A 64861-nucleotide genomic window follows, 5' to 3' on the forward strand; every position below is an offset into this window, starting at 1 on the left:
TACCACTTCCCAGAAGTGGAAGACCCGTCGTAATCTAGGTATTCATGCATGTAGCCGAAAACGTTAAAGAAGTTAACGGACGAAAAAACCGACTCCGACTCGATAAATTTGGTAAATTTATCTACTGCAATTGATGCAGCGACTGTATCCTCTTCGATGAGCCGTTCAACGTAACTCTACGCGAAATTAGCAAAAGAACAACATAGTAAGACGTATAGCTAGCCTTCATGTTCCTGATAGTCTCAAACTTGAAGCCTTTGGACCAGGCATGAATAAAGTCATGCGCTTCTCGCCACTCGACGTCGTCCGCCGTCACAGATCCGTACACATTCTGGATCAATTTGTTTTCCTCAAAACAGCTGTGGAAAAAGAAATGGTTCCACCTCGTTGATCTGGACAGCTTCGCAACGCGAGCATTGTCCTCACTGACGGCTTCGGCGTGGTGATGGCGCTTCGCTCGTACCCGTTTCTTCGGGTTACGGAGGTAGGATTGGAAATCCTCGGGCTACTTAATGCGTCAGAGACTGGACTTCCTATATAATTTATATGAGAAAGGCAGTGCGCGGAGCATACTGGAAGACCTGGTTCATCATCTTCCGCTCCAGCATGGGAGCCGGACAGCGCCGGGTCTATGCCAGCAGCAGTGTTAGCCATCTCAAATATCGAGTTTAAGAGTGGTTATAGGTCATCTGAGTCTTATATAAGAAGCTCATCTCATTTATGACGTGTCTACCCGTATGATTAGGTCCAGGAGAGCATCATAGAGTTATGGTAGGAGCCGGATTGATAGGAACCCCCGAAGCTAAGCCGAATCTTAGCCGACGTTTTGCCTACCAAACCGTTAACCAACCGTTAACCAACCGCTAACCAACCGATAATTAAGCAAAACGATCGAGGAAATTTCCCGATTGAATTCTAAACCGCTGATATATCTAACCGTAGATAGACCGGTAGATTAGAATAGACGTTGGGAAATTTAGTAACGTTTAATAGAGAAACCGCATAGAGACTGTAGATTAGATTCATCAGTTACAAGGCAAAACGTCTGGAATTCCGCCTGTTATGTGTGAATTAACCGTCCAAAACCGGATTAGCGTAATCATCGGTTGATTACCAGATATTTTAGTAGCCCCCTGCGCCCTGCTGACGCGACGTCATTTCAGATCTCACAACCCGTCCAAGCTTCAGTCACGACAAACCCCGACGGTCTTGTCTCATCTTCAATTCTTCTCCTCACTTATCCACAATCCACCATCAATCCAAGTCAATTGAACCTCACCCGTTCAATAATCCTCCCACGATGGCAACCATGTTTGCCCGTCAGGTGTTTCAACCTGTTCGAACCCTTCAGACGGTATGTGTAATCCATACTTGAGCTTGCGATTATCTCGTCCTGTGCTGTATATGAAGCATGCATGCGTACAAATATTAATCATAGCTGCAGCAAGTCCGTCGGTATGCCAGCGAGGCGCCCAAGAGCGGCGGCGGATCGAACTCGCTCCTTATCGCCGGTTTCCTCGGAGCAGCCACTGCTGGAGGGTACTACTACCTGACCAGCGACAAGGCGGGCGCTGCGAAGGCGACGGCACCGACAACGCCATCGGAACCGGTGTTCAAAGGCGGCGATCAGGGATTCATTTCACTGAAGTTGGACAAGATCGAGACGTTGACTCATAACACGAAGCATTTCACCTTCAGCTTTGAGGATCCGAATGCGGTGGCAGGGTTGCCGGTTGCGTGTATGTCGACCATCGATTCTCATACCCACGCGCTACATGAACTAACGTGGATGCAACAGCGGCGATTTTGACCAAGTACAAGGGACCCGAGATGGAGAAGCCCGTCATCCGCCCCTACACGCCCGTCAGCGCGGTAGACGAGAAAGGCCACATCGACTTCGTGATCAAGAAATACGAGAAGGGGCCGATGTCCACGCACATGCACGACATGTTAGAAGGGCAACGGCTGGATTTCAAGGGGCCGATTCCCAAGTACCCATGGGAAACGAACAAGCACGAGCACGTCGTCATGATCGCCGGCGGCACTGGGATCACGCCCATGTACCAGGTGATGCGCCGGATCTTCGAGAACCCAGAGGACAAGACGAAGGTCACGCTGGTTTTTGGGAACGTGTCGGAGGGTGATATCCTGTTGAAGAGGGAACTGTACCACCTTGAGAACACCTACCCGCAGCGATTCAAGGCTTTCTACGTCCTGGACAGCCCGCCGGAGAGCTGGTCAGGAGGCGTTGGGTACGTGACGAAGGAGCTGTTGAAGACCGTCATGCCGGAGCCGAAGGAGGGGGAGAAGGTCAAGGTCTTCGTCTGCGGGCCGCCCGGCTTGTACAAATCCATCAGTGGCCCGAAGAAGAGCCCCGCAAACCAGGGGGAGCTGACGGGATTCTTGAAGGAGCTGGGATACAGCCCGGACCAGGTGTATAAGTTCTGAGTGACATCTCTCTACGCTAGATTCTTGGGGGCGTGAGGATAATCAGGTGCAAGGTTAGAGAGCATCTGCCACTCCGCTGTTCCAATAGAAGTTAGAAGCCATTCAATGATTTTGTCCAATTTTGTAACATCTAGTGAGATAATCATTCAATGAACTGCTGAAGTAAGACCCTAGCTGGATGTATGAAGGGTCCATTCTAGAGCACGGGCATCGACGTAATTGTGGACATGTTCCTAGATTCTGAAATTGCTGCAATAAACGCCCGAAACCGCAGTGTATATACAGATTTCGATGCAGCGTCGTTTTCTATGCTCACTCCGCCAATGCCGGAACCGCACCTGGACCTCCCAGTTCTCGGTCCAACCCTCCCGGAAATCTCCGTTCCACCGCGGGCTGGTCTGGGTATGTGAGCGAGCAGAGCCCTGCAACCCCGCCGATGAAGGCAATGAAGCAGGCGATTCCGCCGAACGCTTTCTTCGGCGGGAGATGGGGGTACGGATCTGGGGAGAAGACGCCAAGTATGTCGTTGTCCTCATGAACCGGCTCGCCGTACATTCGTCTGTCTTGCTCATCCCACCACGGAGCATACGGGTCACGCAAGATACGTTGCTGGGCGGGAGGGCTGACATAGCCACCGTTCTGTAGAAAATATTAGCGAATGTCCTTGGCCGGGTGGGGGTGTCGGGGCGGCGGTCGTACCATATCGGGATCTTCTTTGGCCGCGTCGGTGAAATCGTTCACGTTCTCGGCTTTCACATCGGCATAGTAACCCTTCGCCTTCCAGTAGCCTTCCACGGCCTCGTCGTGTTGCAGCTTAGCGGGATGTTCGGGAGGCGCAGCGTATCTCCTCACGCTGGTCAGGGCGGGTGATTGGGAGGTGACGAATTGAGGACGGCATGCTGCGCGGAATGCGCGAGCTGCCAGGGCTGTTCGGGACAGCATCTATGGGAATGGTTGATGAGTAGTTCGATGCGGAGAAGCTGGAGCTGAATGAGACTTACATTTGTCTAACGTGACGCTCAATTGAGCCGATGAATTGGATGGAGGAGGTGATAATAGCAGTAGTCTGCAGTCCAGTCGTTGGAGATGTGCCGTGTGGTTGTGGATGACAAGGCGCTAATCCCGCTCGGGGGTGCACGTGACCAACCACGTGAGATCGTAACCTGGATTTTGCCCGTTGCGCTTGCCTCCAGAACAACTGCACCTTCCCAATTACGTTTTCGTCTCTCACACCTGCAAATCCTCCTCCAACTCATATTAAATCTTTTCATAGCAATCAGCTCAATAAGACGTACCAATCGACACCAATATCGAAGTTAGAAACGTTGCCTTCGTCGAGCACGTGGTGGGTCAGTGAAGATTTCCCACTTCGGACCGGTTGCGATGCAAAGCAGCGTTGCCTCACCACCACCAGAGAGCAACGCCCATCATCAACATCTTGTGCACACCAACGGCCACCACGACGTGCATCCTGAGCTGGACCAGCAGCTTCAGAATGGCACACCGGAAGAAATCAAGAAGGAAAATGTTCCAAACGGCCTGAATCATGGCTCCTCTCTCCCTCCCGCCCTTCCATTAGACCAGTCCGAACCTCCCTCGAAGAGACGCAGGCTTGACTCCCAGAGACTGTCGCGTCCGCCATCACCACCGTGGAAGAAGGTTGCTGCAGAGGGGCCCAGCTCATTTCTAATCGATGGCAGACGGAAATCATCACGTACTAATACTGTCCCTTCTGAACCCGAACCGCCTTCTGGTAAACGACGCACCCGCGCCGAATCCAACACTTCCGTCACTCGACCAAGCTATGCCGCTCTACACAATGGGAAGCACTACGAGGCACCCACAAATGGCGCGATGTCCAGCCCCAAATCCACACCTCGACCCCCTCCAAACAAAGCTACTGGTCAAACCGAGTTCAAGAAACCAAAAGCCATGCTGCCAAACGGAGACAGGGCGCGAGGTGGAAAACACTCATCCTCTGCAGCAAACACATCACCCTCGAAGCCATCCGCCCAGACACACCCACGTCGAACCTCATCCTCTCGATCGAACATACAAGACCCGTCAACGAATACGCCTCCGTCACAAGGGTCAGCGCGCGGACGTGGTCGGGGCGGTCGCCCTCGAAAATCAGATATAATCTCTCGCGTTGGCCCCTCAGACTCACCTTCCGAACCCACCGCCCCATCCTCGGCTGGTCCTGCACGATTACGTCTACGTATACGAAATGCAAATCAACCCGAGCTGCGGCATCTCGGGACGCTCCCACCGCTGCGGAAATATAACACATTCCAAGAATGGCTATCGCATGATGACCCTTTCCAAGGTGACGAAGAAAGTAGGCCTTCGGTGGACAAAATCACATCGAAAGCAGACGAAATCATACGCCTGCAGAAAGCGTGCGGACCTGGTGGACCCCTAGAACACAAGGAGAACCTGTTCGATGCATTTGAAGAGGAGCAAGCGGGCCTGAAAGACCCATATCAAGCTTATGGAGCAGTATACAGCCATTGGGACCATGTCGTTGCACACGCCACTCATTTCCGCCGACTCATGCGAAGAGAAGCCCGTGCACATGTTGGTATGGCCAAGCGTATCGCCAATGAAGTTGCTGAGGAGGTCGCAACGAACCCGAAATGGGAGAGCAGGCGGTTGCCGGTGGATAAGAACGAGGTGTGGCGCCAAGAGGAGGCATGGCAGCGGCAGCGGTACAAGCAGGTCGTCCGGGATATGGCGAAGGCGTGGGAACTGGTCCGGGCGGAGGTCAAGAAAGAGAAGCTGCGGCAGTGGGAGATGGAGCAGCATGCGGAAGGAAAGAGAGCTCTGGATGATATGCTGGACAAGGCGAAGGTCTTAGTCGAGAAGCGAAGAAGGAGGAGCGAAGGCGCGGGAAGCGATGTAATGGATGAGAGCGACATGGACGACGACGAAGCCGAAGTCGAATATTTCGATGAAAACGAGCCTTTGATCGATAGCCAAATGCAGTCTGATAACGAAAAGGAGGACACAGAAAGGGTGGGATCAGATGAGGATGAAGACGAAGACCTGGATTCTGATGTCATGTCTTCTACGGATGACAGCGAAGAAGAAGTTCAACAAGACGCGGACGACGACGCGGGTCTGGACCAGGAAGCCTTGCGTCAAAAGTATTCGCACATACTTCAGGAGCAAGAAAGACTTGCCAACGGTGTGGAGGAGGCGGATGAAGACCATGCCTCAGAAACTGGCACGGATGCAGATCAATCTGCAGCGGACATGGACGAGGAAGATCTCGAGCCTGATGCTGTCCCTGGCGCCGAAGATCATACTCCAGACTCGGCGGAAGCCGATAGAGATTCCGACAAATCCAATGGCATCGACGTATCTGCGATCGAGCTGGACGAAGTCGATCCTATGCTTCTTGACGATGAAGACGAATCAACCGACATGGATAGCGATATGGGCACAGAAGAATCCGAAGAGGAAGAAAGCGGTAGCGAAGAGGATGAAGAAGAGGGGCCAAGCCTACTGGGATTCTTCTCTAAATCTAAGATCCAGCAAATGAAAGAGCAAGCGAAAGAGCATCTGGCTAACGGAGTTGATCACGATGATGAAGATTCCGCTTCTGTCCGTCATGACGAGGTCGAGATCGACGAGAAGCCTCACGACTCCGCAATGGATTCAATTACCGACCTTGCCGAGACAGATCCTGCGAAAGACGAATTGCTTCATAATGGACACGCCAGGGATAGTTCGATGGTCGATGATGATGAGATTGAAGAAATCGAACGCAAAGATCTGCCAGATACTACCATTAAGGATGTCTCTCGACCTTCTTCGATGGAACCCCAGACCCTCAACCAACCAAGCGTCCACACGGAGATTCCGTCCCTGCTACTTCGAGGTACTCTTCGGGAATATCAGCACCAGGGTCTTGATTGGCTTGCCGGGTTGTACTCGCAGAACACGAATGGAATTCTCGCAGATGAGATGGGTCTTGGCAAAACGATTCAGACGATTTCACTCCTAGCTCATCTAGCAGTACATCACCATGTCTGGGGTCCACATCTGATCGTCGTGCCAACGTCTGTCATGCTGAACTGGGAGATGGAGTTCAAGAAATGGTGTCCTGGATTCAAGATTTTGACCTATTACGGCACTCAAGAGCAGCGCAAGAAGAAGCGGCAAGGCTGGATGAACGAGGATCTTTGGAATGTGGTCATTACCAGCTACCAACTGATCCTGCAAGATGCACAGGCGTTCAAGAAGCGGAATTGGCACTATCTGGTGCTCGATGAAGCGCACAATATCAAGAACTTTCAGACACAACGGTGGCAGACACTCCTGACGTTCAAGACGCGTGCAAGGCTTCTTCTGACAGGAACCCCGTTGCAGAACAACCTTAGCGAGCTTTGGTCCTTGCTTTTCTTCCTCATGCCCGGCGGTATCGATGGCCAGGGAGGATTTGCAGAGCTTGAGAAGTTCACGAACGCCATGCGAAGACCGGCCGATCAGATCCTTGACCAAGGTCGGCAAAAGCTCGATCTTGAAGCGCAAGCCGCCGTGAACAAGCTACACGAAGTGCTCCGACCATACCTCCTCCGCCGACTGAAAGCGGATGTCGAAAAACAAATGCCCGGCAAATACGAGCACGTCGTCTACTGCCGACTTTCCAAAAGACAACGTCAGCTATATGACGAGTTCATGGGGCGGACAGATACGCGCAGAATACTTACCAGTGGAAACTACATGAGCATCATCAATTGCTTGATGAGCTTGAGAAAGGTCTGCAATCACCCCGATTTGTTCGAAACCAGACAGATTGTTACCAGCTTTGCTCTTCCGAAGTCAGTCATCGCCGACTTTGAGATTAAAGACCTGCTAGTCCGTCGCCGGTTGCTTGCCGACGGGTCTTCGGATAAGGTTGATCTTGACTTTATTGGCCTTCGTCCCGTCTCTGACGAAAGGATAACTACGGCCAACGCCCTGAGAACTCAATATCTCCAAGCAAGTCGGCAACTGGATTTCTATGCATCCAAACTGAGTCATGTGCTACAAGGTCGTAAAAACGTCGGCGTCTCGACGCTTGAATCGAACCTTGAAGAGATCAAATTTAAGGAGCAGCTTGGAGTGATGGAGCAACTTCGAACGACTGCAAGAATCACACGGGCAAGAACACTCAAACGGCCAATCTATGGGCTGGGGCTTGTGGAACTGGCAACGTTACGTCACACGAAAGGAGTGTATCCACGCCTCGGTCGAAGCATTGGTGCTGTCAGAGAAGTGGTATCAGATCTGCCTGAAGATGTCTCTCTCCCTTCCACGCCGGCATTTTCGGAAATGTTCTGCTCTCTCGAAGAGCGATCACGGAGCATGGAGATGACGGTGGCCAAGTTCGGCTGCATCACGCCTGCAGTTTATGCGAGCGACATGGCCGAGCTCTCCTTGTCCCCGGGTCTGATCAAATATGCTCGAGCATATGGACAGCAACAACATAATCCTCTCCACGAGGCGCAAGTGCGACTGTCGATTGCATTCCCGGATAAACGACTCTTGCAGTACGATTGCGGCAAGCTGCAACGACTCGACAAACTCCTCCGACAGCTCCAAGCTGGCGGTCATCGCGCCCTTATCTTCACTCAAATGACGAAAGTCCTCGACATCCTTGAATCGTTCCTCAACATCCACGGTCATCGCTACCTCCGCCTTGATGGCGCCACGAAGATCGAACAGCGCCAAATCCTCACCGAACGCTTCAACAATGACCCCCGAATCCTCTGCTTCATCCTTAGTTCTCGGTCAGGTGGCCTCGGCATCAACCTCACTGGCGCCGACACTGTCATCTTCTACGACCTCGATTGGAATCCCGCAATGGACAAGCAATGCCAGGACCGCTGCCACCGCATCGGCCAGACCCGCGACGTGCACATCTACCGATTTGTCTCCGAATACACCATCGAAGCCAACATCCTCCGAAAGAGCAACCAGAAACGTCTTCTCGACGACATCATCATCCAAAAGGGTGAATTCACCACCGACTACTTCAACCGCGTCACGTACCGAGATGCGCTACCCGACCTCGGAGACGATGCCGAAGCCTCCGCCGCAATGGACAAAGTCCTGGGTGACGTCACCGGCCTCGGCCAAGTCTTCGAATCCGTTGAAGATCGCGAAGACGCGGTCGCAGCGAAGACCGCCACGAACGAAATGCAGCACATCGACGCGGCCGACTTCAACGAGATGGCGGCCGTCAGCACCTCCTCTGGGAACGGCACGCCGAAAACGTCGGTGCCGCCCACCCCTGCTGACGGGATGGACGACTCTCGCACCGTCACGGTCCATCCAGAGACGATCGTCGAGGAGGTCCCGCACGTAGACGACTATATGATGCAGCTGATGCGCGAAGAGTTGAAGCATCTGATTGTGGTGCCACCGGGGCGGGATAAGAAAAAGAAGAAGGGGAACCCGGGAGGAGATCATCGGCGGCGGAGGAGGTAGGATGAGGTGACATGATTTTGTATGATTAGAGGACGATGAAAAGTCGGTTTGGGCGAACGGCGCACCGTGGCCGGTGCATGCATGGTTCGGGAGTCATCCACCGGGAGGCGAATTGATAGAACACAGAACGCATAGCGTGGGTTGGGGTTTGATGATTCCGGTTTGTATGATAGAAAATAATAAACCACGACGATGCCATACACATTGGACACCTTTCTGGGAACGATCACAGTGATATTTCTGATTCTCATACCGTACTTGTTACTTCCAGACCCGTTTCTAAGTATTAGTATGCGAGTCTGAAAATGTCCTTAACTAGTCCAATAACTAAAGGCTTTAACTCGTATCTATCATGAGGACAAAATATAACAGTGGCTTCCACTCCATACTATAAACTATAACCCCAGTGCGTCACGTAAATCCTGATATGCTTGGTCAGTAGTTGTATTTACTATGTAATGGAGGGATTGCTTGCCATTAACTTCTTCAGCTTCTCCTGAGTTGAACCTGGATCGGATTTGCTGAGGCCTAGCTTGGCTAACTGGAGCTTATGTGTCTGTTGTTGCCGAATGTACTATGGGTAAGCGCACTGGTTAGTGGAGCATTATTGCCGTATGATCCAATTTCTCACCTCTTCAACGGTGTCTTGCATAATGTATCGAATAATTGTAACTCTCTTGTCCTGGCCCATACGCAAAACACGGCCGATTGATTGGCATTCTACCGTGGGATTCCAATGCGACACTGGTAGAACCTTCGCCTTCAGGGGTGGAAAGTGACAGTGACGAGGGTCCTGCAGACGATGCGTACCCCCCTGACTCGGAAATGAGCCGATTAATAGGCCGGGGAAGAGACAGCTTTTGGGAAGTGATGTGAACCGGTCTCTTTGGTGCACCTACGGTTCCTTGATCAGCTCCTTTCAAGGCCAATTTCCTACCCCCAAAGCCGGCTAGGTAGCCATATCCATCTTCTCGAAGTTTGACTCCATAAAGATTCCGACGATTGGAGATGAGGAGTGCAAAAACGTAGAGCTCAGTTCCCCTGAAGAGGGTACCGTTTGGTTTCACGAATTGTGCACCGATAACGAGTGCTGTCCTGGATGTATGCGTGTAATGAAGGTCCGGAGAAACCTGCCCGTTGATGCTAACCCTGTAAGTCCTCAAGTGGTGGATATTCTGGAACGAATCATCCATCTCACTGTGTCGAAGGATTTGCCCATTGTCGAGAACACGTTCATGACTCCAATTCACCTTGCCCTGAAAGGGGACACCGGGAGTTGGGGTTTCAGTGTAGTCGATATCGAACTTGACGAACTCACCCGTCGTGAGTGCATTCTTGCCTGGTGGTGTGGCTCTCTCGCCCCGCTCATGCCAATCTGCCACGTCTGCTGCCGCCGCAATCGTCGCCGCAGTGGCCGAAGCCGCAAACAAGCCTGCTGCAATACCATTGCTGGTTGACAGAGAAATCCCAGCATTAGTGCAACAGGAGACGGAAGGGTCATTTTCCTCGAAAGTCCCTTCAGGTCCAGACGAAGCTTCATCTCCATCTGAAACGGCGACAATGGCGCCGGCAACAGCCAAAATCGTCGCGACAACCCACCCCACGACTTTCGACCAAGGATAATCAAAGGCAAAGGACCATGAGTGCCACGGTACACAGGTGAAGGAATGAGAAGCAGAGTCCCAGATTTGACGAAGATGGAAAAATGTACGTATTCACCAATAGCAGGATCTTTGCCTGTGTTGTCACCTCCGGAGCCGCTACAGCAGCAGCAGCAATTGCCATTGCCATGGGTGCCATCATGATCACCGCCGATAGGTGGAGGTCTCGGTGTGATGGCACGATCGACGTGGACATACAGCGAGCCTTGAGGTACTCTAACCTCAAATGATTTGGTCGGCTTGTTGAAGCTTAGCCCTAGGACGAAGATCTTTTTCAGCACCCGGATAAAAGTTCTCTCAGAACCTGAGTGCTGTTGGATGATGAAGGATATGACCGTCTCTCCAGGCGTTGCTCTCTTGAAATCGGCATCAAAGATTTATTTGAAGGAGGCTTGAGTGAGAACAGTCCCATTCAAAGGCCGATTGATTAACAGAGGAGCGACGATATTTGGATCGGCGATGCCTTCCTCATAGATAGAAATGCCGCTCAAATCGGCTCCTCCATCGTTGCGGGTCTCCACATTGATCAGTTGATTGCCGATGTTTGACACAAATAAACCATCGGGATTCATCATTCCATTTGCCGGATTCGTCGCGTAGGGCCGGAACGGGATACCGGCTGGAATAGCAAGCGTACTTGCTGTAATAGTAGCAAGAGCAGGGCGGGCACTCCCTACGACCACGATGGCTACACCAACCAACAATGCGACCGTTCTCGTCATGTTGCTCAACCAGAACGACGGCAGCAGATTGGTCACGGTCCTTTTCCGGGAACTTGACAAGCGCGTGGAATCGCTCGGAGTCATTCGGACGCAGATTTTTCAATTCGACTTTAGTTTTCCCTCCTTTCGGGGCGGGAGCACCGAGCACCTAATCGGTAACCAATGCTGACTCGGTTGCTTTGGTTGCATTGTTGCATTTCGGAACTCCCAACATTTTGAGTGTCGGTGCAAAGAGCTCCTCAGGCGCGGGCCCGATAGAGAGTTTAGCTGTAGTATTAGGGAAAAGCCAGCCGCTGCCATTGGTCTTAATAAGGAAAATTGCCTGGGGGGATCGAAAACAATGTCAACATTTCGCTGAGCAACATGACGATTGTGTATGTCCCATCCAGTGTTAGGATGCGGTTGTACCGCATCATTCGTGGCGGATGCTTCGCAAATGATACATTCATGGCTGTTGTTGATCCATTGAGGGACCCAAGCGCCGACACAGAGGACTAGTTTGGTCTCGCCGCTCTCCAATGAAAAATCACTCGTTCCTACGAGCTGAGAGTTGTTCGGTGTTGGCACTATAGCGGGATTTCATATCCAAAATTTGATAGTCGCTCCTTGCGTTCGCGATCTTCCAGCGTTCTTGATGGATGCAAGGATGTAGATGGGTACATTCCTGGTGGGAATAGCTGGACTTGGGTCATCCGGGGTGTTGTGCAGAACGATATTTGGGTTGAAATAGAGTGGAAAAGGTGCAGAGCTTCGGCCGTCAAAGCGTAGTTCGGCCATGATACTGTTTCGGTTCCCTTTCTGGGAGCCCAGTCAGAAGTCTGAGTTGTTCTTTTCAGGGCTAGAGTCTCCTTTCGGCCTTGTGATGATATTATAAATAGAGAGTGAAGAAATATGAAGAGTTAGGAACTTCAATTCACCAACCCTCCTTTGGACTATACGAGACTATATAAGGCGTTGCGTCTCTCCCTTCGAAGAGCATTAGGGTTGAGAGTCCAATCGTCCAATGATACTTGATCTGGCCAAAGTTATCAGCTCGAAGCATAGTCTGCATGTGGCGTTGCTCAGCTCAACAAGTGAGAACCAATCGAGGAATACCGTGGAGCAGTAAGAATTGCGGGGTAGACTGTAGTAATAGTACGAAACATTCTCTTTGAGTAGTGATAGAACCGATCCGTGTGCCCCTCGAGTTGAGATGTGTTGGGGGATCCAACCACCGGCGAACCCTTTCTCACCGTATGCAGGACACACGTCGACACAAAACTTGACGCCACCGTAAGAGACCAACCACGCACGGCTAATATAAAGTACTAGATACTGCGACTGCAAAGAGAAATACGTATGCCCAGAATCGAGCCCACCTTTGAGTCACAACTGGATATCATTTGCGAGATACTAAGGGGGGCCGAAAGGGGTAGATAAAAGAAATCAAAGCCTGTCACATAATAGAATGACAGAAAATTAAAAGGAAAGATCTGAGTACGGCGCTGGAAGCAGCTGCTAAGAGCCTAGAACATGCTGTGGCTGAATACCTAGTGATGGTGCTGTGGTCGGTTGAGACGTTGGATGGATCACGAGGGCTGGATGTGAAGGGAGCGGCCAGGATGAAGCGCAGTGGTTGCATATTGGATGCGTTGTCTTCAGTTCAGGACATGAATTCATCCGGCTATCCAGTAGCAAAGACATGCATGAGATACTCAACTTGAAAGCGAAAGTTGTTCTGCGATTACCCCTGGTGATGCTTCAGAGAGCTGAGCTGAAAGAAATCTGTTTCCATTTTGGATGATCCATAGCAAGGGGATATTGAGAGCTGCATAGGTATTACCCTCCGGCTAGTCAGGGTAAAGCCAAGGACCACGTTGTCTGATTCCTGACGTCGGCGTAGGACCATTGAAGGGGTATGATCATTTGATGAAAGTGAGACGTGATCAACATTCAGGTTGAAGTTGAAGAAGAATGAGGTTGGAATAATGTTGGATCGTCAGGACTCAGGACGGTCAGGTGTGAAGGATGGCTTAGTAATCAATGTTGTTCCCGGGCCTAGACCAATTCCGATCTAATTAGACCATCTCCCCAGCCGTTCAATAATCAATCGTTCATGCGATTGTTCATACGACGGTTATGGGATCTAACTTACTCCTCCCCACGTCGAAGAACATCACCGTACTCAGACCGCTACCCATTCCCTTGCTGCATGTGGACTGGTTTATGCACTTTGTAGCAATCAAGGGCACCATGTTATGCCTCCATTAAAGGAACTTCGGGATTCCCACAACTCGAAGAGTTATGACTTCGAACTCGCCCATCCCTCCGACGCTCCGCAACCTCATTCGTGATGGCCTAGCTAGGGCAGATCGTTTCGCCTCCAAATCGGCTTCGCAAGTGGCTCGACTTCGTACCACTGGAGGGAACTCTAAGCCACTAAGTGCTCGAACACTCCGTCGCCATTTTCTCACCCTGCCCGGTGTCCTGATAGTTCTTTGGATATATACCTTATATTGGGGGGAGCGCTCCGTGTTTTCCAAGAGTATCCCTGAATGTCAATGGGAGAATTGGGAGAGTTGGGTATGTGCTTGACCTCAGAAGTCGTCACGAAAGTCTAACGCAAAGCAGCCTGCAGATGCGAATCCTCACCGCGTGGTGTTCGTTGCGGATCCGCAACTGGTTGACCCCCACACCTATCCAGGACGACCATGGCCTCTTTCGACACTGACGATCAAGTACACCGACCGATACTTAGAGCGAAATTACCGAAAGATACGATGGGACCTGGTGCCAGACAGCGTCATCTTCCTGGGCGACCTCTTCGATGGCGGCCGAGAGTGGGCCACTTCTGAGAGCGAAAGCCCCGAAGCCCAATATCATCGATACAAATCTCAATATTGGTTGGGGGAGTACGACCGGTTCGCAAAAATATTCTTCGACCTACCGGTGCAGGTTTCTTCGGGCAGCAACAGGAGGGATGATGCATGCAACTTATTAGCAAGTCTACCTGGAAATCATGACCTTGGATTTGGCATAGGCATCCAAGAACCGGTTCGAGGTCGATTCAACGCATATTTTGGAGAGAGCAACCGGATAGACATCCTTGGAAACCATACTTTTATTTCCGTTGACACCGTATCCCTGAGTGCAAAAGACGATGACCAGGCAAGAGAACGGGAAGACCTTTGGGGACCGCCTATGGAGTTCTTGGACACTGTCAAGTCTATGATTGGAAAGTCAGTCCAACGGGAGACCTCGTGGCGATTCAATGGCACCCTGCCCACCACCCGGTTTCGCCATGAGTTGGTCGAGACCGAGCAACTAGCAATAAGCAAGCTATTCAACGATGCCCCGTCGTCTCCATGGGAAGGATCCGTGTTTCCTTCTGTTCTTCTCAGTCATGTACCGCTCTATCGGCCCCCAGGAACCCCTTGCGGTCCTTTGCGAGAAAAGTGGCCTCCATCATCGCCGCCCAAAGGCCAGTCGGAGCCATTGGCCAATGATGAGAGGAACGCCATTGCCGTTCAGAGGGGGTATCAATATCAAAACGTCCTAACTCCTGAGACATCCAAAAAGATCACAGGGAGCATTGGCACACTCAAGTATGCTTTCTCCGGAGATGATCACGATTACTGTGAAGTTGTCCATCGTGGGTACCAATCTTCTGGGAGCGGGATCCGGGAGATCACAGTCAAATCGTTGTCCTTGGCTATGGGTATACGGCGACCGGGCTTCGTCATGGCCAGTCTTTGGAATCCGGTTGATGAGACCGGGGCCCCGCTTTCTTCTGCGAAAGATTTTTCTACGCAGCAAACAATGCAGACACAACTCTGCCTCCTTCCTGATCAGCTGGGGGTCTTCATCCGCTACGGTATTCTGTTTGTCTTTACTGTTCTCCTTCTTACCATTAGCGCGGCGCACACGGCTTTCTTTTCATCACGGACGGATGCATCCAGGGACATGCCTCTTTTACCAATTACGAACATTTCATCTTCGGCCGAGAACGAGAAGGCGGAGCTATCGCAGTTTAGAAATCATCGAAACCCCAGCTCGAACGAGTCTTCCTCGTCCCAGACTTCTACGTCTGAGGCAAGAAATAAGTTATGGGAACGAACACAGACTGCGCGGACAAGGAGTTCTAGTCCCATCGGCGGATATGGCCTGCCCCCGAGCCGGCAGACATATACGCCACCTCTCATTGATCATGCAGGAACGTACGCGGTCGAGTCTAATTTGAACCATTCGTATTACCCGAGTCACCAGGGTTATCGCTCTATCGCACGACGGCGGCAGGGTTTGGGACTCTTTTTGTATGAGATTCGGATGGGTTTTGCAAAGGTCGGAGTTGTGCTATTGTGGTACACATACCTCCTCTGGAATGGGTAGGGCGGTAATCGGAAATTTTGGATCTGTATATATCTACTACATCCCTGCCTAACGACCTTGTTAAAGTATTCGAATGCCTAAAGATTTACACCATTCAGCAAAACCGTCAACCTATTACTATACCTTGCATTGGTGATAAATGACTTGTATATGCAGATCTCATCATGATCTTGAAGTGAAATCTGCTGCTACAACGCTGTAGTCCTGGTATGATCACGTGCGTTCTAAATATTCCATTATTATTGATATCGCGACCCGACATCTAACTCGATATCACCCCTCCGAGGATAATCGCAATGTCGGACCCCAAGGACGACGATGAGAACCTCTTAAAACGACTAAACGCACTCAAACAGTCGAGGGTGCAATTTTCAGACGGTCCAGCTACCTCGACTACTGCGGACTTGACCTCCCGGTTCCAAGGTCTACGAGCATCAAGTCAGACCCCTGAAACCCCGACATTAGATGACGAAAGAGATATCCTCGAAAGTCACTTTTCCGCAGAGGACGATGGATTTGAGCAGCTACTGAAAGAGCTGGACCAAGACGCTTCAAAACAGATCGGCCGTACAGAAGAGGACGACATCAAGCGGTTACTGGACGAGGCGCATCAGGTTTTAGATGCCGCTAAGGATGATATTGAGGGATCGGGCAGACTCATGAAAGATGAGACAGTTCAACTTAATGATGAAATGCAGAAATCGCAAGACCCCAGTCCCGATGATGCCGAAGAGTCCAAGGAGACAGAAGAGGAGGAGACAGCGAAGGTCATGGAGCAGGCATTGGACCATGCTCAATTATCTCCTAAAGACGAACAAGAAGACGGCAAATTTGGCGACACAGACGACCCAGGCCCCTTGGAAAAGTCTTTCGACCTTCCAGCTGTGCCAACAGGTCAGCTCCCACTCCACGACGTAGAGTCGGAAGTGCAGGACAATGATTTGGCCGCGCGGTTCTCCAGCCTTTCGCTACCGTCTGCTCCAACGTTCAAACCAGGCGACATGGCGAAGCGGAAGAAAACCACCGAGCCATCTGATGAAGAGGTAGGAGGTTGGTGTATCATATGCATGGACGACGGGGAGGTTTGCTGTTTGGGATGCGACAAGGACGTCTACTGCAGGAAATGCTGGTTTGAAGGTCATCAGGGTGAGGATGCGCTCTTCGAGAATAAGAGTCACAAGTGGGTGAAGTTCCAGAAGCTCAAGCCTTAATGTTCAAATGTCCTACGTCATGGGGTTATGAAACGGGCCCGTCACAACGCCCGAAAGAGGCAACACAAGATGGTCATAAGATACATATTAATCCGGAAAGCACCTCAATTCTCCGAACACCGTCGCCTGTATTGTACACAGAGCCAAACACATCTGCCTTGCCTGGACTCACCCTACCCCCTGAACATCCGACTAAACACGCCACCGGCAATATTCCTCGCGAGGCCGCTTGAGTACATAGCGGTCGACGCAAAATTCGTCGCTTGTGAGAACTTATCGCATCGTGAGAATGCAAGGGTATTCGTGATCGTCAGGATGAGTGCAATAACTGCGAGGTTGTCAGCCGGGAATCGCCCAGTCAATTGCTAAGTTGGATTCTTCGGGAATACGTACCGACCAAGCTCAAGGAAATGAACTCCAGCTTGACGCATGCAATAATCGCAAACGCCACCCATAACACGGGCTGAACGTATAACGCCAGCCAGAAGAATCGTTTGTCCGTCGCGTTCACGGACCGCGCCTCCGGGTCCGCCGACTCAAATACCCAATGTGAATCTCCTGTTTGTGGATCCACTTCGTTCCACCACCGTAGGCCGACGAGTCTTCTGCCTGCTATATTTTTCGAGTAGTAGAAATCGGCGGCAAGGAGGAGGACGGTGATGATGAACATGAGAACACTGTCATCTGGTTAGATGGGTTTCGGAACCGGATGCTTGCCGTGGCGACACTCGGGCGACTCACAAGTTGTCAGTGAAGAAGAGACCGAAGAGATAGACGAATAGGCTTGCTGTTCGACAGTTAGCAGCATATTCTTTCTACCATGTTTGCGTGAAGCGGTGGCCGAGAACATACAGATTCGGAAGCCTAGGAAGCATAACAAAGTGATGGGATGGCTGCTGAGCCGCCAGGTAAGCGATCCAGCCTGTTGATTTTCCATGATCACCAGCGACACATCTACTGTACGGGTTTATATGATTTCGTTGTTGGATTGCATCGCAAGGAGCTCAAGCTTCATGTTTCGAGATGTCCAGGTGTTGCGTTCGTATGCAAGTGGACCCTGATATTGAATATTACCTTAGTAATACCACTAGTGATACATACGTGTTTTAGTTTCCCAAATTAATCTTAGCGTTGTTTCAGTGGTTGATCCCCTTCCAAGCCGCGGGCATCGTCGGGAATAGACCGGCTGTAGCGATTTACCTTGAAGCGATGGATAATTGCCGTGACGATGCCTCGTTTTTCATGATGGAGATGAGTTGAACATATAACTTGGTTTTAATTATAAACACCCATTAGTGAAGAGAAAATGGCTTCAGCAGTAGTCCGCAGAGCTCTGCTCTATGGTTAGAACACACACTCCCCTATTAAATTCAACGCTGACCCATATTACAGTCCCGGCATCTTCGAGGAAGATGTTGGACAAGTCTCGCGGGCTTTCTGTTGATTGTGTAGCGTACGATTTAGAAGACTCCGTGACCCCCTCCATGAAGCCAGAGGCTCGACGGAATCTCCGAGAAATACTCGCTCTTGAGCGTGCCCAAGGTATCCGGGAACAAGCCGTCCGTATCAATGCTGTCGAGAGCGGCCTCGCTCTGGATGACCTGGTGGAAGTGGTATATATATGTCTCCGTATTCCTCCAGTATCTTTTCTGACCTTTCTTGTTAGCTGAAAGCTCCCAACCTCGATGCAATCGTCGTCCCCAAGGTCCAATCTGCTTCGGATCTCCACTTCGTTACAGATGTCTTACGGCACACATTGCCGGACAGACACCCATCATCGCCCACTCAAGGATCAGGAAAGGAGCCAATCCGGGTGATAGCTTTGATCGAATCTGCTCGTGCTCTGATGGATCTTTCGAGCATCTGTGGAGCATCTCCTTATCTCAGCGGCCTGGTATTCGCTGCCGAGGACTTTGCGTTGGATCTTTCAATCCGGCGGACCCCATCATTGCAGGAATTCCTATACGCGCGTTCCGCCATTTCAACGGCCGCCCGGGCGTTTAATCTGCCGTCAGCGATCGATCTCGTCTGCACGTCCTTCAAAGGGGAACAGGGGATGAAGACCCTGGAAGCGGAGTGCGAAGGAGGAAAGGATCTCGGCTTTAATGGCAAGCAGCTGATTCACCCGTCTCAGGTGGAGATTACGCAGAGAGTTTTCTCACCGGTGGAGAAGGAAGTGGAATGGGCAGCGCGCATCGTCATTGGGGACCAGAAAGCGATCGACCAAGGAAGGGGAGCGTGGACGATGGATGGGAAAATGATTGATGCCCCAGTTGTGGGCAAGGCGAGATCAATATTGGACAGGGGCAGGGTCTGCGGCTATGATGTAGATGCTGTTATGACTCGATGGAAGGGTCAAGAGCCGGAATAGGTCATGATACCTTTTAGCCCACAAGAAGTGTTGTACTCACGCCACGCGCCCAACATATCCCCATATATTGGGCGCTGGCCACCCCAACCAACATAGAAATGAACCAAGAGATGAGATTTCCTATATGGCGCCCAAAATAATGAATTAACATACAAATTTGGTAGTAGATCTTTGCAAAACCATCCAATCTAGTAATCTCCCGACTGGATTAATTTCTAATCGCGTTGGGCGGGTTGTATCTTACTTTTGAAGATCTCCCGCCACGAGGTCGAAAAAACATCACGAATTAGAAACTCCTCCCATCCACCGAATCCACGCGTTATCGGCATGATTACGATGTAGATTTAGAGGCGGTTAGTCTCTTACGATCCTGACGAGCTTTTTGGCGTGCTTCCTTCGCTTTTTCAGCCTTCTTCCGAGCTGTTTCCTTCTTCTTCGCCTCCTTGCGGCCCGCCTGGAGCGGGATCTGGTGCCATTGAGGCGGGCGAGGATACGACGGTATAGAGTTTGGGCATCAAAATACCGCGCCGCAGCCGCTGCATTAGGCTGTTCGCCTATACGGATCGATTAAGCAGCCAATTCTGCGTGTTTCTCCTCGAGTAAATATTCAGATATGATGGGTGGTGGTGAGTATTAGGTAGGGCAAAAAACCGTGATAGAAATTGATGGTCTTGACTGACGAACTTAAGCAGAGTAGAACACAACGAAACAATGTCGGTAGAATATCAGGAAAAATACTAATTCCTTTAGAATTGGTAGATCTTTTAATTTACCACCAAATTTGTGTAGAAACCACAACGGGAGGCGAACTAACGGGAAACGTCGCGTTGGAGATCATTCTATGTTGGTTGGGGTGGTATGTTGATTGGGGTGTCCAGCGCCCAATATATGGGTATATGTTGGGCGCGTGGCGTGAGTAAGGTATTATTCTTTGGTTTGCTCTGCGAGTCCTACAAGGACGACAAAGATCCACCTGATGACTTGGATATAAGAACCTTTATTTGCATACCAGAGTACACTCATCCTGAGCCCTAGTAGTATTGAAAAGCATATAACACCAACAGTCTCTGGATTACTCGTTATCAGAAACGCATATAATTGCGCCATACGACGTAAGCTGATAGTTGGTAAGATGGATGACAGATTCCAGGCTTCAGGTGCCCCGCTAACACACAACACTATTATCTCAATCCCGAGGCACTTGGCCTTAGAACTTCACTTGTAGACAGGCAAAAAGGTCCTCCTCCGGTATCTACAAATAACAGTTACCCTACTTTCGATTATAAGGGAATTAAAGAACCTAGACAGTTACATGTACCGCTTAGGTGGTGATATAATTAATAGTGACATAAGTCCAACCCCGCAATGGCTACCCCGAAACCGGAGAAGTTGTTGTGTGTTCTACCACTTCCAGCACCGCCAAACTTGGAACAGCAGATGAAGGAGAAACATCCTGAGATGGATTTCGAGTATATATTTCATCGCTTTGACACGAGGAATGCTCTAGCCTGCGTGAAGGATATTGTTCCTCCTGGTCAGTCCGACTTAGTCAGACATCCATGCCTTTCTTCGAACCACTTCCAATTACTGGATATGCAGTCATCAATTGAAAGATCTTCATCTCTAACCAAAATGAGACAGAAAAATTCCAGTCTGCCACAGTACTGGTTACGTTGACCATGCTTCCCGATCCGGCCGACTGTCCTAATCTGGAGCTCATTCATGTTTTCTCAGCGGGAACGAATCACATTGCCAATCATCCCATTTTTACGAACACGAAGATCCCGATATGCACCGCTACTGGCGTCCATGGGCCTCAGATTGCGGAATGGGTGCTCATGACTCTCCTCGCTCATAACCACCTCCTGCCGCGGATGTATGAGTTCCAAAAGAAGCATCTCTGGGAGCGGGAGCGGACGATGGAATTTCATCGTGTGCGCGACCTTGTAGGCCAGCGGATAGGCGTGCTCGGGTATGGCAGCATTGGACGGCAAAGTAAGTAAATTGCCCCTTACTACATGTGCTATATGTCTACCGTGACACTCTCTTGGTCCTGAATATGCACACGTGCTTCTGAGCTTTGTCTTGCACTTGGATCTGTTTGAGATCGCAAAGCTAATAATCGAACTTTGTCGGCGAACAGTCGCGCGAGTCTCGAAAGCAATGGGGATGGATGTCATTGCTTACACGGCCACGCCGAAGAAAACTCCCGAAGCGCGCCAGGATTCTGGGTATATTGTCCCGGGAACGGGGGATCCGGATGGAAGTATCCCGAGTGCCTGGTTTGGGGGATTGGATAAAGATTCGCTGCACAACTTCCTGGAGCAGGATATTGATGTGTTGGTGTTATCCTTACCATTAACGTATGTCTTATACTTGGTGCACGATCCTTCTTCTGGCAGAGGAGGAGCCTGCACTTTCAGACGTATGGGAGATGAAGCCATCGCCATGGCTTCCGGAACAAAGCTGACATATCCAGGGCCAAAACGCGCCACTTGCTAGGGGAAGCGGAGTTCGAAATTCTGGCCAAGAAGCAGGCATTCCTAGTCAACATCTCGCGTGGAGAAATCATTGACCAGCCGGATTTGATTCGAGCCCTGGAGAAAGGCTCATTGCGAGGTGCAGCTCTCGATGTGACGGATCCTGAGCCGCTTCCGAAAGATGATCCCTTGTGGGACGCGCCAAATATTCTGATAGCCCCTCATATCAGTGGCGTTGGGTCGGCATACTCAGAGAGAGCCTTTCAGATATTGGACATCAATCTGACGAGAAGGGCGAAGGGAGAGAAGTTGATAAACGTCGTTCAAAGGGAGAGGGGTTATTGAAAGCGGAATTCAAGACTTGGAGCATGCCTTTCCTCAAGCATACATAGACTCTTCTCAGCTAATAAACACGACAATGACTTGAACATCCAAAAGGTAGATTTGCGATCTCACGCCATTTCTGCGTACTTCGGAGTACTCTGCTTGGCTTTCCCTCAAGCCACGGAAATCCGAAATAAATTTACCTGAAGGATAAAGTCGTCGAGAGCACATCTTAACCTCTGAAATTTACTCAGATCAGGAAGAACTTGATCTTGTATGCATTAGCCTTCAAGCTTTCTCCGCCGCTGCGCTCCTCCTGGTGTATCGAAGTCAGCCTACTGCACTAAGTGCAGTAGCGGGTGCCACTGGTTGTTTGTATCCATTGCTGCTGATTCTTGAACCATTTTCACATGAGTATGCACTCACGATGTAGCCATACGAAAACCAAGCCGTGCCCTAATCGGACGGGACAGCCCTTTGGCAGCCAGGATACCTTCTGCCTTCCAATTCAGTACCCGTGGTTGTCATATGAGAGCATCATCCTGATAAAGTCACATGTGTGCCACCGGCCACGAAGATTGGACCTGCAGAACCGCCTCCCTGAAAGTTACCGGACAGATTGTCCATCATAGGTATTGCGGTATACATACCAATATTAGTAGAGTTCCTCTGCCTACTAGGAGTGGCTGGCGAAAGAACACATGATTGGTACGAACTAGCAACAAATCAACTGAAGTGCAATCACAAGCCAAATGCGCTCCCGGAAGGCTGCCGAACCGAGCCCACGGGGAGCCAGGGACGTAATCGGAAACCCTGACAGCTCTGGCCTGCATGTCCGGCTTTTAGGGGACTATTGATGCCGTCTCATGAGGTCCATGTCAATTGTCATCACTATGGCCAGGTGAGCCCCGGAATACTAACTCGTACACCAGGATCTCCACGATATACCATATGGAACCCGTGGGGTAAGGACCTGCGGAGTAGCGTGCGAGGAAACTAGGTTCTTTTGTTTTTGATGGATTTTTCTAGCCGACAGCTAGGATAAGAACCGGATATAAAAAAGCAATGCAGAGATAATATGCATGCTAAAGCAAACGACGCGGCACGCGAGTTGATGTCGGTGCTAGACACCAATGAGAACCGTGGATTTGCAGGAAATGCTTTGGCTTGGCTTGTGATTGAATCAATGTGAGGAAAACCGAGGAAAACATGGTCATCCGCTTCGAAAGGTGCAGCACGAATCTCATCCATGATCCAGCATCGAGCATGTACGCGAAAAGAGGGGGAAGCCGATTTCATCCGACACAACAAACGATTTGGATTGTGTACATCATGGTTGGAAACAAGCAATATGGATTCTGAGTTAAAAAGGTGCTATTAGCTGCCACGTGCAGTCGTCCAATTAACAACTGCCGATCGCACGTGCACGCAGATCGCTCGAGAGTCGAGTCGTGGCCCATTGCATTTCAGTCCCTTATCTCTGGGCCCATCTGGGCGCTCTAACTTTGAGGCATTCTCAAGTAGTAACGGAAAAGTGCGTAAAAGCAACTCACAACGAAAACGATGCGCAATTAGGAAGGGAAATCATTAATAGACATACTGTCTACCCCATTAGTAAGAATCGTTCCACTCTCGAGTGGACAGAAGTGACTAAGTAATCCAAAAGGATGATTGCTAAGGAAAGTTGGATGCAAGTCCTTGAACCTGAAACGCGCTCTGTGGGTTACAACGGTTGTGGGGGTGGTTGAGGATGATCAATGATGCAACTTGGAATCCGTAAGGTGTGGTTCAATCTTACATGTGGATTGTAGATATGCAGGCTGCTCCGAGTCAACCGACGCTAGAACATGCAGGAGAAAATGTGAATTGTGGACAAAGATGCCTTACAGGGATAGGGAGTGAAATAGGGAGGTACCATTGTATCAGTCCACCAGACACTGGGGAGTACCTATTAGTGGAAGGAAATGCAGCCCCTGCCTCGGAGGTGCTGATGATACATACAGCAAGGCATGGTTGCGTTGAATTCATTATTCAATGTGTACGTGTATGATGGCCCCTTAGATACAATCCGTTCCAAACTCCGTCCCTTGTGGCCCATGGGTATCAGTAGATGTGCCCAAGCCCCAGTGAAGTCTCTGTTGATCCAACATCACAACAACTATTCCGTCCGGGGAATATGCACTTCAAACCGCAGATCCTTCGAGATCGGATTCGAAGCTGCCCCGTTCTGGCTCTCGGCCTCGCTGTCCGGCTGAATGGACGGTTCGAAACGCCTCGTCGATCTTTGCCAGCTTCGTTCATACCAAAACACTTGAAGACTCCCCTTTTGTACCAAATGCATCCGTGGTGTTACGATTATCATGAATCGAAACGCCTCCCCAAAGACCAGATCGTCTCCCAACGCCACAAATAATCCTAGTGACAAGAAGTGTAAAGATAGAGAATGTTGAGGATCGAGCGAAAGAACCAGTTGTCGCCTTGGTATCGATCTGGGTAGATTTCGGCATCGTACACGCCCCGATCTTTTGGACTTGCAAGTCTTTCGAGGATCATAGATAATGGAGCGTTGCAGCGCTGGGGTATATCGGACTCGTAGATTTGCAGAAAGTAGATGTAGCAGTAAATCCGGCGATCTTTCAGAGTCTGTTGGACATTCCATCATACGCATCCTCCTCATCCTTGATCGGTGGGTGCAACCCCAACCCCCCTCTTGCATGTGTGCTTCGGGGGTCCCATTCCAGCCTCTGCGGAGATTGTGGACCGCCGCTGCTCGGTGGTCGAGGGCTCGAAAAGCTCATGCTCGGCGTATGGTACTGTCGCTGACTGGACTGGAAATAATCCGGGGTTTGCCTGCCATTCATCCCAGGGCTCTGATACACCTCGGTGGGGCTGGTGATTGTCGATACGGGCGACTTCACCTTCAGTAACTCATACTGTCGCGCGTCGTTTGAGTATCGCTTTGCATCCAGCGATACGAATTCGCTCTTTTGCACGAATAGCTTGCGGAAGAAGTCGTACCAGGCGCGAAGTAAGCTGAATCGGGATAGGAGTAGGAAAACTTGGATGCCTGCGAGACCGAGTAACATCAAGATGGCTGTGACGACGGGTTGGCTGATCAGGAACCGCTGAGCATCGGCAAAACACTCCTCCTTTCTCCCTCCGGAGATTAAAAGACAGGTGAGCCAAGGCATGAGTTGGTCTCTTTTGGTCGTAAAAGCGTGGTCGGTGATATCGTTGAGGTAGATGAAGACGACGGAGAGGAAGATGACGTCGGCAAGGATGAAGATAACCATCAATATGGCACGCCATTGAAGCCAGAGAACCTTTGTGACACGGCGGTAGACCCCGCGGGCGGTCTGGTTGCGATGGGCTGAGCCAGAGTAGGAGGCGAGTCCGCCGCTGGAACTCGTCTCTGTCTTCTCGTCACTGAACATGTTCTTGATGTAGACGTGAATGCAATAACCGAAAGTCGCGATTTGCAATAACGCGCTTGCACCTGCCATCCCAAGCATGGGGCCCCAGAAATCTTTCGTCGAATGCTCCGAGTTGACGTGACATGCATCGCCGAATCGGAAACTGACACCGGTGAACTAGCGATACGAAGGGGGTTAGCGAGTCCTTCGCGCACGGAATAGTGCCGATTATGGGCAAGCATCAAGAAGACATACCACCAACGTGAGCACAAAAAACAACGATACCAGGCCCCATCCCAGGGCTTGAGAACCATAGAAGAACTTCTTGCCAGGAACGACGTCCCAGCAGATTTGTAGGTGCATGGAGAGAGTTCGAATGAAAACTATGTCATCAATGTCAGCGTCTACGCCGTCCGAGGGTTTTCGCGCGATGGTCAGACTTACTCCACATGCCTGTGGTGAGGCTGCCAGAAATAATGAATGCGCCAGACCACGCGCAAGTCATACTTGAGTACATGTCATTCGGTGTAATTTCGTTGAAGCACTGTTCAGGCTGCGCGGCAAGGGGCACGACGAAACCAAGCTGCAGGAAATCAATTGACTGGTTCCTCTGTGAAAAAAAAGCACATTACATACCTCCAGTAGTCCAATGCCAATAACGAGACAGACACTGAGATAATGTCGCCTTGATTTCTCGGCAGGAAGAGCGGCATATGAGATGAGGAGGAACAAGGAAACCGCGACACTGAGCGCACTAAGGACTTCTGTCGCCCTGCTCCACGAGTGGAAGTCTTGGGATCGTAGTCAACATCTTGCATTGAGGATTTGAAATGAGCTGCTTACTTTCTGGGAATATCCAGTCTGTTGCGGGGCACGGTAGACAGCATGTTAATCCATCGCCCAAGGAAGAACAAAAACGGCCCGGAGTATCTGGGCGATGTTAGTTAGGATCCAGAAACGGATCGTCAGTACCGGATGGGAATATGGAGACCACATACATCCATCACTTGGGGGGAACTGCTTGACGTCCAGGAACGGCATAGGACAGAGTCCTCTCAGCTCCTCTATCGATCGATTTGAGAACATTGTGAAAGGTTCGACGCGCTGTCAACACAGTGGATGAATGATCAGGTTGAGAGATGTTGGCTGAGGAGTAGCACAGTGACCGAAGTGGTCGTGAAGCCTGCCCAAGGCGATATATCGCGTCTATAACAAGCGCATCGACTAGTCCCGTCCAGGCAATATGGAATCCGAAAGTCTTCGTTGGGCCCTACACGGACTGGATGGGGAAGTCGCCGTTCAATTGACGCTCAGGCGGTTTCAATTCGAATGAGTGAGGAGTGGAAAATGTTTGATGTGGAGGGTAGGGCAGTAAAGAATGATCTCTAAAACCAAAATTCCGAGACGGGACTCATGCAAGAAAGAAACGCCAATCGACAGGGCGTTGCAGAAGGGTGACAGACCGGCGGCGCGACACGACCGTCAGCATGCAGGACCAGTCGACCAGGTACAGGACTGCCTGGTATTCCAAGGGAATAATCGGATACAATCTGTGTGCGTCAAGGCGTTGGCGGCTGAGGGGAAAGACTCAAATGAGGGGAGTGGAGACGAGATGAGCAAGTCCGGTCCTGGGTATCCGTGACAAGCGAAGGCCCAAATAGTGAGGTGGGAGAATATATGTATTGGTACCAATGCTGTAAGAACTTAAAATGTTCGCGCACAGCCCGGATGCTGGTGACCGACGGGGATGGTAGAAAATGAAGCACGCCGGTCAGGAGATGAATGACTGGAGAACCATGCAAATCCTGGAAGGAAAATAACAAATTCTTTATCCGGCTGGCGATCAATACTGCTGGGGACTTGGGAGGGGGGCAAAGTAAGGTAGGACGAAAGAGGTAAGGTAGAGTGTCAGTTGTCGGTATGGACTATCAAGTATGGAGTATCGTGAAAGAATGCCCTGACGATGACGCCTAAACACGACGATGAACTAAAAGAAAGTCAACGTTTAAGAACAGGACGTGCATCGTAGATCGTTATTATTCAATCTCCTTTTAGAACCTCATGAAAAGAAGGGGGATCCAAGAGAGCGGAGCAACGCGACCTGAGGGGCAAGATTGGTAGCAATATGAGGATGGTATGGTTCAAGGGCTTAAGGCACGTCCGATGTCTATCCATAATTGTCGATTGTTAGTACCTCAGTCGATCCCCACGGTACGTCAGAATTTTAAGCCACCAAAGACATGCTCACCAGTCCCAGGTCTACATCCCGATCGCGAACCCGATGGGAGTGTCGCTTCATTTCCTGTAGGTCAGTATTATCGGTAGCTTGTACCATAACTGGCTGAATTTGCACCCGAAAGCACCTTTCACTCGCCAATCCGCAAACACTCCAAGTCCCCAGACTCAGGCACTCTGCGCGAAAGTCAATAACATCCCATCCTCGGAATTGGGTTGGATGAGTGTTGGACCGGAGGGAATTGGCTCTGCAGCCTATGGAACGTCATCCCTTAGCTGGAGGGGTAAAGGGGCGTTCGCCGAATCCGCTCCACTTGGCGTCGGCGTCAAATACTCTTCAGGGCTGGAGGCCTGGAACTCCCTGTGACTCTGCCAGGGTTCCTCGCTCAACGGGGCAAAGTCAACGAAGATTCTCGGCTGTGGGTCCAGAACATGCCCCAACGTGCAGGCTGCGCTTCGGCTTTGGCTGGTCAATTAGCAAGGATGAAAGACTGGCGCCATGTGCCGATGTGAAGAGCTGTCGCGTGGCGGGGGGTGTCGACGAGTGAGCGACGAGATGTGGGCGAGACTCTGGGGGCACAGGATCGTATCATTAGCAGGCAACATTGGTTTCGTTCCTCCGCTGGAGAGTGGAGGGGGACACCGATTCGACGATGCTGGCTTGGATCGCTGGTTCGATGTGGTGTTACGACTGTACCTCAGGACTCTCGCGAGTCACGACACTCCAGCAATCCATACTCCACAAACAGAGGGCAGCTGGTTCGGAGTGGAACAGGTGGGCTGGGTACATGCTCACTTCATGGAGACTTGGTTCCCCACCAGTAAGGGTTGGTGTTGCATCTCATCGCCATCCTGGTGGAAATTTGACGACATGTGGAAAACTTGGCTAACAATCTAAGTTACAGGTGATTGCAAGAGAGAATGCTTTTTCTAGTGTTCGCATGGCAAATACTTCCGGAGCCGGCCTGCATCATCTCCGTAGAAAAGCATGCATCCTGATGACAGGTGGCTGGTACATACAGAATACTGTCAGGCACCCGAACTCTCGAGTCTCATGTTTCCCTTGCTGTAAACTGTAAAGATCTGCTTACGGTGGTCTGTGTACTTCAGATGCAGGGTAAGACAGGTAAGTTTGCTAACTGGCTAATGCACTAAGAGAGCCTTTAGGTTTTAGTTCAACCGGATTGTGAGCTTCCTTGATTTTCTCACGTGGAGTGGCTGCGGGACCTTCGCATCATTTGATCGGATCTATCTCGATTCTCGTATCCATCAAGGGCCAAGGCTTCCGTTGTACATCTTTTCTTCCACGCTGTCATGGGCCTCGATGGGTATTCTAAATTCTTCCATCGGGAAGCTATTAATACTGGTAGTACTTACCCTAGGCGCCATACAATATTCATTGAATGCGAATGTAATACGGAGTACGGAATATGGAATTCGGCTTTCGAGGACTGGTTTTCCAGCGCGCTGATATTGTCCTCAGTCATTTCGTTTGCGAGTTATGTATGTCCTCAACCTTTCGGTCAGTTAGGATGAACTCTTTAAGTCTTTAATTTTTTTGCCTTCAGAATTGGGCCTCCAACCGTTCTTCCGCACCGTACCGTGTACGTCGCCCGGCGCCCAAAATCAGAATGCCTTCGGCCCCCAATTACTGGCCAAGAAGCCCGGAGTGGGAGATTGGCAGTCCAGACGCGTCGGCGCTTAATGCCACTCCAAAGAAGGTGACATATTTTCTCGCGCCAGCCTCTCACGATTCGTGACAATCTTACGGGAGAGTCACTGGTCGTTCAACAGTCCAACCTCCAGCGAATGATGCGCCACAGTTCGATTGTCCTGCTCGGCTCTCGCGAATAATCCTTTCCTTTAATGGGTACGGGCGGACCTGGATACAATTATTCCGTTGATACCTGAGGCGGTCCCAGAACTCTAATGCTTGTGCGAGTTTCCCGGTCTTAGTATTGGGTACAAATATCTTCTCCAAGAGGCAAGGGCAAACCTGTCGATTGGCTCTCATAATATCCATATATTTTCGTTGTGCACGAGTTATAGTCACTACATAATATTATCCCCACGCCCGTGGTATGCCTTATGACTGGTTCTGGAGAACCCGACAATATTAATGCTCCTCGTCCAACTCCCGGGCCACTGGCCTTGTTGCAGCTGTGCAATTGCCAGGTACGGACGTATCGTGCTGTTCAATCATGCTTACGGAGATCCTTGGGTTTTACTCAGAGCTAGGTATTCACTATTAATTATTATCAACCCTAAGATCCCGGTGTTAGTCCGGGGTATCCCTTTCAGCAGTTGAAAGTCAAAGGTCCCTAATATTTGAATTTAGGATCTGAAGTGCGCTGTGGTAACCGTAAGGAACATCGACGCTGCAGTAGAGGCATCTGAATTCTAATATATTGACCAGTGGAACTGGGAGTTCGCCAGCACTGGCCACAGAGACCGAGAACCAGGTTTCGAGATGTTGGAAATAGGAAATTTATTCACAGCGACACTACTGTTGCGTCAGTTTAGATAGGGGCCGGAATGCAGATCCCTTTAGTCGAAATTACTTGCCCATAAAGATTAAAGTTCCCATGTCCCAACTCCTAACGATATTACGATCGTCTTGGCTTGTAGCTATGATTAGATCGAATCATCGAAATCATTGGTAAACACATAGCAAATGCCATTCACAATTTACGTGCGATAGTACCTATCAAAAGGACATCATGGTTTGATTTCAGCCCCTAACTTACCCATTCTGAGTTCTCCGCACTTATTTACCATAGGCAGGTTATCAGACACCGGTCGAGACAGTTCTGTACAGTCTATGCTTGGGGCCTGCACAATGGTGTACATAATAGTACTTAATACATGGTAGTATATTGGAGCTCCCACTTGTGAATCGTTCTATGCGTGTTCCTGCATCCATTGTCGAGGAACAGACGAATAGGCAGACGATCCAGCGCGGGATTGTATATGCCCATGGGCCATTCCCACATATTCACCCCCTTTCCCTACCAAAGCTGGAGAATTATCCATACTGTACCAGGATTCAGGCTAAAGAAGGTATCGGTAATTAAAGCTTACTGTAAGCACACTAATGGATTAACAGAACTCTTTGATAATCTGGACACGTGCGGAGAATTAAGAATCCCATGTTGCTACTGTCGATGGTGTAGATCCATAGGTATTTGCTTTCCAAATTCCAACCCATGTCACTCGTGGAAAAAGGAGTATCGCACTTTGCTGACATCTCAGTTCTCATAAGGGGCAAGCTGGCAAAGGCTCATCGTGCATTGGGGACTATGTATCCGAATTCCGAACTAAGTTGCGCTGAGGATAGAGACGCCACGCGAATTGTTTCACAGGCACTGGCTCGAGGGCTGGATATGTTCAGATTCCAGCCTCGTCTTGTAGCTGTTGATGAGCACGATCCAGATCTGTTCAAATGGCAGGAATCTGGTGACACGTTGAACGTGCTGGATCAGTGAAGAGTTCGGATTTGCCGCCGTGCGACATCGCCTCCTTGTGGTACATTATACATGCGTATCGCTGAGTCTCGAACGGCATTGTGCTTAGATTATAATCACTGTGATGTTTTGCCGCCGTCGATCTTTTAGAGTCGGTAACTGCTCGTGGCGAGAACTGTTCCTAGCGTGTCCTGCCTACAGCGGCATTTCTGTTGGTTGTCTCCCATCTTCAGATTTCCTGCACGTCTGATCACATCGCCAAGTGGACGAGAACAGAGTTGTGCTTCGTTGCGCCCGACTGAGGCCGCCTGGGACACTACACGATGTAACATTGTCTGAAGATCACCTAGGGATGACCATGGTAAGACCTCGGTGAACTGCATAGGGGTTGGCCATAATGAAAACGGGGAGAACCCACTCGGTAACGGGGACGATATTAACATCAAACAGATCGGCAGGGGCCAACAGTTCTGGACAGTTAACTCTATCCGACTTGTGACCCGTGTGTGGTGTGTTCCTTGAGAGTTGAGACCTGGTCTGACACCATGCCTTCATTTTGGAACAGAGAGGTATTATCAGAAGGATAATCATAAGATTTACATTATCCGAACTCTACATATGACACATAGAAACATACCTACCTTCCACCAGACTCGCCATGCCAGGCCACCCATGAAAATACTAGAATAATACCAGGGGGCGTACGTATCAGCACCCAACGTATCCCAGTATTACCGTGACATCACCCGTACGGGAGCTGGCATTGCACGCCCTTTGGACTATTTCACGTCCCGTCCGGGGTGATTTTCTAGCCTGTGCAACTTCCGGAGTTCCTCCACACTCTCGGGCATCTTCTGGGGCGAACTTGTGCTATCATTTCGTTTTCCATTTCGAGCGTTGCTCTTTAATCGGTGAATGTCACGGTAGCGTCAAGCCTATCCATGGATGGAGGGTGATGGACGCCGTCGCCGTAGATATCTGCATCAATGTAGAGATGACAACGGAGGATAGAGAACACAACGAGCGGGTAGTTTGCATCGAGCTGGTGTGCAATACCGCACAATGGAGAGGCTAATCTTTACTTACCTGTGCTTGGATATTCCCTTATTGTAGCGTAGCTTAGGGCTGACGAGCGACTGGAACGACTGATAGGAAGGGGTGTTGTGACGGGTGAAGAGAGACTGAAGCCTCAGACAGAAAAAGGAGAGAACATGCACACGTGGGCGGATGGAGACGGGACGGGACGACGGGCGACGCGACGGCACGCGTGGAGAACCGAACAGTTTACTCTTTGAAACCCCGTAATACTTGGTGTTAGACCTAAAGAAGACGATCTGGCAAGGCATCGGCAACATGTCCTCAGACTTCTCTCAGCTGATTCTACAATTCTTCCCACGCCGCGGTAGTAAATGATAGAGAAACATCACCCCTTACATCAAGCCAACCAGAAATCCAATTAGATACACAGGATCCTCAACCGAATGTTATTCAGCGGTATATATATACGCAACTCTCACCCTCCAATCCGACCCCTCTTCTCCTTCCCAATCATCACTACTATACAAACAAACGCTATGTACATCTCCCCCACCGTTAAGGACGACGGCAAAACCCGCCACTGGGGAGCGCGTGGCTCGACTCCGTATATGGCGAGTGGGATATATCAAACAAGCCATCCGTATCCCTCCCTATCAAATTACGCATTACTCCTTCCCTTGCCCCGAAAAGCCCTCTCCAATGCAACAGTGACTGGTGGAGGGGCAAGGTGACGTAGGGCTGATAAATAAGTCCCCAACTTCACGACCATCGCGTTGATCTGCGTGCGTCGAGGAGCGGGAAAATTGACAAAGGAAATAGAACGCCGGGAAGATGCTTGCTGGGGATCCTGCGTCCTCGACCGGAGATCCGCAGTGAGAATGATATCAAACCGAAATATCGAATCCGAAATTGAACGGAGAACGGAAGGCACGGAGATATTGTCCATATGGCCGAGATCGACCCAACCCGACCTAACCACCGGGTCGACCGCACCATGCATATAAAACCCAAGGATGATGTATCTCGAACCTCAACCCTGCGCCACGGACTTCTTCCGCCCGAAGATCGTTCGGGTGCGTGATTTATCGCGCGCCGGCTTCTTCTCGGAGGGAGGGCCGTCCTTCTTGATGGTGTGGGTGCGGGCAGGGCCGCGTCCGCGTGGTGCGTCGCGTGGTGCGTCGCGTGGTGCGGCGGGTTCGGGCGCGTCTTCGGAGTCGGAGAGGTATTTGTCTTTGTAGATCCTAGGAAGATGTTAGCATTGGCCGTGAACGGAATTCGAGACAACTGAAGTAGGGCTGGAGTGTCACAAACGGATGATAGGATCTGAACGTACCAACTATTCCCCGCCATGCTCACCCCCTTCCGCTCCGCCCGGCGATAAAACCACGCCGCCTTCTTCCCGTCCCGCTTACAGCCGATCCCCTCCGCATAGCAGAACCCCGCCTCCGCCAACGCGTCTGGATCGCCCCAGTTCCCCGCCACCTCGAAGCACCGTAGCGCCAGCGCCTTGTCCTGCCGTACGCCCCACCCGTTCATGTAGCTCACCCCCAGCTCATACACGCTCAGCGCGAACTGCGCCTTGTGCGTCTTCTGGTCGACCCGGTTGATCGCTTTGGGTCCGCCTTTCTTGATAAGGTCCTCGTCGTCCGCGACTTCCAGCTGGGCGGAGTCGACGGCTTTCTGGAGCCAGGAGACGCCTTCGGATGCGTTCGGACGCATGCCCCATCCGTGGCGGCAGGCGAGCGCGTAGAGCAGCATGGCGGTCGGAAGGCCGGCGCGGGCGGCGAGACGGAGGTGGTAGGTAGATTCTTGGAGGGCGCCGCGCTCGTGACATTCGATGCCGAGTTGGAGGTGGGTTTCGGGGTCGTTGGGTTCGGGGGCAGTGGTGTCGGGTGGTAGGGTGGTGGATTTCACAATGCGGGGTTTGATGGTGCTGTTGCTGGAGGCGATGGAAGGGGAGGTGAAGTGGGCGGCGCGAGGTGGAGAAGTTGAAGAGGCGTGATTGGGCCCGCGGGGTGGAGAGTTAGGAGGGGAACGACGAGGCCTTTGGGGTTGGGAGGAATGGGCGGGTGCGGAGGCGGTGGAGTGGCCGTCGGAATCGGTGGAGGGGCGGGCAGGAAAGTGAAGGGATGTGGGAGTGTTCGCGGATGGGTGATCGGTTGCGATGTCATCCCATTGGAATTGTCGGTTGAGGAATTCTTCCAGACCGATCGATTCCCGCTTCGACTCGCGCTTCGCAAAGCGGCCCCGAGGGAGAGTGAATTTGGAGTGGACGTAGGATGATGTCGGAGCTGGACTGTTGCCCGAATCGAATTCAGGGGGGAGCTCGTCGTTGGCAATCGACACGCTTGGCGGTACCATCCCCGACGACGACGGCGTATCGGGCATATCCTGAGAATCCTGCCGGGATGGAAGCTCGAATGATAGGCCCGTGCCCGTGCTGTCGTTGGTGTTTTGGCGGCCCGGAGCATCGTAGGGTCGTTTGACATCGATAGGCGAACGCATCGCTGCGCTGCTGAGCGGACGGGAGAAATTGAAGGATGGTCGTGGTAGTGCACCAAACGAAGCATTTGATGCGACAGATGGTGGTCGAGGGATAGTCGGTGGCAGCGGTGAGTATGGGGAATGTGACCGTGGTATGCTGCCGCTCACAGAATTGTCTCGTGGCGGTAACGAGTCTATGGAGTCGATCGTTGAGAATCCCTCGTTGTCCGAACTATCGTCCGTCATTGATCGCATGCTTGGAGATGATTTCCATGGTTGTGGGTTTGCCATTGGCTTTGGTGGTAGCAATGCCATGCCTGGATAGGTCTGAGCTGGCGCACGGTCAACAAAGACATCGTTCTGTGACTGCATCGCCGCTACAATAGGTGGTTGCGGTTTTGATGACCCCTGAGCACCGACAACCGGTCGACCCTTCGCTACATGTATTCCCAAAGCGCCCACACTTTCTGGTGAGCTTGCACGAGGAATATCAAAGTAGCTTTTAGGTTTTGAACTCTGCCCTATCGGCGTCGGGTCCTCGGTTACGTGCCTCAAGGAGGGATTGAACGGTGGGCGTAGGGATACGGTCGGTGGCGCACTCCTGCTCGTACCAGACTCCGTCTGTGGTTGCCCGTCGTACTGAATTTGGGGATAATGCGACGTCGGTCTCCAGGTCGGATCTTGCTTTACGCTTTTCTTCCGACCGACCAGCTGGCTGGGATCCTCGTCCCAGCCATCCTCATGTCCAAAGCTCCTCGACAAACCAGTTCCTTGGTGTTCGGTATCTCCGTCATTGAGGCTTTGGCCTTCGGACAGGCTTCGCAAAAACGCGGGTCGGGACTTGAATTCGTTTTCGACCGTGTTCGGCGGGAGGCGGCTAATACGGCTGCCTGACTTGGATTGCTCGTCGAATCTCTTCGCGAGAAGGCGGCTCTGGAGGGCGAGTGCATCGAGGGGTGAGAGAGCGGGTGCGAGATCGCCGGTGCGTGGAGAGACGGGGCTATCGTTGGGTACATTGAGGTAGGGAACGTCAATAGGTTTCGGACGGAAAGACGTCGCAGATCGTGGAGGGCCCTTCGACTTTGCCCGCGGGTCAGACTGCATTGTGGGCCGCTATCCCGTGTATCACGCGCTTGATATTCGGATCCAGGATCGTAGGAATAGATGAGCGTTGAGTGGGATGTTCGTACGCGATATCGAATGTCGGGCGACCATAGGAATGGATGCAAATGTCTCTAGGAGTGACTTGGGGTGGTTCACTTGCGCGACGTAGAACCGGTGAAGGATTGTGCTCGCTGACGTCTGCGGACGAGGCACACACACGACGCAGCGGTGGTGCGCATGAGGCGTGCGCCGTTCGTCGTCGGCAAAGGGGCGGAGTTCGACCACGGGCGCTCCGAGAGGGGGGGGCTGAATTGCGTTGGAAAGATATGACAGGAAGGAATGCGGCGATGGTTTTGAAGGATTGTCGACGAGGATAAGGAGACGTAGGCCACGGTATAAAGGAGACGTATAGGCTAGCGATTGAGGTATTGAAGTGGCGATAGGGCTCCGTACGGCAAAGGAGACGGCGAGTAGGGCACAGTATTGGCACAGATGGCGTCAATGGTGTGATGCACCCCAGCTGGAATCCAAAGAGGGTAGAACAAGAAGACTCGGCGGTGGAATATCGAAGGCGATGATTTGATCCAGAGGGGGAAATTGAAGCCAGAGTAGAGAGGGGAGAGAGTGCCGATGAGTGGTGGAGTGAAGGAGTGGAGGGAGATGATGATGATGCTGCTGTAGCGTCAATGGGGCAAGATTGGTAGTGGAGAGTGCCGAGTGGTGAGTGGACAGGGGTGGCCTGGGCGGAATGGAATTGGGGGCCTTAGGGCCTTGGGGCCTGGATGCAGCAAGTCACGCTGCAGAGTTCAAGATTGAGTTTGTTAGTGACAGTCAGGGGGGAAGGCGCGAGCGATGGGCAGGTGCAGCTCGTGCAGAGGGGGAAATTGGCAACAGAGGAAGGTGCAGTCGAGAGTGCTTCCCGCGTCGCAGTCTCCAACAGTCAATGCAACAACACCGCTTACAGGGACAATAATATACAGTCAGCAAATACGATCCCTTACCTTAGCCCTATCTCGAATTGGCTTTGCTCGGGGCTGTTAATAGCGAAAAAATAATAATAAGTGATATTGTGATCATCCTCCAGAGCACCTATTGTACCCTGTGGAGGAAATCAAAGCCAAAAGGGGCCAGCCCCTCGTCACCAGCATGTGGTTGGCTCCGCTTTCCATTTCCCAGGGCTGGGCTGCGTGGATCGATTTCAAGTGGTGGAACCATAGCGCGCAATCGGAATTCTGAACCGTTTGCGCCTTTGTGGCTCCTGATGCGCCAGCTTGCACTAACTTACCGGGACAAGGCTGTGGCGAATGAAATCGCTGCTGTGTCACGAAAATAGTCCCAATCCAACCTCGCTAATACCGTAATCATAACTGTAGTTCGTACCGTTGATCACTTGGTGTTGGTGATGTTGGTCCAGACTCTAGACTCTCATCCGAGCAAGCGGGGGATTGTTTAATGATATTCGCCGCTCTATTTTAAGAGAAGGGTGTTCACGATGGATTCTAGTGTAGAGCATCGTGATCTAGACTAACATATGAAGTCTAGAAGTGTAGGAATCCTAACACTGCACAGAGTGCAAACTGCTGGTAGACTGAGTATCAAGATCTTGTCCCTAGATCCCTGTCATACTTCAGTTCGTCTGGGCTTCCTTCACCTGAATCTCCTGCGCAGGGTGTCGCATCAGCGTCCTTCCAGAAGCCCGAATCGTTCGGCACATCTCAACCGCACTCCCAATTAGTCAAAGTGGGAAGAATTCCTCCGATCTCAAAGAGTTCAAGTGCCTCCATGCCATACCAATGACATGCTCCCCCCCTTACACCTGATGCCACGACCCCTCCCCAAACTCTAATAACCCCCTTTCCACCCTCCGCTTCCCCCTCCTCTTCCTCCCCATCATCCACCCTACCACCCCCTCCGGCACCCACCGCTCCACCAAATCATACCCCCACGCCCCCATCCCCACCCTCACCGTCCCCCCCGCCCACCGCGTCGTCAATGCACCCACCACCGCCCGATTAATCCGCATGAACGCCTCCTGATTCCTCCTTACCGCGCCCGGTTCCCCTCTCCCTCGGCGCGGATCGTCCGGATCGTCCTCTGCCGACCCGCTCGTGTGGTGGTCGATCGACCCCGTGCGGAGATGCGTGACGGGGACGCCGTCGTGCGCGAGCTCGTGGCGGAGGGAGGCAACGAAGCCGGCAAGGGCGGAGAGGAGGGTGCTTTCCTGGGCGTGGCGGGGCGGGTGGAGGGCGGAGACGGCGTTGGGGGTGAGGAGGAGGAGGCGAGCGTGGGAGGTGCGGAGGAGGGGGATGAGTGATTGGGTGGTGGTGATGGTGGCGTGGAGGGCGGACAGGGCGGTGGTCCAAGTGGAGGGGGGGAGGGTTTCGGTAGCGGTGATGGAGGTGGGGAGGGGGGGGATGAGGATGGCGGCGGTGAGAGTGCGGCTGTGGGCGGTGTCGGAGGAGATGGCGTCCTTGGAGAGCGTGCTCCTGAGATTCTCCAAGCAGCGATCCGCGTTCGATGGCTGTCTCATGTCAGCGTACGTCCTTTCAAAAGTAAGTGTCCCCCAAAATATCTCCTACCTCGAACCACATCGCCCGCAACCCTTCCCTCCCCTCCCTCCCCACCGCCTCCTCCTCCTCCCTCGTCTCCACCATCACAAACACAATATACCCCCTCCTCTCCAACGACAACGCCACACTCCTCACCAACCCCGACCAACCCCCTCCCACCACCACCACCTCTACCCTCTCCCCCCTTTCCCCCCTCTTTGCTCTCATCTTCCCCACCCTCCGCGCCCCCTGATACCTCCACCACTGCACCCCTGCCGCCATCCCTCCCACCCCCACAAACGTCCCGATCGTCCACGCCGCTAGCACATGGCGCTCACACCATCGCGTCACCGGCCCAAATACCCGGCCCAGCGGCCCATGTGTTAGGAAGCTTGTCGCGACGCGCGGCGGCGGCGGTGGCGGAGGGGGAGGGGGTTGGAGGGAGTCGATGGCGTGGCGGATGGAGGCGGCGGCGGTGTCGACCGAGGCGTCAAAGTGTTCGGCTGCGGTGGTAGTGAATTTGGCGACCTGGTCGGAGATGTGGGCGAGCTGGGTCGTATGGTTAGCAGTTGCCAGGAGAATGGAGGGAATGTGTTCAGTAGGGTGTGGAGGACGTACGAGGTCGAGGAATTGACGGTCGTCGCTGGTCATGGTTGTCGAGGGTTGTTAAGACATTAATGCAGATACTATAGAATTAGGTGGAAATAGTTTATTACTGGGGTATAAACGGGTCTCATGCGTCTAGCTATTGAGGAATTGTTGTTTTGTAGCTTGAGGAAAGTTGTTAAACTTGACCATCATGAGATATCCGTCCAGAGAAGCGCACGTGATATGACGATTGCTTGCGAGTAGAGAGCCAGCGAGAGTTTCAACTTCAATTGTTTATTCTGAGCTGCTGGCGCTTCGTGATTTGAGCCGCCCAGCGCCAGATTTGTTCCGCGCACCCAAAGCTTGAAGTTCTGGTCGTTTGCATCGAGTCCTGCTCTTTGGTTTGAAGTCATTAATACTCTGCCACTAAGTACTGACAACGAGAAGAGATTCGTTGTGATCCCGGCTAGTCGGGCTATTTCACTGTCCGTTTTGGCTCCCAGTCGGTTCTCTGAATCATCTAGGTACCTAAGCAACGGTATCTTTTCTCTAATTGGAGCTTGGTCTGCGTTGTCGCTTCACTTTCCCAGGCAATGTACCTTGGGTGCGATGGAAGAGGCGAAAGAATAAGACTCATCAAGTCCAGATGACCTTTGTGAACTATACTGCAGCTTAATTCTGGACTCCGCTTTGGACAGGTTGTTCCTTCAGTCGGATGGATCCCAGAGAATACCCAGCGCTATATCACCATGGAGTCACGTAGAGAAAGACCTGAAACCAAGCCTCTCGCAAGCGTGTCGAATTTGCAACCCCATATGGCTTCCCGCTATCCACGAGAATGGGGGCGCAGCCATGCAACTAGACAGGAAGCTCCGGATTACAACGTTGTACGTTCGCGGGCGACAGTCTGACTTTGTCGATGCGCTGGGCCTCTACGTTCACGGCGAGCAGACCAACGTATTGCATTGGCTAGTTCCTATCGATCCACGGCCAGGGCCGGCGGCTAGAGGGAAAATCACTGATCGAGAGCGAGCGGACCTCAAGTTCGCTCAAAATTGTTTTAGGTTTTGCCGAGAATATCACGCGAAGACGTGTGGGATGGTACCGCAATGGGTTCGAGGGCTAAAGCTGATTGATTGCAAGACCAGGCAGATTTCAAAGGAGACATCGAACTATCCGTATGTCGCCCTGAGCTATTTATGGGGCAGCCGGACTCCAGCACCACCAAATGTGCACGATGGAATCCTGAAAGAAGTGCCAAAAGTCATTGAAGACGCGATGACGGTGGCTTCCTCGCTTGGTATTTCATTCTTGTGGGTGGATAAGTATTGCATTGACCAAGCCAACGAAAAGGAACGGTGTCATATGATCCAAAACATGGACTGGATCTATGAAGGTGCAGAGTGACCATTTCGCAGCGGCGGGATCCAGTCTGGACTTTGGGTTAGTCGGTGTGTCCAGTACCTCGCGTGAACCTCATCGCATATGCAAGTGGGATCGCATACTCTTGTGTCCTTCTCGCACCCCGGTTTGGAACTCCTCTCTTTGAAATGGTCGTCTAGAGGCTAGACATACCAAGAAGGCCTGCTTTCCAGGCGACGGCTGGTATTCTCCGAGTCTCAGGCGTATTTTCAGTGCTATCAGACACATGGCGCTGAGGCGCTCGAGCTCCCTCTTCAGGAATGACATGCGACTGACGTCCGGAATGTTCGTTCATTGAGCATATTTCCCGAGAACGGAATCGGGAAAGGAGGTTATGATATATATCGACGCCTGGACGATTATTGCGGTACAGAGTTCACGTTCCAAAGCGACAGTCTCAACGCCTTCCTCGGGATTTTCAACGCTCTTCGGACACGAGAGCCTTGCGTGTTTCACTTCTGGGGCGTTCGCATCTTCAGGATGTCACGTACTCCAATGAAAAACTAGGGGTTCATCGCATCGCTAGCTTGGGGCGCCGACAGGGGTGTTAAGCGGCGAGGATGTAACCTGCCATCATGGTCATGGGCTGCGTATAAATGCAGCTAGATATATATCCCGCGCCGAGGATATTGGAACGGTTTCGACGAATCTACCACGGTGATGGTGACGAAGTTGTCAAGGGGCGCAGCTAGACATCGCGGCCTACGTTAGGGCCATCTATACTAGGGATACTTTCACTGATTATCACCTCTGGCTTGATATGACTGGTTAGGTGACTACTTGTCAATTTCACCGCTCAAACAATGTGCTAGTGGTTGGTTACGACGGGGTTTGTTTCCGGATCGACCTAAGGGAGGCAGGAAACGTCCTGTTGTTCTCGGGCGAAGAAAGAGTTGAGGGCCAGGACAGTGGCGATAACGAAGATGCTTTGAATCTCATTTTTTTGGGACGTCAAACTAATTACGGCAAACGGCTGGTCTTTCTCATGCTCCAGACCCAAGGCTCGAATGACTACACTCGCGTCAGCAAATTGGAGGTGATATCTCCGATTGGCGATCTAGATGAGAGCGGCATCTTCGAACACATGAGAACTCATTAGAAAAACCGAACCATTCGGCTCATTTAACGCATGTACCATTATCTACAATAGATCATAACGACCTTGTCCCTATTCCTTTGATTTTAGGCGACGTTTCAGGACATCCGCCGGATGAATTTCAGTGCCTGTGGGTCGTGAATAAGATGCTATGTTTTGCGCCGACTGGAAGTTACTGGTGATTATCCGGCATTATTCCCCTGGAAGCCACTGAGGTCCTTACTGGATGTCAGCGTATCTAATCCATCCGAATCCCAAGTTGCTGAATTCTCATGCTGAAGAATATGATAAAACGCCTTAATAATGAGAAGGAGGTAGTGAAACTTGTTTCAGCGACTGTATAGTTCCATTAGCTTTCCAGATTCTCACCTTTCTCCGCATCAGTCTAAAGTCTCCCAAGAAGTAGACTTTTCAGCCGATTTGATATTGCGTTTTCAGTCACTTTCAATACCGCGTCTTCCTCGCTTGCGGCCGGCTTTTCTGCCGGCTTTGCTGCAACATGCCGTCATCGACTCGAGAAGAGCTCATTGCATAAGTAGAGTAGAAGTTAAAGGGAGATTAGGACGCTGAATCGCGAACTGTTCCATCGTGCCACCTTTCTTTGATTAACCTACTAGCTTCGACATCGTGCCTTTCGGGAAAGTTGAGAGAATTCATCTTTGGGTCACACTCGCGTATACTTACCTGGATATTCGAAGTTCTTATAAGTAGAAAGGGATGAGTGGAGTAGCATTTCCGCAACACAACCATCCCTTGCGTTCATGATAAGGGACTCGAATACAATATTGAAAATATTGGGACATTATAACACACATAATTTTGTTTATGCGCCCTTGGGCCACGAATACAGTAGTACAACCCCCTTCAAAGGCAAAGGAATGATGTTTCTTCCCATCTTCGAACTGGTTATGAAACCTGAAAACCCTAATGGGGCGCCTTGGTAGTACATTACTACCTCCATCCCTGCTTATTATCCGTACTGCCGCTTGCGAACATGTCGTCCTGATTCGGTGGAGGCGGAGCATAATCCGGCCGCGGCCCGTCGATCGGCGGTAGATCCTGTGCAATCGCATCCTCATAGCTCGGCGGCGGTGCCTCATCATACTGTGCATTCGGATCCGGTACCGGCCTTCTCTGTGGAGGCAACGGTGCGCCAGGTTGCGGTGGGACTTGGTGGAACGGACCGCCCGGTGTGATCGGGGTCGTCGGCGAGGAAGGCCCAGGGACAGTAAGAGACGATGCACCAGGTGGAATGGTGTGTGTTTTGGGCGGTTCGACGTGGAGGGATGGCTTTTCGATAGGCCAGGTGGTGGTAGGTTGGGGTTTCATAGTGTCGGTTTGCATGGCCTGCAGGAGGGCAGCGGGAGGGCGGATGCCGGAAAACACCTTGACTGGGAGCCGGAGTGGAAGGATGGTGGTTTCGCCCTGTATATTGTCAATACTTTGCCCACTGGAGAAGATATGGCTAGGGGGATGAAATGGGTTCCAACCTTGCCAGCAACGGTGGTGCCGTAACCAATTCCCACTCGAACTTCCATCTCGTAATACCTCGAAATGTTACATGTGGTAAATGTTGGTGCGACAGTATTTGGTAGAGGTCGATTCTGCCAGTACTCTTTCGAGATATCTATCTCCGTTCCAACAGGATCTTCAACTCTCCCTAACGGGACGCCCATGTTGCTGTAGCTGCATATCACCCACGATGTCGATTCGGTTCTCATGAAATCATGCGCTCGTACTTTCGTGTATCCGATCAACTCGATCTGAAAGCTGTTCATGTAAAGTGGCTGCCGCCGCTCCGATAGCTGTGTAAAGAGCAATCGCATTGGGATCTCTTCCCCACATGTGACAATGGCAGGATTTTGGAGGCGCATATCGAAGGAAAATCGCGGCGGTTCGAGAGGAGGTTCGGGTTCTGACAATGTCTTCTCTTTCTTCCCAAACGAGAAAATCGACCCTTTTTTCGTCGGCGATGCCGGCGGAGGGTCCATGTTGAATTGATGGTGCCGCCGAGCAAAGCATTCGCCATCGCCCTGGGAACGAGGCGGCTCTATGGGGAAGAAATTGAATGGCGAGATCTATACCACATTGTTAGTCTTTTGGACAACATTGATAAGACTCTAGATGCAATTCATAAGCATGTTGCATCTACCACGAGCAGTGTCGGGACATTTTATGGAATAATATTCAGGTGCTGGAATATAGCATTGACGAAAGGGTTGTTGACGACGTACAGCCCTTGGGTTCTCTTTGAGAATCGATGGTCGGTTTACGGTGACTTTAACATAGTATTTGATTTCTGCTTCTCCGGGAAAGTACAGAGATGGCGGCAACGTCGTCCTGATATGACGAGTAGGCTGCTTTGCAATCTCAACCTGGAGGCCAGAAAATTGGACATTGGTGCTTAAGCTATTTGCCGTAGAACATGCGTTGTTGAACGGGAGCTAAGAATAAGATTAGACAGATTCACTGGTCTCTTTGTACATCAAGACCACGAACCTTGAACTCAAATGGGAACTCATGTTGGCCTGGGCCTATTGTGAAGCTCTTCTGTGATACATCATTCTGCATGGACGGATTTGGCCAAACTGTGGCCGTCCGGTACAATAACTACAAAGGTGTCAGTGAAACGTTCAATGGCATAGTAGCCCGCTCCAAGTCAGCTCAAACGGATGGAATCCGGGGTTCTTCAGTACCTTATGAACCTCCAGCACCGGTTTAGGTTTTTCTCTCGGCTCATGAGGAGCCTGCGCAATCAACCGTGTTTTGCTTTCGCCCTCGAGTTTGACAATGATAGATGAAACATTCGTGCTGTTGGTGTTCCGTAGGGCGACACGGCCAGTGATCACATCGAGATTCGTGTATTGTGCATTTGGCCGATCTAGGAACAGTTGAACGATCATCTTGAAGGACTGGGAGAGGTAATGGTCCAATATAAACAAGTCCAATGGTATATTGTCCCGAGGTCCCCTTCCCCAGGTGAGGAGAGGATCGAATTACAGGTCTCCGAATCCTAGGTTATTGTGAATCTCGTCTTTGAAAAGCGATCGAGGCTATTATCATGGAAATTGATGTGGTTATAAGATGAGCCGAAAGACTTCAAGAATAATCATCAGTTCCGACGCATCCCGTGCTCAAGATGCTAGTGAGATCTATTGCACCACGAGGAAGCGCGATACTGGATTCGGAGTCGACCTGAGGAGGCTCTTGCTGCGCCTTGCACTGCACACTGCACAGCCTCGTTGGAATCGTAAGCACGCTGAAAAGGGCAATTACAAGGAATGGTTGAAAAGCTAAAGGTTCTATTACAGCGATACAACGAAGCAACGGAAGGGTGGCTGATACGTGGACTCGTGTTTCATGATAACGGATGGAATTTTCGAAATCTCATCATGCGGGCTGTCATGAATCGTGATGTCAACACTTAGCGGAAGTCCTATCAGGTGGCAGGTCTAGCCGATATCTCCGATCGCACGGTTACGCTTGCTTCGTAATCGCTTCCCCTTCTCACCCCTGGGCCACGGCATCAGTGACTTCTCCCTGAATGAATTGATGTCTGAATCTTTCCATTTCTGCGCTACCGGTTTAGGATCATTCCCTTAAAGTGATCCTTGACTAACATATGTAAGGTCCGAATCTCAAACGTCCGAATCGTACTCCCTTTAATTAAGAGCTACTTAAGTCGCGAGCTAAGCTCGCCGGACGCCATCGCAATATTCGTCAGCCATGAGAGCTCTGAGGATCGGATCAAGGGGCATGCAGCAAACAATCAAACACCATACCTCTTAATCCCAATAGAGCATTCTCCATCAATGGGAATATCCTCAACTTTCGTCTACCTCTCACTCTTTGAATGCGCCCGGCACCTCCTTCGGCGTCATCGGCCTACTCGCTCCCGCAGTCGCATAACCCCTCGCCGACTCCCGATAGCTCGCCATGAAGATCTTCTCAAACGATGGCGGCGGTTTCCAGCCATGAATCATGCACGCCCGGCGGTACGCCTCCACCGCCTCCCCCGCCGAATAGTCCCCCACCGTGCCATGCAGCCTCGCCGGTCGCGGCTCCAGACTCATGATCGCCATGCGCACCTGCAGCAGGATGCTCTCGATCGAGTTCGCACTGGACCAACCGGACTGAGTGAGAAGCTCCATGCAAATCGCTCCGCCGGCCGTGACGTGTCCGCCGCCGCCTTGAGCGAAGGGGAGGAAGCGGGGGCGGATGACGCGGATGAAGGGCGGAGAGAAGGGGTAGTCTTCCGCAAAGCGCATCTCGAGGACGATGCTTTGGATATCCCATTTCTTCATGTCATGGGCGAGCGGGAGCGCGAGCGGGAAGGAATGGAGTTCCACGATCCATTGGTAAAGGTTGAAGTCGTCATCGCGGAGGTCTTCGGAGACGGTCCAACCCAGTGCGTGATGTACGGTGAGCTTTTGGAGATCCACAGTTTCCCTGAGATCACGCATGAGGGATTTGGAAGCGGAGGGAGTCGCGTATTCCGGAGGTACGATGAGAGGCAGGTCTTTCGCGTTGAGCTTTCCTGGCTCGTATCGCATCATATCCTCAGGTTGATCAATCCCAGCGACTACTTGATCCTCATTCTCGGACGCTTCTGAGTCCTCTTCCCATTGGGTTCTGGCATATCTAGAGTTACCATTCTTCTGTTTCTTGCCTGCGGAGGTCCCTGGAGAGCTTGTACGGATGAACTTCTCTGCTCTATGGACGGCAGAATATGGAATGACGACCCTGGCTATCTCCCCTGCTGGTGTCCTCAGAGGGTCTTGCTCGAACACCTGGTCCGGGGACTTTTCTATTCCATTGGCCGTGAAACCGGGTATATTGCCCACGCCACGAACGAAAAGGTACCGTGTCTGAATCCAGTCCACATGCTGTACCACAAGATGTGGACTTGAAGAAACAAACTCCTGTGGTGCATTGACAATTTGGTTCAGTGACATGGCAGATCGGATGTGTAGCGCACTTCTCGTCCAGCTGGGCGAATTAAACTTTGGACCATCCACGTGGGACCTATGCACGTTCGCATACGTTTGGCTAACATTAAAATCCAGAGAGTGGTAACAACCATCCCCATAGGCTCGGCCATTGACAACGGAATTATAATGCAGACCTTCCCGAATGATGCTGTGCCAATTCTCCACAGGGCTGCCATGCCAGGCGAAGAAGGTCTTGTGATTCAATTGCAATCGCTCCGAAACCTTTTCCACCTGGTCTAGGAAACGCTGCTCTTTGTCTGGAGCACCCATTGCAAACCGGAACTGAAGCCACCCAGGCATCCCGAGGAGCCGTTCTTCGTTCTCACCTCCTTTCTTTTCTTCACCGCCAATGAGATTATCGACTTGGAAGATGCAGGCACGGCAGGAAACAATGATCCAGCGCAAAATCTGGATCGAGGCCGGTGGAAGCCTGTTGGTCCACTGTGCAATAGTGGATCGTGATTCTAGAAGATGTTTGCGCATTTCCAAGACTGGGGGTATGAGGTCCATCATCCGCAATAGGCTGAGTCGTTTGTAATGTTCCGGAATATCGTCGAAGTTATGGTCGTATAACGCGAATTTGACTTTGAGCGGGTTGCAACCCTTGGATGTCCCAGTCTCTCGCGCGTTCGATCTTCTGGGATCTATAACAACCGGGTCATTTTCGGTTCCGAGAGGGCCTGAGAGGGGAATAATCGGGTCATTCTCGATTATAGGAGGTTCCGCGAGTTGAACACGATTTGGGTCAGCAACGTTCACAACCCGACAGTGACGAACGAACTCTCCTCTTCCCTGGATACAGAGGACAATCCAGTGATTTTCCTTCAGACGGTTCGAATCCTTTGGCTCCAGGCTCAATGTCCATGATGCCAGGTCGAGTTTCGCTTCGTATGGCATTTTCTTCCGCCAATCATGCATCTGTTCCGTACCTCTCTCATAAGTCTGCGGGTTTGGGACACGGAGATTGAGGCCCGAGGGGAAGTCTTGCAATTTGTTATAGAGAGCCCTGGAGTAGCAGAAGCTAATCAACAGGTCGACAACGAATGGTTGCTTGACGATCTCCTCCTCAATACTGGGACCGAATCCGAACTGTAGGTACTGGTAGAGACAGAGTGGCGCATCGCAGACATAGGGTTTGATTGCTTCCAGCTCGGTGTTAAGAGTCTTCCAACAAATCATGCAGTGGCTGGTGCAGAGGACCAAGTGTCGAACCAGGCATTGCATGACGAGAAGAGGGAGGGACAGCTGCGATTTTGGTGAGCTTAGGTGGTCCCTAAGGATGATCGCAGGAAGATGTTTCTCTGAAAGGTCCAGAGGCGGTGTTTCGTGCAGCGAATCTGCCAGGGTGTGGTAGTCGAGTGACTGACCGACGGGTGCGGTTGAGAGGAGGTTATATCCATGTTGGGCGAGATCCCAGCTGCATGGAAACCCGCAATTTTGACGGACAGAGACAAGGGTGAAGAGCCTGGTTCGGAGCATTTCTTCAATCGGCTTGGAGATGAAGCAATTCCGAATGATACGAGCCGGGTCGTCTCCAGCCTTGGCAGCCGTTGCCGAAAAGACGTTGATGATTTCCTCATCGTCGGGTTTGTATCGCTTGCAAAGACCCACGCGCAGGTCAAACACGTGTGATCGCTGCTGGGTAGACAGACGCGAAAGATCCTCGAAGGCTCGGTAACCCGACGGGAAATACAAGAGCAAGACTAAATACTCTGAGCGATGGAGGTTCCAGGCTACCATGGCTTCGTCGGATATTCCCAGTCTGGCGACACGGATGGACGCTATTACATGGCAGCGTTCACCGCTGAGTAGAGCGCCAGTGTAGCCGACACGAAAGCCCGCGTCTTTCAGTGCGTGGAGGTCGGATCCGATCCGATTCTGATACTCCGAATTTACGTGGATATCGTCGAATGCGCGACTTAGTCGACGAGTCGCTGGAGATTGGCTCGAGCGATCTTTACCGTCGGAGTCATCATAAATATCGTCGTGGCCCTCATCCACCTCTTCGTCATCCGGATCTTCATATTCCAGCTCGTCAGTGTCTACGACCTGCAAGGTTGAAGAGAGCAGGATTAGGTAAACGCGGACAGTGAGACCCTTGCGGTCCTCAAGACGAGACAGCCTCTGCAACAGAGACTCCGGTGTGGAATCATCCTCAGTGTAGAGTTTGAACGTATGATCGGAGGGGTAGTCGGAGACATCTGGCCACACTTGAGCGATGAAAGTGACAGGTGAATCGGTGTGGATGGTGTCAAGTTCGAAAACGAATGTCCCATCGTCCTGGCCTGCTTCGATACCTGAGATGTTTGGAATGCCCTGCTCTCCAGCCAGTGACTTGAGGTCCTCGATGTATTTGCGGCGAGGCATGATTGTGTAACGCCTCTAAGCTGGTATGAGCTCCGCATAAACGGAGGACTTAAGCCATAACAGTCTTGAGAAGCAGCAGAAAAGAGGATGCAGAGGAGAAGTTCGTGATTGATGTTTGGATTGAAGTGAAAGATTGAAGTGAAATATTAGCCTTTGTCAACAAAGAGTTCCGTGCCATCAACAGAACATCTCGATGTGGTTGTGATGCCTATCAGGTCAACACAGCAACCCGCCTCAGCATGGTGAATGTGACACGGTATCTAGACTTTCCTTTGAACTTCTCGGATCCCTTCCTCATAAAAGAAGAATAAACTTACAGGATACAGGCCGGTGTAAGTGAGGGAATATCGTGAGGAGGCTGTGTTCAGATGGCTGCCTGGAGGATGCAGGAGTCCAGTTCCTTTGATGCACAAACAGAAGCCATGCTCTGCTCTGTGGAAGTTTGAACCACCTCCCAATGCCAGACAAAGCAAATAACCATCAACGGCGGCCTGGGTGAGTACAATTTCCAGGGAGAGCAATATACTTTGGAACTGGTATTTTCCGAGCGGCGCTGAAGCGATGACAGGTCATTTTGTGCATCGCCTTGCGACCCTGGATTTGTAGGCATCAATACAGCGTTCTCTCTGCAGCTTCATCTTCTGTACAACACATCTTTGTCCGCCACTAGGAACCAGGAAACTTACAGTATCTTTGTTACGAAAGAGAACTTTCATGACATTAAATTCGTAAAAAAATGACCTTCTCAGCATCCCAAAATGGAACAGTCATCGCCAAATCACCTCATGTGTCGGATCCATCGCTCCAACCCTTCCTCCAACCCTCTTTTGACCCCGTCGACTTCTTGAATGGTGCCCTGCCCCATCTCGCAGTTGGCTCACAGGCATCATCACAAAGATCAAGCCAATCAATTAAGCACGTATCGCTGCAAGAAGCGTCTTCCACCGCTCAAACGCAGCTATCCCAACTCGCCGCGCAGACAACGCGCTTGTGCAATGTGCTCACCCAGCTCACGGACGACATCTTGCGGTGCGGCGGACGGCTCGCCTACGAAGTGGAAGTGCTGCGAGGCGAAGCAATTGGGCTCTCCGAGCTTCTGAACGATGGATTGCAAGACGAATTCAAGCGACTTCTACCAAGCGGGTTGGCTGATCTATCCATAAAGGAGGCGGAGGACGCGCCGCTCCCATCACAAGAGCCGGCGGCTGAAAAATCATCGTGTGGGCCGAACGTCCCGATCACGGATCAACCCCCATCACCGCCCGTACAGAAAGAGAACGGCACATCTACAACTAAGTCCGATTTACTTGCGATCCCGCCTGTTAGCGATCAAACCGACGCGGTCCAGCTATCTCTCAAGCAGCTCCGTACCCTCACTTTCGTGCGTGCCCGCCTCGACGCCGTCATCCGCACCTTCGGCGAAGCCACCAAGTGGTCCGTTCCGCCCTCCGAGCTCTCGCTTGCCTCCTCCTTCATCTCTGTGTCCGCACCCACCGCACCGGGGTCGTCGACGTCCGTGGACGGACGCTCCGCGGAGGATCGGGCGCAGGAGTTCGCGGAGCGGCTGCGGGGTGAGGTGGCGGAGTGCATCGTGGGGCCGGTGGCGGAGCAGAATGGGTATCAGGAGGCGATGAGGCGGATTGCGGCGTTGAGGGAGCTGGCGGGGGTGTGGAAGGGGACGGCGGAGGAGAAGGCGCGGGGGAGGTTCGTGGAGGGGTTGGTGAGATTGGCGGAGGAGAAGCAGAAAGTGAGGGAGCGGGAGGGGGCGTATCGCCGACGGAGTGGGAGCGTCAGGCAGAGCGAGAGGCCGGAAGGATATTTGGAACATTTGGCGAGATTGAAGGAGGAAGCATCATTCACTTGAATCGGAGCTTCATGCATAGGTTTCTTCATGGAACGAGGGAACTCCGCCATCGTTATCTATGTGGTGACCTAGGATATCTATCGAACATAGTTTCGTACCCTCCGAACGCCAGCTCGATGCAAATCATATGCAGAATGAAATTTACTCATCCGGTCGTCTCACATCGTCGTGTTTCACCGGATGCAACAACACCCCCGGTAGGCACATCTTCCCCCCAATTCCCTCCTCCCACTCCGGTCCGCCCACCTCCCCCAACTCATCCGCCGCCTTCCACCCCATCCACCTCCGAAACAGCACCCTCGGCAACATGCTCCGATAATACCAACTCCACCCCTCGAAGTTATGCTCCCGATCCTTGTTATAAACGCTGTCCATCCCCGCCGCCCACCGCCCCGGGATGTCCGCGTCCGCCGCATTGAACACCGCATCCGCATATTGCGCATCCCACTTCCGCGAGAAATAAATCGGATGCGGCGCGTACACCGCCTTGAACCCATGGTGCAGCGCCACGCTGCTCGGCCACATCTCCGCCTGCATGCTGCGTCCCGCCCGGTTCTCCTCGTGCATCGCGTCTAGCAGCCGCTTCGACAGTCGCGTGATGGTGTTGATGTACACGCGCCGCGGCATCGCCGCGAAGTCCGGATGCGTGAACGCGTCGTCTGCGCCGTCTTCCGCGCTGAAATGCGGGCGGTGGCCCGGGATGAAGTTCCAGAGCTTGTCGCGGAAGGGCCAACCGGTCATCTGGGGCTCCCACATGGGGAGGAGGGTGATGAAGTCGGCTTCTTCGCCGACGCCCCAGGTAAAGTTGTCGTCGGATTCGGTAGTGGGGGGTTTGGGACCGAGGGGCATTTGCTGGATGACGGCGGGTTGAGCGCCCCAGACGGTGGTGATTTTGCTGGCGGCTTTGGATTCGGCGATCAGGGCGTTAGTGTCGTCGCGGTATTTGGTGAACGAGGGGCCGTGGACGCCGGGGAAGTAGAATCGGGAGTTTCGCTCCCAGAGGTATTTGCGGGGTTGATCGCGGGAGAAGTCGCCAATTTTCTGGAGGAAGTGGTAATGGTTGGTGGTGTAGCGAGCGTCGACTTCCCAGTTCCAAATGAATTCGAACTCGGGATGGGTACGGGAAAACCACTGGAGCGGCATGAATTGCTGCCAGTAGACCTGCCAATCTCCGACTTCTGGATACCATTTCTCGCAGATCTCCTCGTTCCAGAGGATGCTGATCGATCGGAATTCCTTGGGGATGGACTTGCGCAGGATACGAGAATATTCCGCGCGGTCATGCAGAATATTCGCTCCCCGATCTTTGACGTTGATGAACATGAAGACCTGGAATTCTCCACCCGAGTGGAGAGACAACTCCATGATCATAGCCCGGATCGCCTGGAAATCATTCTCGCGGTAGTTATATCCTTCCCATGTCCGGATCAGAAGGGCTGTCCGTGGCCGGTAAGTCAGCCCGGTCTCCTGAACTGGCTCCTGTCGCTTCTCCTTGGTTTTATCGTCTCCGTCGTAACCCGCTTGGAATTGATCATATCGAAGTGCAGATTGCCGCAATGCAACACCAGGCGACATATTCGGTGACCGCCGATAGTTCGGGTCATAGCGCTCCTGGTTGCGGTTCAAACATTCGTTTTGCAGCTCGCCCCAGGACACGGTTTCCCAATCGACTTTTCCAGGTTCTGCCCAGGATGCCCTTTCCCGCACCGATCGGCCTTCGTCTAGTCCATATGGTCCGTACCGGGAGATTCGATCGATACAGATGTCCTCATCCAGATCCAGCGCCTCGTATGATCCTGTCACTGGCTCGGGAAACCCTAGGGGAACCGATCGGTAGGCGTGGACGACGTCGTGGATGCTCTCGTTGAGATTCAAATTTCGAGGTCCTCTGCAGGGCACATAATCTCCGTGGTATTGTCTCCGCCATTCCTCGCCATTGAAGTCAGGATAGGGAAGATACGGCGCATATGACGAGTTGTGACTCTCGTCTACTTCGCCATTGGCATATCTGCCCTGGGCATGGTTGGCGGCGTGAAATTTCCTAGCTTCGTACGCCCGCAGAAGATCGACGCCACTCTTCTGGTAGAAGCCATGCTCTTCAGGAAACCCTTCCCATCGGTTTGGGTCGTAGTTGTAATCGACGTAGTCTTCGTAACTGATCCGAGGGGTTAGCATTGAGTGGCGACAATGGTTTACAGCAACGTACGGCGGATAGTGTCCATCCACATGGCCCGGTCTGTTCCAATCGAGCATCTCATCCATATCTAGTGGTGTCGTAGGCGGTGACCAGGCCTTCGATTTCCTCCGCGTTTCTCGCGGGGGAGCCGTAACCAGTGTCCGTTGTGTCGAGGTTCCCTCTGATTTTGCCGGTGGCGAGCCATTTTCTCCCTGTGCCGTTTTGCTTGGGGACGGGTCCTTCTCCTCCTGATAATGTATCTGGCCTGCCTTGATGACGGGTGGCAGGGGGCCAGGCTTGGCGACTTCGACGTGTCGGTCGGCAGCCCATGGATTCTCAAATCGCTTGGTAAAGATGGCGCAAATGGAAACGAACACGAAAGCAAAGAAGGACAACAGCGCCAGCCTGCGAAAATGTGACCACAGCATGCTGTCGCGGGATATCAAAGTCGCGGCATAAGTCGCCTCCGAAAGAGCGCGGATCGATTCTAACGGGAAGGACTCGAGAGGTCTCCGTTCTCGACGTCGCAAAGGAGGCACGACGAAACGACCAACGGAGACCTTTCAATGATTTGACGAGATGAGATAGTGGTACCAGGTACCGAAAGGAAAGTGATGGAAAAGAAAAAACTCAAGGGAAACTCGCCGAGATGGTTTCCTATGATGAAGGAATGAACCGTGCTAGACTCCACTTCATCGTCTTTCCAGAGCACGTTTGGATTTGGAACCGTGGATCGTTGACGATGCTGCTGAAACGTCTCCTGTCATACTTTGTACGGATCGTCACCGATGATCCATACTTACTTCTGGGTCAAGCAAAGGGAGCGGCAAAGTCGTGCAATCATGCGGCTAAGCACCTTGGCCTGCACCTGGTGATCTTTGTCTTACTTGAGACGGATGTGTAAATCTTCATTCACTTAAGCAACCGCAGAGGCCTTTAGATAATTAAGGTGTAACTGCTGTGAGGTCACTGAGCTTTGTGTAATGGTAGGGTTTATTGCCGACAGTGTGTGGTTGATAACGAGGACCACAGGTGGAAAATCTGTGGGGGCAACCACCCTCACTGGCTCCTGCCTCCACCAGCAGAGCATCCTGGTACTCCGTACCTGAACTCCAGAAAATGCAACTGAACACATCTTATCTCGTCAGATTGCCATCACATTACTATGTAGGTGAGCTCTCCCTACAAATATCTGCTGTATTGCTGTAATTTGGCTTTGAATAAGTACCTAACTATATAAATCTCCTAGGATGCAGGCACAGTGGTGAGCTTCTGGTCAAGTTCGCGATGTTGAAGCATCAATTTGGCGGCACCCCTATTGATCCTGTGCCGACCGGAAACTGGAAGTCTTGAAGTCATGAAGACCCAGTTTCAATGATCCCATTTACTCTCAACCACGCGGAAGGGATCCATGACTCCCATTGGTCTTCGGTCCACACCAATTTTGTCGGGCTCATTATCAAAAAATGACTTCGAGCACCTTTCGCTTGCTTGCAGGGCTTCTCAACATGTGTGGGTTTCCTCGTGGTCCATCAAGGTCGATCCGCAGTTTGTTTGTCGCCAATTCTCGGCCAATTGCATTGACTGAAGCACAAGACGGGTGTATCAAAGACATCCTAGAGGCTAGACTTCTGCACCCTCGTCTACATGGCTGGTACTGGGGGTACTTCGGAACGGCTTGCCGAAGTCTTACAAGCCACCTTCACAAATCACACCTGGTGACAGCCGATTCGGAACCCTGAGATGGGATGTAAAGTAAGTTGTAGTAGGCCAGATGGCAGATTTTGAACCTTCAATGTATTCAACGGCAATGGACACAGCCTCTAGGTATATGCCTTCGTGCCCTTATCCTGACACTCACTTCACCACCATCAGACCGTAGACATCGTTTTGTACAATCAACTCTTTCAGTTTCCGTCCCCCTGCTATCTTAAATGAATGCCAAAGTCAAAGCCCCCACAAGAGCCGTCACGACCGTCAGCACCTCCGTCCTCTTCACCATCGTCAAGCTAAACATCTTCCCGGTATCCCACGTCAAATGTCTCAGCCCGTTGACACAGTGATACACGAACGGCGATGCCACCGCGAACTTCGTCGCGATCTTCGCAGCGATCGGCCACGCGCCGAAGCCAGCCGCCAGGCTGGCCGACCCGATCTGCCAGCCCAGCGACGGGGCCGCGGCGTAGGCGGCCATGTAGAGATAGAAGCCGCCGGAGAGGAGGATGCCGGTGATGCGGTGGAAGCCCGAGGCGTACCAGTGGCTGAAGCGGTAGATGCTGATGTGTGGGGAGACGGGGCGAGCGAGTCGTTGCTTGATGAGCTCGCTATTGGCGTTTGGGTCGCCGGAAACGGTTTGGACTTGTCTGTCGAGGGGATAGGTATTAGTCGGGTTTCGTTATATTTGGGGGGACTTGAGGGAAACTCACCTCCGCTGAACGAGATGTGCGTTCGTCGCAATCGCCGCGGGGGACGCCCATTTGGACAGAACCGTCCGCGATGATGGCTGGACGGCAACTAAAGGAGCGACCGGTTAGCCGGGTTCGACAATGAGTGTGTCGGTTGAGGATGAGGACATACGCCGCCTCAGAGATGATTGAACTGCTCTGGTGGCCAACATCTTGAATGGTCTAGCCCGATGGCAGCTAACTTTCAATTGGGGAATTGACGATGCAAACAAGAACGAAGTTCCAGGATACGAAACGCACAAGAATCACAGTTGACAGTCGTGATGCGATTGATGCCGAGCGGCAGTTCCTTCCTCGGTCGGGCTAACTCGGAGCTTCCCAGCCAATCAACAGCCGTGTTTTGTAAAAGTACCAAGCCACCCACACGTGCTCGACCACGTGACCAAAATTCTCACTACATCTCCGAAAAAATCCAATCCCCTTTGAACTTCTTCTTCTTCTTCTTCAGATAGTTATTACTGGATCTCAAAATCAGCTCTTGACCGCATGGAATGAAAAGATTTGATGGTTGCTTGTCAACTCGAGGTCCCAGACCGATCAACCCCGTAGTTAATCGCGCATTGCCTGTTTCTCAATCAGTACGGTGCGTTTCATATCAGGGGTACATTTTGTCGTTTGAATATCAGGTCTTGAATGTATGCCAACATACAGATGCAGTCCCTAGAATCCAAAGCATTGCAGACCTTTGTGAGCTTCCTACATGTAACATCGATGTCTCGTCCTCGTCCACTAGGCTAACTCACACTTCCACCTTACCCGTGAAGTTTTTTTCATACCCCGATGATGAATTAAATTGAAGCCCGCTAGAGTTTTGACGTCTCCCACCTCCGCAAACGGGAAAATGACGTCCTTAACTTCCACCTCGTCCGGCAATCTCGGCCTACCCGCCAATTCATACATCTACTCCATCACCCCATTGACCGCCCAGGTGGGATTCAAGAGCTATGCTCCTGTCTTGGGACCTGGTCGTATGGCTGCCCTATGTTCCGACGACTCCGTCCGATTTTTCGATCCGGAGCGGTGTTCAGCGGGGCAATCATCATCCGGGTCAACAGCTCTGCATAATGTCAATTCAAGCGTGACGGCTCTCTGCCGATGGGCAGCGGACGGCGAAGAGTGTAAGAACATTTTCACCACCGGTAGAGATGGGTTGGTAAGGCTTTGGGATCTGCGGAGCGGCAAGAAGAGCATGGAGTTGTCGAGCCCGAAGAGCGTACCGATGTCGGCGCTGGGAGCGAGCTATGCAGGCAATTGTATCGCGGCGGGAATGGAGTTGGAGAAGAATGGACCAGCAGAAACGCTCTTGTTTCTATGGTGAGAGAATGGCAATGGTTTCAAAGATATGAAGGCCTAATGCTCCCTACAGGGATCCTAGAAAACCAGGCAGTCCCTCAGTCACATTTGAGGAAAGTCATACAGACACAATAACAGAGGCATGGGCAATTCCTCACAAGGACATTGGAGCACGGAAATCTAACATCAAGCCTAGATCCAATTTCATCCAGAGAAACGGCATTTAATGCTCACCGGTTCTACAGACAGCCTTATCAATATCTTCGATATCCGGCAAACGGAGGAAGACGACGCATTGATTCAAGTGATCAATCACCGCTCTGCCATCCACCACTGTGGCTTCCTGTCCGATGACAATATCTATGGCCTGGGAACGGACGAGACTCTATCTTTCTACACTCTGTCGGACCCCGATTCCGATCAACCCGATCCGAACCCCGCACAGCTAGGAGATGTCCGAGAGTCGCTGGAGTGTGACTACGTAGTCGATGTGGTCCGAGCAGGCGGCGACTGGATGCTCGTTGCCGGCAGCTTCACGGAGAAGCGAGTCGACCTGGTACCTCTTCGCGCTCCCAATTCCAAAGGCTCTCTATCATGGACGCCGGATACCGGTTCACGAGTACGCATATCCGGAGCGCATGGCGAAGAGCTCGTGCGAGACGTGTACGCGGAGGTGGCCGATGCAAACGTAAGGCCGATCTATTTGATATATCCTTATCCGCCGTGAATTAACGTGGATTGCTAGAACCCTATCGTCATCACCTGTGGGGAGGATGGTTTTGTGCGGAGCTGGAAGTCAGGTTTGGAGAGACAAGGGCGTGATTCGGTGGGGAAGAGCTCCGTTCAGAAAAGCAAATCGGGCAAATCGAGCGGCAAGGGGGAGAAGGCAAGATTCAAACCGTATTGAGATTTGAGGGGCTAGATGGAAGGCTAGAGGGACAATTCATGCCATCCTACGGCCGTACTGCACGTAGTATGAGTCACGACGCAGTCAACTCTGTAATACATAGTCTGTAAGTTATGAAGAATGTCAGGTGTGGTGTGGCCTGGTCCTGATCAGCTCACGGTAGCAAACCGTGCACTGAAGCGGTTATACAGAATACTACCTACTTGGTTACCGTCATATGAAAGAGTGAGCTGTGACTTGTGAGAACGCATCTGCGAACCAGGTCACTCGCGGGAATATGGAATATTAGAAGCATAAATGCCCGAAGGCTCGATGGTGGCTTGACGCATATCCGATGTGCCAAGACTTTGCCAAGCCCACTATGACCAGGGGCTGTGCCTACAATGGGTGGGGCGGGACGCATCATCGCCTTTTGCTGAGCCCTCTCAATTCCCCTCCCAATCTTGAATCCCCCACCCGATCCCTCCTCTACCGCGATTCTCCCATTGCTTTGAATATTTATGACGGATATTTTGGGTTTCTTGCCCTTCTATGAAGGAACTATTTGAATATTTTGCCATTGTTGCCGTAAATCAAGGCTTTTAGTCAAGAATTTATAGAGTCGTCCATGGTTAGAAACGGTCCCTTATTAGCTTTTACAGCCTACTGCAAGATCGCAAGAGCCTTCTGTATCACGCGAGCAGATTCCATTGGCACTTGCTTGGACGCGATACAGGACTGAACATATAAGAACTGAACTACTGGCAACCAAACAAGTTCCTCATGTCGTCGTCCTTGCGGCCTGAAACCCTCATCGCGCCGAGAGAAAAAGGCTGACTGGTCTTCCACAAACGTCAACATTGCTTTGACGAACCGTTAACCACTTTTCCAATCTGCCGTATGACTCCTGTCTCTTCTTAAAGGGCTGATTTGCTACTGTTGCTCCTTTATTATCTGTTCAGAACACACCGGTCGTTTAATATACCAGCAACGAAGAACCCATCGCAGGATCTTAGCACACGAGCGTACCACTATCGTACACATCCCTCATTTCTCTCGCCTCTCCACACACCCATCACCATGTCCCTCGAAAATGCACTGGATGAGGAGCGTCTCGAGATCCTCGCGCTCCTCGAGGGTCGCCCGACTAACTCTGCACCTCCGACAAATCGTGAGAGAGCGTCCAGTCCGTCCGTCACCAAATCGCCAGTACGGAGCATGCTCGACATAGGCCCTCCTCCTCCCCAGCCGCGAAGCATGCTGGATGTCGGACCAGCGCCTTCCACGGTCCCTCGACATACTTCGATCGCCGGCCAAGCAGCGGGCGTTTCACGTATCACCCAATCTCCAGCTCGAAGTCCTCCGCAATCACCTCCACACCAGCGTCGCATACATTCGTCCCTGGCAGGCTCGGCTGTCAACCCAGAGGAGGCATACAAATTCGAAATGCTTCCGTCCATTGAAGCACACGCGTTGCCGAAACGCGTGACTCAGGGTGGAAAGAAGGCCAAAGGGGCAATGTCGAGCGTGTTTGGATCTGGAGACAGCTCCTCAAGAGCCGGATCACGGTCTGGACCGCTCACGGGCCATAAAAAGTCAAAGTCTCCGGGTACGCGGTCTCAGTCACCTGCGAATCGTAATCTACATCTGATGCCGGATCCTGGAAAATATTATTCCGAATCTGGAAAAGCGATTGACATGTCGAGTGCGTACCGTCGACTTTCGGACGCCGCACTCTTGCGCCATGGAGGAACTTTCGCCAGTCTGCCTCACCGGAAAGGTTCCGACCCCGAAACGGGGGAATTTATAGGCGCTGATGGCCACGTTCGATTAGAGATGGACTACGACCCTGACGAGAAAGACGAGGAAGCCCTGGAAATTTCCGACGATAGTTCAGATGAAGATGTCGCCGGCAAGAAACGTGGTCGACGTCGTACGCGGGAGGGAAGCACTGGAAGTGTTGGTGGACTTGAGGCCAAGGCCAGGACTCTGAACATTGATGGCGGGAAACGACCGCCGACGTCTCTCATGGGCGCGGCGGAAGAGGAACGGAAAGAGACCGCCTACAAGTACCGGTCCCTCCTTGACGACCCATCCATATCCATCACGGAACCCGAAGACTCCCTCGAATACATCACACAGGCCAATAAACGTCCGGGTGTTCATCCTGCCACCAACTTTGATGCGCATTCAGCCCTTTCTACACCCATGACCTCCGACGATGAGGGCGATTTGGATGACATCCGAAGAGCACAAAAACTAGAACTCACGGCATCCCAGGTGAAGAGCACGCCTGAAAACCAGCGATGTGTTCGCGAGATCATCAGGGGCGAATACATCACCCTTCAGGAAGAAGCACAACAAGGACTTCGGCGCCAAAGGGTTTACTTGGTTGCTACAGACTTGAGCGACGAAGCCGAGTACGCGCTGGAATGGACCATCGGCACTGTTCTCCGCGATGGAGACACCCTTCTCGCAGTCTACGCCATGGACGAAGAGGCGATCGGCGCGACCACCGATGCTTCCCACGAAAAGACAGAAGGCAACGGCTCAAGTGACCCAACCAGCCTCCTTAGGACCCTCAGTAACGATGCGGCCGGACCCACGGGGCTCATTCATGGAACCCATCCCCTTACTGCCGCGAACCTATCTCCTCTCGCCACCGTAACGAACGCCGATGGCACAAAGAGTCGGAGTCCGGGCAACCGTGCCCGCTCCGTCTCCCCCATCTCGAATCCTGGCTTTGCAGCGATGGACAAAGCGGAGCGGGAGCGCTGGCATGCGGTGATGGAAGTGAGCGACCGGTGCATCAAGCTCATACGGGGGACGAGGCTCCAGGCTCGCATCTTGGTGGAGGTGTTCCATTGCAAGAATCCGAAGCACATGATCACCGAAGTCATCGACTATCTAGAGCCGACGTTGGTGGTTCTGGGCAGCAGAGGAAGGAGTGCATTGAAAGGGTATGATTCGAGATACTGACACTGTTGTTCGACCACGTCAAAATCTAACGGTTATCCAATTAGCGTTCTTCTAGGGTCCTTTTCCAACTACCTCGTTACGAAGTCCTCGGTCCCGGTCATGGTCGCCCGCAAGAAACTTCGAAAACACCCCAAATACAAACGCACGAACACGCGTTTCAGCAACGTGCTGTCAAGTCCGTCCGGGAAACTGGCGAGTGCCAAGATAGACTAGCATATCACACATCACACCATACTTCTCTACACACACAAATACATACACCCCTCTCTCCCCACATAGCGGATACTGCTTCACATTCTGCACTGACACACGGTACGAATAGTCGAGTCTGTACAGTTATGTTAACATGATTCGCATCCACAGATCACAACCAGCGGTGATCAATCGCTCTTCTCGGTGCAAGCCACGCCAAGGGAACGCGTGTTGGAGGCGGGCAAGTTGACCTGGATCAAGCATGGGGAGCGATGGTTGAAGAGCTGTAGCGAGCAGTTGCAGGGTCTTACACTGGGGAGACGGCGAAGCACCTCGGATTTGTAAGGGAGGGGAACCCGGTTGCGGATGAGCTGGGCATGGGATATGGTTTTGGGGAATATCATTGCTTCGGTTCTCTCAGAGGGGCTGTATGGTGCTTCGGGAAGCATATTCTGCGGATTGTGGTTCCGCTCATGAATGCAAGATATCAAATTTTTATTTCGTGACAGCCGTGATCGGTGTTTGGCGAGCTCGGTATATTTGACGACGACTTGGTGAATTCTGAGTTTCTCCTTACCTAGGTACGTCCTGGGATGAAATGACCACTGGTGGCTTGAAACCGTCCCTGTTTCGGGCTTGAATTGGTCATTTACAGGGGTTTTATGAACTCAGACAAACCGAAGAAAAAATTCGTCAACATCGAGACAGTACGGCAATCGTTAATTCAACCGAAATGACGAATATATTATTCCTATGGAGATCAACTAGGCCATATGGGCAGCATTGTTGGCCGTTCGAAAATGATTCCGTGGCCAGCAGATCTATTGTACAAAAAATTAAAGGAATCCCACGAACTCCACCTTGACGCTGGATACTCTATGATACGGACTGGAAAGCAGTTCTCCACGCGATGCTGAATCCCCGTTGTCCTGCAATGACCAAAATGTAAATGCTGGCCCAAAACTTCAAAAAGTATCCACCAATGCAAATAATGAAATACTGTACCACGGTCATTCCATGGTACGGACGTCACTCAATCGACTAGGAGTGAACTTCGCTGAAGAGCCCGGACTTATCCTGTTCAACTTCGCTTCTCGAACCCTTAGTCTCTCCGGTAACTTCAAAGATGACTCCCGTTTTGGAGCCGACAATCGTTGCGGACCACCGCGAGCATGGTGGGCAGCGACTGGACCCTCATCATCGCTGACACTATTCGAAGGGCTCCTCTTCCTCGGTGGACTGACCAGAGACGAGCCCTGTTTCGTATCGCTCGCAAAGCTTACACGACTGCTTGTCGCTGCCTTGCGGGGAACAGGCGGCAACACCTCGACGGGCGTGGTGGTCCCCGAGTCGAACGGAGTCGAGCTAGGTCTAGCACTAGACTTGGGGCTTCCATGACCAGGCTGATGGAGAGAATTGCGACTGCTCTGGCGACTGCTCTGGACGTTCAGTTCGCTGTAGATGCTGGTGAAGGAGGTGGCGCCGGATGCACGGTCGCGGCCGCGAAGCCATGGTGTCTTCGGATGAGCCATTTTTTCTAGCTGCTTATCGCTCTTCTGCTCCATTGTGGCGGACACTGCAGGTAGGATCTCAAGGTCCAAGGCTTCCCAGCGGGCTTTGCCAATCCAGAGCATCTGCTCGTGTTCGCGGAGATAGCGCGCCCCACTGAAGGATTTCTGGACGATGGTGCGTGCTTTCATGCCGAGGGCACGACGGTGGTCGCTCTTGTCATACATGCGCTGAGTGATTCGCTTAACGTCCTCAGGGGTTGGTTCAAAGGGTAGGGCGGGGGCAGGTTCATTCGGGTTGTCATCGGCGAACTTGGACCACTCTCCAAGCATGGCGAGGATGTTGACTTGTGCCCGAGCAAGTGAGTAGGGGTCGTTGGGGGCGACAACCTCGCTATATCGCTCGCCTGTGTCTGGGTCCGTCAAGACTCGCAACGATGCACCGACATCTGTTGCGACAACAGGTGCACCGGTTAAAGCCGCTTCTCCGAGTGCCAAGGGAAGACCTTCAGACACTGAAGAGTTGAGGAATAGCCACGTGGTTGCCAGCACCTTTGTGGGGTCCGCTGTTCCCCGCAGAGTGACTTGAGGTGCAAGTCCCTTGGTCGCGATCAACTCCTGGCATTCGGATGAATAGATGGGGGCTTTGTTCAAAGCGCCGTATATGTCAAGAACATAGTCATCGAAACCCCACTTGTTGATGATGATGTCGGCGGCCAGAAGCGCGGTCTTGATATCTTTCGCAAGCCAAAGATGGCTTAGCATGGTTACCGTCGGTTTCTTGGTCGTGATCTCGGTGACCGGAGCAAACTTGTGCATGTCTGTGATCCCATTGACGACTGGGTCGATCTTGCGACGGAACTTGTTCCGATGTTCGATTCCACCTTGAGATGTTCCAATTTCAATTTCCCAGCCAGGATTGAAAGTGTCCGTGCAAGGTAAGATAACATCCGCGTGATGAAGGATGAGCATGGACGTAAGACGCATGAGACCAAGGAGAGAATTGCGAATGAATGGTGGTAGAGTGCAAAGAGCGGAAGACTGTGTAAAGTTAGAAGCACATCTTATGGATGGGCCGGAAAATCGCTCTTACCAAGTAGAGGTTTGTCTCCCGCCAGCTAATAGCATGGTCCCAAATTTGGAGAGTACAGTTACGCTTAATTTTACAAACAATCCCGTAAGACGCCGAAACACTATGATGCGATGCTTGGAAAATGGCCGGTATCCGCTCCGGGATAGGTATCGAGAAAATGAAAAGATCTAAGGCACGGTTAGCACTTGACAGTAGCAGAAAAGTTTGCTCGGCTTACAACGGAACCATAAATCCAAAGCCGAATCAAAATGACCGATCGTGGGGTATTCGGTGTCAAACCACTCTGATGGCGGTTTCGCGTTCGGGATGCTCTCGAGCCAGAGGTTGCGCCAGGCGTCTTTCACAATATCGCTTGTCCACACTTCCTTCCAGTGCCTGGAGTCCTGGAAGTAGGTATTGAGGTTTACCAAAGCCCGAGTCGCTTGTTTGACATGCGCTGGGGTGATCCGGACGGCTCTGGCACCTCTCACAAGAGCCGTCAATGTTGGAACGAAATTGCGCTTGATATCATCTCTGGTGGACTCAATTGTAAGCTGGTCAACTTCGCTGTCCAACTTGTTGAAGAACATTCCGTGAATAGGAGCCATAAAATCGAGACCCCACAAGGGAATGACCTTCAAAGACTCCACGTTTTCTTCAGTCTGGTGCTTCGGGAGACCGAAATCGTTGGCGGATTCCACAACCATATGCCATCGAATGGATTTAAGGTTGTTGATGAGGTCTCTTCGGCAGGCACTGACACCTCCACCTTCGTTAGGCCAGGTTCCCGTGTCTGATGCCACAACATGAAGAGTATCTTCGGTATCAGGCTGTAGTGCCTTTGTGCGGGTATACACGACAGCATCGCCCCCCTGGCCGAAACTAAATAGGTCTCCCATTCGGATAGCAAGCGGAGTCCAGGCACTGATATCGTTGGTCAGCTCGGCGCTGGCAGTGACTGTGTCCGCATTGAGCGCTAAATAGTCTTCAGCTTTGACTAGAGCTCCCCGATCACGCTTTCTCCAATACGGCCGCAGAATGGGGTCATCGCGAAGAAGCTGTTCGTCAAGCCAGCGAACAACCACGCCATCTATTTCTACACTTGCTTTCCAAGACTTCCAAAGCTGGGAGCGCATTGCCGAGGTTGAGACGGGATGCCGTTGGACATTCATACGGAATAGTCTGTGGAAGAAACCGTAATGGAGGGATGTGAACTGTCCAAGCGGGTTGTCCGAGATGAAGGTGCACCTGGTTGGCTTCTTCAGCAACCGGAGCCAGTCGAAGCGAATCATGTCAGGCGTATCGACCTGCTGACCATTGAGTTTGGTCATGATTGTGGGATGGTACTGATGATTGTATATCCAGATGCACTCATATACGTCTGAACCTTGCACAAATGTTGCTTCACGGACCCGGGAATGAGGAATCCACCGATCCGTCTTATGGGGATGTCGGATCGGGGGTGCCGCCCAACTGACGTTGACGGAGAGATGTGGAAGGATAAACTCTGCGCGAAGGAGTTTGTCGGTGAACTTGGCATTCTTCCGGTAGTGGTACTTGAAACGGACCAAGTTATTGCTGGACAGCATGTAGCTACCAGATGTGAGGAATCC

At 51.8% G+C, this 64861-nt stretch overlaps 21 protein-coding genes across 21 annotated transcripts in view; 10 read left to right on the forward strand and 11 right to left on the reverse strand.

Annotated features, from left to right (window-relative positions):
• Positions 1-81: 81 nt before the first annotated feature.
• Positions 82-657, reverse strand: P152DRAFT_458546 (uncharacterized protein; the record flags this gene model as incomplete). The annotated part of the gene is made up of 1 exon (XM_033679486.1): positions 82-657. The coding sequence occupies one exon, from the start codon at positions 652-654 to the stop codon at positions 337-339; it is 318 nt and encodes a 105-aa protein (XP_033533767.1). The 3' UTR covers positions 82-336.
• Positions 658-1163: 506 nt separating this feature from the next.
• Positions 1164-2645, forward strand: P152DRAFT_458547 (ferredoxin reductase-like protein). The gene is made up of 3 exons (XM_033679487.1): positions 1164-1354; positions 1445-1739; positions 1799-2645. Exons 1-3 carry the CDS (start codon positions 1310-1312, stop codon positions 2446-2448), a joined length of 990 nt encoding a protein of 329 aa, XP_033533768.1. The 5' UTR covers positions 1164-1309; the 3' UTR covers positions 2449-2645.
• Positions 2646-2760: 115 nt separating this feature from the next.
• On the reverse strand, positions 2761-3346 carry P152DRAFT_507521 (uncharacterized protein; the record flags this gene model as incomplete). Its single annotated transcript, XM_033682538.1, has 3 exons — positions 2761-3087; positions 3148-3236; positions 3301-3346. The coding sequence occupies 3 exons, from the start codon at positions 3344-3346 to the stop codon at positions 2761-2763; spliced, it is 462 nt and encodes a 153-aa protein (XP_033533769.1).
• A 311-nt stretch (positions 3347-3657) lies between these two features.
• Positions 3658-9132, forward strand: P152DRAFT_458548 (uncharacterized protein). Its single transcript, XM_033679488.1, has one exon. It carries the CDS (start codon positions 3832-3834, stop codon positions 8923-8925), a length of 5094 nt encoding a protein of 1697 aa, XP_033533770.1. The 5' UTR covers positions 3658-3831; the 3' UTR covers positions 8926-9132.
• Positions 9133-13391: 4259 nt separating this feature from the next.
• P152DRAFT_514318 (uncharacterized protein) lies at positions 13392-15787 on the forward strand. Its single transcript, XM_033682853.1, has 2 exons — positions 13392-13870; positions 13919-15787. The coding sequence occupies exons 1-2, from the start codon at positions 13592-13594 to the stop codon at positions 15674-15676; spliced, it is 2037 nt and encodes a 678-aa protein (XP_033533771.1). The 5' UTR covers positions 13392-13591; the 3' UTR covers positions 15677-15787.
• Positions 15788-15959: 172 nt separating this feature from the next.
• On the forward strand, positions 15960-17029 carry P152DRAFT_458551 (uncharacterized protein). The gene has a single exon (XM_033679489.1). The coding sequence runs from the start codon at positions 15973-15975 to the stop codon at positions 16885-16887; it is 915 nt and encodes a 304-aa protein (XP_033533772.1). The 5' UTR covers positions 15960-15972; the 3' UTR covers positions 16888-17029.
• A 31-nt stretch (positions 17030-17060) lies between these two features.
• Positions 17061-17824, reverse strand: P152DRAFT_397395 (golgi apparatus membrane protein-like protein tvp23; the record flags this gene model as incomplete). Its single annotated transcript, XM_033676408.1, has 4 exons — positions 17061-17215; positions 17281-17564; positions 17629-17674; positions 17740-17824. The coding sequence occupies 4 exons, from the start codon at positions 17822-17824 to the stop codon at positions 17061-17063; spliced, it is 570 nt and encodes a 189-aa protein (XP_033533773.1).
• Positions 17825-18193: 369 nt separating this feature from the next.
• P152DRAFT_449432 (beta subunit of citrate lyase) lies at positions 18194-19258 on the forward strand (the record flags this gene model as incomplete). Its single annotated transcript, XM_033678110.1, has 3 exons — positions 18194-18230; positions 18280-18500; positions 18554-19258. The coding sequence occupies 3 exons, from the start codon at positions 18194-18196 to the stop codon at positions 19256-19258; spliced, it is 963 nt and encodes a 320-aa protein (XP_033533774.1).
• Positions 19259-20401: 1143 nt separating this feature from the next.
• P152DRAFT_26553 (2-hydroxyacid dehydrogenase) lies at positions 20402-22110 on the forward strand. The gene is made up of 4 exons (XM_033674826.1): positions 20402-20792; positions 20900-21253; positions 21402-21621; positions 21738-22110. Exons 1-4 carry the CDS (start codon positions 20624-20626, stop codon positions 22081-22083), a joined length of 1089 nt encoding a protein of 362 aa, XP_033533775.1. The 5' UTR covers positions 20402-20623; the 3' UTR covers positions 22084-22110.
• Positions 22111-24698: 2588 nt separating this feature from the next.
• Positions 24699-26561, reverse strand: P152DRAFT_397621 (uncharacterized protein; the record flags this gene model as incomplete). The annotated part of the gene is made up of 6 exons (XM_033676419.1): positions 24699-25652; positions 25731-25858; positions 25920-26058; positions 26112-26266; positions 26319-26405; positions 26474-26561. The coding sequence occupies 6 exons, from the start codon at positions 26559-26561 to the stop codon at positions 24699-24701; spliced, it is 1551 nt and encodes a 516-aa protein (XP_033533776.1).
• Positions 26562-33544: 6983 nt separating this feature from the next.
• P152DRAFT_380846 (HCP-like protein) lies at positions 33545-34075 on the reverse strand (the record flags this gene model as incomplete). The annotated part of the gene is made up of 1 exon (XM_033675724.1): positions 33545-34075. A coding segment is annotated over one exon (531 nt), but the record flags the coding sequence as incomplete, so codon positions are not given.
• A 3535-nt stretch (positions 34076-37610) lies between these two features.
• P152DRAFT_482203 (DUF1776-domain-containing protein) lies at positions 37611-39134 on the reverse strand (the record flags this gene model as incomplete). Its single annotated transcript, XM_033681872.1, has 3 exons — positions 38968-39134; positions 38380-38898; positions 37611-38321 (listed from the first exon to the last, which is right to left on the reverse strand). The coding sequence occupies exons 1-3, from the start codon at positions 38998-39000 to the stop codon at positions 37611-37613; spliced, it is 1263 nt and encodes a 420-aa protein (XP_033533778.1). The 5' UTR covers positions 39001-39134.
• A 252-nt stretch (positions 39135-39386) lies between these two features.
• Positions 39387-40827, forward strand: P152DRAFT_487537 (HET-domain-containing protein). The gene has a single exon (XM_033682101.1). It carries the CDS (start codon positions 39790-39792, stop codon positions 40342-40344), a length of 555 nt encoding a protein of 184 aa, XP_033533779.1. The 5' UTR covers positions 39387-39789; the 3' UTR covers positions 40345-40827.
• A 379-nt stretch (positions 40828-41206) lies between these two features.
• P152DRAFT_473873 (uncharacterized protein) lies at positions 41207-44358 on the reverse strand (the record flags this gene model as incomplete). The annotated part of the gene is made up of 6 exons (XM_033681275.1): positions 41207-41370; positions 42436-42880; positions 42946-43533; positions 43690-43899; positions 43955-44065; positions 44152-44358. The coding sequence occupies 6 exons, from the start codon at positions 44356-44358 to the stop codon at positions 41207-41209; spliced, it is 1725 nt and encodes a 574-aa protein (XP_033533780.1).
• Positions 44359-44917: 559 nt separating this feature from the next.
• On the reverse strand, positions 44918-49107 carry P152DRAFT_458561 (uncharacterized protein). The gene has a single exon (XM_033679490.1). It carries the CDS (start codon positions 48811-48813, stop codon positions 45298-45300), a length of 3516 nt encoding a protein of 1171 aa, XP_033533781.1. The 5' UTR covers positions 48814-49107; the 3' UTR covers positions 44918-45297.
• A 38-nt stretch (positions 49108-49145) lies between these two features.
• Positions 49146-50748, forward strand: P152DRAFT_26970 (uncharacterized protein). Its single transcript, XM_033674855.1, has 2 exons — positions 49146-49308; positions 49382-50748. The coding sequence occupies exon 2, from the start codon at positions 49550-49552 to the stop codon at positions 50675-50677; it is 1128 nt and encodes a 375-aa protein (XP_033533782.1). The 5' UTR covers positions 49146-49308; positions 49382-49549; the 3' UTR covers positions 50678-50748.
• On the reverse strand, positions 50748-53525 carry P152DRAFT_26783 (uncharacterized protein). Its single transcript, XM_033674841.1, has 2 exons — positions 52884-53525; positions 50748-52832 (listed from the first exon to the last, which is right to left on the reverse strand). The coding sequence occupies exons 1-2, from the start codon at positions 53279-53281 to the stop codon at positions 50819-50821; spliced, it is 2412 nt and encodes an 803-aa protein (XP_033533783.1). The 5' UTR covers positions 53282-53525; the 3' UTR covers positions 50748-50818.
• Positions 53526-54689: 1164 nt separating this feature from the next.
• P152DRAFT_27021 (mitochondrial succinate dehydrogenase subunit C) lies at positions 54690-55565 on the reverse strand. The gene is made up of 3 exons (XM_033674856.1): positions 55431-55565; positions 55280-55367; positions 54690-55216 (listed from the first exon to the last, which is right to left on the reverse strand). Exons 1-3 carry the CDS (start codon positions 55468-55470, stop codon positions 54784-54786), a joined length of 561 nt encoding a protein of 186 aa, XP_033533784.1. The 5' UTR covers positions 55471-55565; the 3' UTR covers positions 54690-54783.
• A 216-nt stretch (positions 55566-55781) lies between these two features.
• Positions 55782-57829, forward strand: P152DRAFT_458563 (WD40 repeat-like protein). The gene is made up of 4 exons (XM_033679491.1): positions 55782-56632; positions 56685-56751; positions 56808-57299; positions 57357-57829. Exons 1-4 carry the CDS (start codon positions 56160-56162, stop codon positions 57516-57518), a joined length of 1194 nt encoding a protein of 397 aa, XP_033533785.1. The 5' UTR covers positions 55782-56159; the 3' UTR covers positions 57519-57829.
• A 748-nt stretch (positions 57830-58577) lies between these two features.
• P152DRAFT_397264 (adenine nucleotide alpha hydrolases-like protein) lies at positions 58578-60689 on the forward strand (the record flags this gene model as incomplete). The annotated part of the gene is made up of 4 exons (XM_033676403.1): positions 58578-58784; positions 58881-60186; positions 60247-60457; positions 60521-60689. 4 exons carry the CDS (start codon positions 58578-58580, stop codon positions 60687-60689), a joined length of 1893 nt encoding a protein of 630 aa, XP_033533786.1.
• Positions 60690-62092: 1403 nt separating this feature from the next.
• Positions 62093-64861, reverse strand: part of P152DRAFT_417112 (uncharacterized protein) — a gene marked incomplete at its 3' end in the record, with an annotated part of 9111 nt that continues 6342 nt past the window's right edge. The window contains exons 3-5 of the mRNA XM_033677079.1: positions 63487-64861; positions 63270-63436; positions 62093-63217 (exon numbers count right to left, since the gene is read on the reverse strand). The exon at positions 63487-64861 is cut by the window's right edge and continues 4809 nt beyond it. Of these exons, the coding sequence (XP_033533787.1) occupies positions 62093-63217; positions 63270-63436; positions 63487-64861 (2667 nt within the window). The remainder of the gene's footprint in view (positions 63218-63269; positions 63437-63486) is intronic.

The sequence above is a fragment of the Eremomyces bilateralis genome (assembly GCF_010015585.1).
Source record: "Eremomyces bilateralis CBS 781.70 unplaced genomic scaffold P152scaffold_10, whole genome shotgun sequence".
NCBI classification, from domain to species: domain Eukaryota; kingdom Fungi; phylum Ascomycota; class Dothideomycetes; order Eremomycetales; family Eremomycetaceae; genus Eremomyces; species Eremomyces bilateralis.

Excerpts from the sequence above, each read along its gene's own strand:
- P152DRAFT_458547 (XM_033679487.1), top strand. The coding sequence starts at position 1,310 with ATGTTTGCCCGTCAGGTGTTTCAACCTGTTCGAACCCTTCAGACG. Across the intron at positions 1,355-1,444 it reads CTGTTCGAACCCTTCAGACG|CAAGTCCGTCGGTATGCCAG; the intron begins GTATGTGTAATC and ends TCATAGCTGCAG. Across the intron at positions 1,740-1,798 it reads GGCAGGGTTGCCGGTTGCGT|CGGCGATTTTGACCAAGTAC; the intron begins GTATGTCGACCA and ends TGGATGCAACAG.
- P152DRAFT_458548 (XM_033679488.1), top strand. The coding sequence starts at position 3,832 with ATGCAAAGCAGCGTTGCCTCACCACCACCAGAGAGCAACGCCCATCAT.
- P152DRAFT_514318 (XM_033682853.1), top strand. The coding sequence starts at position 13,592 with ATGACTTCGAACTCGCCCATCCCTCCGACGCTCCGCAACCTCATTCGT. Across the intron at positions 13,871-13,918 it reads GGGAGAATTGGGAGAGTTGG|CCTGCAGATGCGAATCCTCA; the intron begins GTATGTGCTTGA and ends AACGCAAAGCAG.
- P152DRAFT_458551 (XM_033679489.1), top strand. The coding sequence starts at position 15,973 with ATGTCGGACCCCAAGGACGACGATGAGAACCTCTTAAAACGACTAAAC.
- P152DRAFT_26553 (XM_033674826.1), top strand. The coding sequence starts at position 20,624 with ATGGCTACCCCGAAACCGGAGAAGTTGTTGTGTGTTCTACCACTTCCA. Across the intron at positions 20,793-20,899 it reads GAAGGATATTGTTCCTCCTG|AAAAATTCCAGTCTGCCACA; the intron begins GTCAGTCCGACT and ends AAAATGAGACAG. Across the intron at positions 21,622-21,737 it reads GTGTTATCCTTACCATTAAC|GGCCAAAACGCGCCACTTGC; the intron begins GTATGTCTTATA and ends TGACATATCCAG.
- P152DRAFT_487537 (XM_033682101.1), top strand. The coding sequence starts at position 39,790 with ATGCAACTAGACAGGAAGCTCCGGATTACAACGTTGTACGTTCGCGGG.
- P152DRAFT_458561 (XM_033679490.1), bottom strand. The coding sequence starts at position 48,813 with ATGCCTCGCCGCAAATACATCGAGGACCTCAAGTCACTGGCTGGAGAG.
- P152DRAFT_26970 (XM_033674855.1), top strand. The coding sequence starts at position 49,550 with ATGACCTTCTCAGCATCCCAAAATGGAACAGTCATCGCCAAATCACCT.
- P152DRAFT_26783 (XM_033674841.1), bottom strand. The coding sequence starts at position 53,281 with ATGCTGTGGTCACATTTTCGCAGGCTGGCGCTGTTGTCCTTCTTTGCT. Across the intron at positions 52,833-52,883 it reads GTGGATGGACACTATCCGCC|TTACGAAGACTACGTCGATT; the intron begins GTACGTTGCTGT and ends CCCTCGGATCAG.
- P152DRAFT_27021 (XM_033674856.1), bottom strand. The coding sequence starts at position 55,470 with ATGTTGGCCACCAGAGCAGTTCAATCATCTCTGAGGCGGC. Across the intron at positions 55,368-55,430 it reads TCAATCATCTCTGAGGCGGC|TTGCCGTCCAGCCATCATCG; the intron begins GTATGTCCTCAT and ends TCGCTCCTTTAG. Across the intron at positions 55,217-55,279 it reads GCACATCTCGTTCAGCGGAG|ACAAGTCCAAACCGTTTCCG; the intron begins GTGAGTTTCCCT and ends TCCCCTCGACAG.
- P152DRAFT_458563 (XM_033679491.1), top strand. The coding sequence starts at position 56,160 with ATGACGTCCTTAACTTCCACCTCGTCCGGCAATCTCGGCCTACCCGCC. Across the intron at positions 56,633-56,684 it reads GAAACGCTCTTGTTTCTATG|GGATCCTAGAAAACCAGGCA; the intron begins GTGAGAGAATGG and ends TGCTCCCTACAG. Across the intron at positions 57,300-57,356 it reads CGGAGGTGGCCGATGCAAAC|AACCCTATCGTCATCACCTG; the intron begins GTAAGGCCGATC and ends GTGGATTGCTAG.